This window comes from Silene latifolia, chromosome X, assembly GCF_048544455.1.
Source record: "Silene latifolia isolate original U9 population chromosome X, ASM4854445v1, whole genome shotgun sequence".
Lineage (NCBI taxonomy): Eukaryota > Viridiplantae > Streptophyta > Magnoliopsida > Caryophyllales > Caryophyllaceae > Silene > Silene latifolia.
Window position 1 is genome coordinate 106057715 of NC_133537.1, and position 72089 is coordinate 106129803.

General features: G+C 40.2%; 1 protein-coding gene across 1 annotated transcript; it reads right to left on the minus strand.

Moving 5' to 3' along the window:
* Positions 1-12589: 12589 nt before the first annotated feature.
* Positions 12590-15281, minus strand: LOC141623510 (transcription factor HHO3-like). Its single transcript, XM_074439614.1, has 5 exons — positions 14846-15281; positions 14415-14737; positions 13930-14296; positions 13750-13826; positions 12590-13092 (listed from the first exon to the last, which is right to left on the minus strand). The coding sequence occupies exons 1-5, from the start codon at positions 14967-14969 to the stop codon at positions 12742-12744; spliced, it is 1242 nt and encodes a 413-aa protein (XP_074295715.1). The 5' UTR covers positions 14970-15281; the 3' UTR covers positions 12590-12741.
* Between the last annotated feature and the right edge of the window lie 56808 nt (positions 15282-72089).

Below are 72089 nucleotides of genomic sequence, written 5' to 3' on the forward strand. Positions count from 1 at the left end.
GTTTTGTTGTTTAATTACAAAATTTTCTAGTACTTTGATCACATTGCTTATATGAAGTGTAAGTGGTTACTTTAGTTCATTGAAGTGAATGTGATAGTATGTCATAAAGAGATAGTTGTGGCGCAATGTGTCGTAATAGAATCGCGTTGTTGAGTAACATGGTGGTATTAGTTATGAGATATGTTTCGGGTCGATAGTTGTTACCATATGATGGGTGATCGTCGTTTGTGCTGGTTCGTATTGCGAGATTGATGTTTTATATATGATAGTTTGTAAGGGTGGACGTATACATATAGGGCGACAATTGATAATGATGATGTTTATGTGATAACTGTAAGAGTCAATATGAATAGAGCGTTAGATAATGATGATATGATGACATGGGGGATGGCGTTTCAGGGAAGTAGGTAATTTGTGTCGAAAGAATAGTGATGTCGTGTCTTCCCGTGCCTTGTGCGTTGAGTTAGGTGAGTTGAACTTCGGGGACGAAGTTCTTTTAAGGGGGGAAGACTGTAATACCCGCCCTTTTAGAGACCCGTTGACCAGCGTTGACTGACCTTGGGAGTGGGAATAGTTCTTAGAAGTGCGTGCCAAAGCCATCTTGGGTTACGAGTTATGAGTGGTACTCGATAGAGTAGAGGCTACTCGATCGAGTAGCGTGGTTACTCGATCGAGTAGGGGGTCACTCGATCGAGTATGTGGGGTACTCGATCGAGTATCGAGTTTTCAGCGAGGGTTTTTAATCGCGTTTTGTTAAATCCGCAAACCATTTCCGCCTCATTCCTCCTATCCTTCAGTCGCCTCTTTCCCTTCCCTTCACCATAAAACCTCCATGGAAGCCTTTTGAAAGTCCTTGTGCCCTGGGAGAGCATAGTTTGAGTCGGGTATCGGTCTTTTGCCGGATTTCTCTTTATAGGTATGTCGGTATCATCATCCTTGTCTTTGTCTTTACGATTAGGGTTTGCTTGGTAGTAATAGATGTTGTATTGTGGTTATAGGCTTTGTTTGGTTGCTGGATATGTCGTATGTTGGCATGGATTGGTTGCGGTTGCTTAAAGGTTGGTTCACCTACTCAGTTTCTGTAGATGGTCTAGTGTGTCGGTTGTTGTGTGTTGTTGATTCATTCAGACGGTTGTTGTTGTTGTATTGTGATTGTGACTGTTTGTCTCTGGTTCTCGAGATGCGTTCTCGGCTGAGTGGAGTCACTTGCGGGAGTGGCTTCACGCCCTAGTTTCGCCCTTCGTGGAACCCGCCACGGAAGGGGATGTGCACATTAATGGGACAGGGTTATCGCTCGGTATGATGAGCGGGGATTTGGTGGGTACGGCTGCGGTCCCCCACTGGCAGGGCTGGTCCAGTGGACAGTCGGTGACGGAGATTGTTCGGTGTGGGTTGCTTGTGCGTGGCTGGTTGTGTTACATTGTATTGCTAGTTGTTGTTGGCTTTGCTGTGTTTTATCTCAGTACTGATCTTGTGTGGTTGTTTTCTTGTTTTATGTGTCTGCCGTGATTCCTTATGGTGAGCAGTCTGTCTTAGCAGGTGTTGATGTTGTTGATAGCTGGAGTCCGGGCAGGGATGAGTCTTCACGAGATTTGATAGTTTTAGCAAGTAGCCTTTGAGTTGTATCTTTTATATCATCAGTCGGTTTAAATCACTTGTAATATAACATAATAGTTCTTTTATCGACATTTGATTATTACTGTCCTCGGGCAACCGAGATGGTAATGCCCTTATATGCTAAGGAAGGCCTAATTAAGGCTTCTCTGGATATGGGGGTGTTACACTTATGGCCATGTGTGTTCAAGAGGAGGGCAGATTGTTGATGGAGGAAGGTGAGAAGGTGAACCTTACTATTGCTTCTTCTTCAAAGAGGCAAAAGGGTCACACTAAAGATAAGGGAAAGGGAAAGATTTCAGCTGAGCCAGCCATTAAGAAGGAGTCTACGTGTTTCTTCTGTAAAAAGAAGGGACACATGAAGATATACTGCATTAAGGCTTGGCTAAAGAAGAAAGGTAATTTTCATGCGTTTGTTTGTTACGAATCTAATATGGTTAATGTTAATCATAATACATGGTGGATTGATTCTGGAACTACAATCCATGTTCCGAATACCTTGCAGGGTATGACAAACCAAAGGAAACCAGTGGCAGTGAACTTTCAATCTATTCAGGAAACTAGATTAGTTCACATGTGGAGGCCATTGGGACATGCAGTTTAATATTAAGTAGTGGTTTTATTTTGCATTTGGAAAACACATTTTATGTTCCGAATTTCTCTAGAAAATTGATTTCAGTATCAAGACTTGTACCTTTGGGTTTTACCTTTAATTTTTCGGACTCTGAATTCAATATTCTCATAAATTCTGAAATTATTGGTTATGGTATTTTGTCTGATAATTTAGATCGTCTTGAACTGCAAAATAATATTATTCATAATTCTATGCATGTCAATGCTGGTTTAAAACGTTGTATTATGAATGAGAATTCCTCTATTTTGTGGCACCGGAGATTGGGACATATCTCCATTGAGAGGGTAAAAAGATTAGTAAAGGATGGAGTACTTGATACTTTAGACTTTACTGATTTTGATACTTGTGTTAGTTGCATTAAGGGTAAGCAAACTAACATGTCTAAGAAAGGTGCAAAGAGAAGTTCTAGCCTATTAGAAATCATACATACAGATATTTGTTGTCCGAACATGAACGCTAATGATCCAAAATATTTTATCACCTTTATTGATGATTACTCACGTTATGTGTATCTTTACTTACTTCGTTTAAGGATGGAGCTTTTGATGCCTTTAAATTGTTTAAGGCCGAAGTAGAGAACCTATGCGGTAAGCGCATTAAGATTGAGAGATCTGATAGAGGTGGTGAATATTATGGTAGATACACTGAGAACGGACAAGCACCTAGTCCATTTGCTAAATTTCTTCAAAAGCATGAGATTGTTGCCCAATACACTATGTCTGGTTCTCCAGATCAGAATGGTGTAGCAGAAAGAAGAAATAGGACATTAATTGAGATGTTGCGTTGTATGAGAAGTAATGTTAAACTTCCTTCATTTTTGTGGGTTGATGCTCTTAAGACGGCTGCGTATATATTAAATTGGGTTCCTTCCAAGGTTGTGTCTAAGACACCTTTTGAGTTATTTAAAGGATGGAAACCGAGTTTGAGACATATACGCGTTTGGGGATGCCCTTCGGAGGTGAGAGTATATAATCCACAAGAAAAGAAACTTGATCCAAGAACTATTAGTGGGTATTTCATTGGATATGCCGAAAAGTCTAAGGGTTATAGGTTTTATTATCCATCTCATAATACAAGGATTGTGGAATCAAGAAATGCTAAATTTCTTGAGACTTGATCAGTGGAAGTGACCTAATTCAGGACATTGTCCTGGAGAGGGATCATCATGAAGTTCCACCCTCTGATTCAAGTGACATATTGCTTGTCATTCACACTCCTCGAGTTCAATCGAGTGTTACACAACCAGTGATAGAAATTCCACAAAATGTCGATCAAAATATGGTAGATCATAATGAGGAAGAGGTTCACCATGAGGATTAACAAGTTCCATTAATAAGATCTATTCGTGAAAGGAGATCGGCTATTCCTGATGACTATGAAGTATATTTACAAGAATTGGATTATAATATTGGAGCTGATAATGATCCTATGTCGTTTTCACAAGCCGTAAATTCTACAGATTCAAACTTATGGATGAATGTTATGAAAGATGAGATGAATTCTATGGCATCTAATGGAGTTTGGGATCTCGTTGTATTGCCTGATGGTGTAAAACCTATTGGGTGCAAGTGGGTCTATAAGACTAAAAGAGATTCACTTGGCAACATCGAGAGACATAAGGCAAGACTCGTTGCTAAAGGATTCACTCAAAGGGAAGGAATTGACTACACGGAGACCTTTTCTCCTGTATCAAAGAAAGATTCCTTTCGAATTGTCATGGCATTAGTAGCTCATTTTGATTAGGAGTTACATCAGATGGATGTGAAACCAGCATTTCTCAATGGTGATTTAGAGGAAGAGGTTTGTATGAAACAACCTGAAGGATTCTTCTCTAAAAATGGTGAGCATTTGGTTTGTAAGCTAAATAAATCCATATACGGTTTAAAACAATCTTCCCACCAATGGTATACGAAATTCCATGAAGTTATTTCTTCATTTGGTTTCGAAGAAAATATAATGGATCAATGTATATATCTTAAGGTCAGTGGGAGTAAAGTTTGTTTTCTAGTATTGTATGTGGATGATATTTTGCTAGCAACCAATGATAAAGGGTTGCTACATGAGGTGAAACAATTCCTTTCAAGTAATTTTGATATGAAGGATATGGGTGAGGCATCTTATGTCATTGGCATTAAGATCCATAGAGATAGATCTCGAGGCATTTTGGGGTTGTCTCAAGAGGCCTATACCAATAAAGTACTTGAAAGATTCAGGATGAAAGATTGTTCACCAAGTGTAGTACCAATTGTGAAAGGTGACCGGTTCTGCTTGGACCAGTGCTCCAGGAATGACATTGAAAGAGAACAAATGAAGAATATTCCATATGCTTCAGCTGTTGGTAGCATTATGTATGCTCAGGTTTGTACTAGACCCGACATTGCATATGCGGTTGGAGTGTTAGGAAGATATCAGAGTAACCCAAGTCTTGATCACTGGAAGGCTGCAAAGAAAGTGTTGAGATACCTTCAAGGTACTAAGGATTACATGCTAATGTTTAGACGAACTGAGAATCTTGAAGTAGTAGGTTACTCCAACTCTGACTACGCAGGCAGCATAAATTCACGTAAATCCATATCAGGATATGTGTTTATGTTAGCTGATGGAGCTGTGTCATGGAGGAGTGTTAAGAAAACCTTGACGGCTACTTCTACTATGGAGGCTCAGTTCGTATCTTGTTTTGAGGCTACCTCACATGGTGTTTGGTTGAAAAGTTTCATATCTGGGCTTAGAGTTATTGACTCTATTTGTAGGCCGCACTACTACAAATCCAGGCAACTACAACGCCCCTTTAACAACGAATATTCACGAAAATCACAATAGACGTTGTAGAATGTATGGCGCGAATTTTACTAAAATCAATTACAACGGGTATGGTTATAAAAACCGTTGTTATTCGTTTTAACAACGGGTCACACATGAACAACCGTTGTTAATAATTTGGCGCAAAGTTAATGAAAAGTAATCACAACGGTTATTTTTGAAACCCGTTGTTAAAACTTATTTAACAACGGGTGTTTTTTATAACCGTTGTTAAAACATATTTCACAACGGTTGTTGTTTAATAACCGTTGTCAATACCTTCCATACTATAAACCACACAAACACAAGTCTCATGACCCACAAAACACAAACCTTAATACACAAACACAAACCCAAAAAGAACCAAACACAAACACAAAACACACACTTTCTCATCGTCTCTTTCTCTCTTTCTCATCGTCGCTTTATCTTCTCGCCGTCACTGTTGATTTCATCGTCTCTTTACGTACGTTCTGTAATTATCAGGTTTGTTTCATCGTCATTATTTTATTGTTCTAATTATTTCATTTCAATGTATGTGTTTTTATCGACCATTAGGTTCCGTTCAGCATCTGCTAATTATTTCATTTCCATGTATGTGTTTCTAATTATTTCATTTCCATCTTCTTTGGCGTCCTTCAGTACGGATCGAGCATGTTTTAGCAGTTAGGGTTTGGAGAATATATTGAGATAATGGAAATGCATGTTAGTTGAGATAATGCAATGTATTTATACTAATGTGTGGGTTGAGTTGTTTTTTAATTAATATATATGTTAGAAAGTTGTGCCATATATGTTAGGAAGTTGTGCCATAATCAGATCTTGATGATGACTGATAGATCTATGGAGTTGAAAAAATGGAAGCAAATCAAACAAGCATAACTCAACACTTTCAAAATGATCATTTCATTTAATTTTAAACCAAATACATTACAAAAGAATTATCGTAAATCAAAAGATGTATAATAAGCCGGAACAATCCCGGTTAAGCGTAAAAAGCGCTTCTCATCCTGCCACCAATCACGCCACTCTGGTATACCGCTAACTTCCGGGTCATTGGCTTCATATTTTGCAATAACAGATTGAATATATGCAAGGACACGACTTGCATGTGGAGATAAGGTTGGAAGAGTACAACTCAACATATCTCTGGTCGCACCAAGTTAAGTAGTATGTGCCGACGAGGGTATGAAGATGATGATGATGATGATGATGAGGCTTTGTTGACAAGCCGGACCGCTTCACGCCTCTTAATCCAATAATTCCGTTGATGTTCAAGGGATGCTTTGATTAATGGGTGTTGATCGGGAAGCCCTGGCGAGAACCTTCCCATCATCTTCAATCGTTTGTGTAAGCCATTCTTCGTTGTTGATAAAATTAGGGTTCATTGCCATGTTGTTTCAATTAATGAATGTTAGTAAAGGATGCTTTAATATGTTAGTAAAGGATGCTTTAATATTTATAGCTAGTAATATTTAATTTTTTTTTTTTTTTTAAGAACAAACAACAACGGTTATTTACAAACAACCCGTTGTTATAACTTTCCCCCCCAAAATTGAGTCACACTTTCCACAACGGGTTTTTATACTTAAAACCGTTGTTAATATTTTTCACAACGGTTTCCTTAAGAAAACCAACCGTTGTTAAAACCTTTTACAACGGACGCTTTAACAACGTCCGCTTTTTTATATAACAACGGTTTTTGACCGTTGTTATAGGTTGTATCTGTAGTAGTGCCGCTAAGAATGTATTGTGATAATTCAGTTGTTGTGTTTATGGCTAAGAATAATAAAAGTAGAAGTGGAAGTAAACACATCGACATAAAGTATGTAGCCATAAAAGAGCGTGTTCAGGAAAAGAAAGTGATCATTGAACACATTAGCACAGAGTTGATGATTGCAGATCCCTTGACTAAAGGCATGCCAATTAAGACTTTCAAGGATCATGTAGTGAGAATGGGACTTGGTTCCATCATGTAGTACATCCATTAAGTTTTTGTAAGAAACTTTTATTAAGTTGGATATTTTCTGTTTTGGATTTATATACACATATTTATTAAAGTTATGTTGAGAAATATCATTTTGTTTGAACCTCGAGTAAACATGGGGTTTACTCATTAAGTTAAATGTGTGTGGTGTAAGTGACTTGATATATTGTGATACATGGAAGATTAATTCTTGCTCTAAGAGAATTCGTCGCCATGATCCATATGTTGTGTCTCTTGTTAAATGGACCAAGTGGGAGAATGTAAGATATTCCATAAAATAAATAAGTATTTTATTAATATTTAATTAAGTTATTTTATGGAAATTAAGTTGGTCCATTGTATGGTGGAATTTACCTAGGATTATGTTTCCACTATTATCTCCTATAACTTACCATTCACAATTTAGGAAACTGTTCAGTTGACTCTTTGATGGCAAGAGTCTATATAAGGGGAACATATTTATTCTGATTAAGGTTCACCAATCATACCTCATTAACAAAATACACCATCTAAATTGTGAGGCTGAGGGTTAGGAAGCCAAGTCAGATTTGGGGGTTAAGAAATTGGGTTATTCATTAAGACGGATCAATTATTTCAAGCAATGGCTGGAGGTAAGTAATCGATCTCTTTTATCGCTTCCGCATTCAATTTATACATGTTCATTATGAGACTAGAACAAGTTGATTTTAGACTATAAAACTTACATGGTTAAGATAAGAAAGGCTTTTGACAAACATCAAAAGAGGCAACCTATCTATTTTTACGTTGAACAAACTTAAATAAGACCGACTTTCATATGGATCATGTTTGGCAATCCGCACAAGCAAATTATAATAGCATAATATTAGCATTTCTTTCAATAACAAGTTTGTTATTTTAGCTTGATTAAAAAAAGCGTTTGGTAAATGCCGGTAATAGAAACGATGACATTTAAGTTAAAATAATCATGTATCATTGAATATGTCATTTGAATACACCACTATCGAAATCCCCCCTACTACTAGAGAATAAAATTCTCAAGTAGTTTTCCCGCCTAACTTACACTACTCTTTGATGGGCCAATCTAAGTTGGGCCGTCGACTTTTAATAAATCAAATTTGCTTTGTGTCAAGTCTAACGTATGATTTAAATCAAGTGAAAACCTATACATGGAAACAAATGTATGCTTTGACTTTTCGAATAAATGCAATCCTATACATGGAAACAACCTCTCAAATTATGCAATCTTTACAATATTATCCCGAAAATATGCAATCACAATCAATTACCCCCTAATATATTATGCAATTTTACAACATATCAATTGCACTCTCGAATTATGAAATCTTTATTTTAGTAATATGGAGTATTTTTTAAATAATGTATAACAATTTTTATGCATTTTCTTATAAGAAATAGAAAGTGAAAATGTTAGTTTTAATAATTTGTAAATTGTCTTTTTAGACGCGTAGTATATTATTTTTACCAGTTTTCTTAATAAGGCTAATAGGTTTTTTTAACTAGATTTTACATCTAACTTAATTTCATAAATTAGTTCCCCTTATCGATTTAACATTATAGTGTTATTATTAATAGTAAACTTTCTTTTCTATCTACTTACTATTATTATATTTAGTATATTATAACATTAAATTAAAAGTAGCTTTAATTTATGCAAATAATTTTATTAAAAGTTCCTCTTTATAAATTTCATCTTAAAAATACCGTGCTATAGCACGAGAACTACACTAGTTTATTAAACGCGTCTTATTTAGAATGTTGTAGATTATTATTTGCAGAATACAAATAACAAATGATAAATTTCGTTGAGGGGTAGATTAAGCTTAAAGCCTTAAAGCCCGTGTCAGGACCTTTAAACCTCTAATTAGCATGCATTGCATGGGAGAAGAACATACGGAGTATTTAACAAAAATGGAGGAGAAGTCATTAAAATCACATAACAAATCTCCAAGTTTTTAAACCAAATTATAGACAAATTTGTGTTTTGCCACCTATTATGTTGCATTTTTTACAATTTACCACCTATTTAGTTCAACTTTACAAATAACCACCTAACTTTTTTATTTTTATCCACCACTTTCAGCTATTTTACATCGTAATGACGATTTTATGTTATTTCCGACTCGATTTCATTTCGACGACTTTCAGACATCATCAATGACCAAACTACCCCTACTATCACACTCACTCCTTAATCCACTTAACATAGACTCCTCACTTCATTTACCTAAATTTCCCCCCTTTCTTCGTTTAGCTCAATTAGAACCCTAGAAATCTGGGTATTGCAATCGTTCATCCAATTTCCAGCTTGCAATCGTTAAATATCATCAGTGGGTTTGTCAATTAATCAAGTAATCAAAATTTAAGGTAAGTTCGCTCTCCCTCTGCTTCACGCTCTTCCATCGCACACTATCGTCGTCGCTCACTGATGCGACATCTCGCACAACCACCTGCGGCGCGAAACCCACACCTCACCGTCTATCTCAGTCGTCCCATGCTCTGGCAACCGCCTTCGACCCAATGCAACCAGGACAAATTAGAGGCAACATTTTCTGGGTTTCTCAAATCGATTTTGGGCGAAAATATCTAGGCTAATATGAGATCAGTTTGGTGCTAATTTAAGCTCGAGTTTCAGGCGAATCTACAGTGCTAATTGGGACGCTAAGCGAGATACTTAAGCAATTGAATTTGAGTTTGACTCGGTCCAAGACGCGCTTGCTTGTCTTACCCATCTATGAGCAACTCCAAGGTTTGATTCCTTTTTTTTTTTCGAATTAGTTGTTCAATTAGGGGGTTGTAGTCCTCATGTATGTTGTTCATTGTTTTCAATTTGTACACAAGTAAACGAGCAGTGACGAGAGCTCCCGCGGATTCATCTTCGCACAGGAAATGCAGCTCAAAACCATACTTATGTGTACAACAGCACTACCCCCATAAACTATCATCATTGAGCTCATAGATGGGTAAGACAAGCAGGCGCGTCTTGGACAGAGTCAAACCCAATTCAGTTGCTTAAGTATCTCGCTTAGCGTCCCAATTAGCACTGTAGATTCGCCTGAAACTCGAGCTTAAATTAGCACCAAACTGATCTCATATTAGCCTAGATATTTTCGCCCAAAATCGATTTGAGAAACCCAGAAAATGTTGCCTCTAATTTGTCCTGGTTGCATTGGGTCGAAGGCGGTTGCCAGAGCAGGGGACGACTGAGATAGACGGTGAGGTGTGGGTTTCGCGCTGCAGGTGGTTAGCGAGACGTCGCATCAGTGAGCGACGACGATAGTGTGCGATGGAAGAGCGTGAAGCAGAGGGAGAGCAAACTTACCTTAAATTTTGATTACTTGATTAATTGACAAACCCACTGATGATATTTAACGATTGCAAGCTGGAAATTGGATGAACGATTGCAATACCCAGATTTCTAGGGTTCTAATTGAGCTAAACGAAGAAAGGGGGGGAATTTAGGTAAATGAAGTGAGGAGTCTATGTTAAGTGGATTAAGGAGTGAGTGTGATAGTAGGGGTAGTTTGGTCATTGATGATGTTTGAAAGTCGTCGAAATGAAATCGAGTCGGAAATAACATAAAATCGTCATTACGATGTAAAATAGCTGAAAGTGGTGGGTAAAAATAAAAAAGTTAGGTGGTTATTTGTAAAGTTGAACTAAATAGGTGGTAAATTATAAAAAATGCAACATAATAGGTGGCAAAACACAAATTTGTCTTAAATATATGATAGATGAATGTGAAATAAATAAGGGTAGTTTGGTCATTGATGATGTTCGAAATTCATTAAAATGAAATTGAGTCGGAAATAACACAAAATCGTCATGACCTAAAATAGGTAAAAGTGGTGGGTAAAAACAAGAAACATAGGTGGTTATTTGTAAAGTTGAACTAAATATGTGGTAAATTGTAAAAATGTAACTTAATAGATGGTAAAACACAAATTACTCCAAATTATATTAGAGAAGCTTGAAGTTTTAAAGCAATTGACAATAATCTTAGATTTTCTCCATACTTTCAACATATTTGCTTCTTCGGTAACAAGCGAGCTCAAAATTCCTATCAACTAAAGTCATTTAGTTCATTCTAGTTATTTCAAACAGATTAATATCGCTTCCATAAGACTCGAACAATTCTATTCCATATAGCGTATTTAACGATAACGATATGTATGGCATAAATGTATGTATAATAGAATGATTTCGCAAGACCAACGTATATAAGTTGTAAAGGTTAAGGCCTTAAGGGCAAGTGAAATACAGCAAGGAATGATTCCATGATAAGAGTCTGGTATGCGTAATTGTATATTTGTATATGTAAAACGAGAATCGATCTGTTTGTATGCGATGTGTCCTTTGAATGTTTGACAAATGTTGAAAGGAAAAATTAATTACCCTTTAAGAACTGGGGAGGTCAGTTTAGAAAGTCGTATAAATTATTATGCCTAGCTACATTATCCTATATTATCCATTATCGTTTCATATGTTAACATACCCATTTACTTTTCACTTACTGCCTAAAACGAAGTACTCCATATCTGAGATCCTTTATATTATAGGAGTATTACGGAGTACTCCCTAACCTTTCATCCCCTCCCATCTATTTGTGATCTACCAATTGCCAACGTAGAACCACGTGGTCTTTTAAAGTCATATAATTAATTACAATTGTTAACTGTTGACTAAACTACAAAGACCATAACATGAGTACATGACTACCTAGTATTTTTTGTTTTCTTAAACTCTAGAACAAGGCCAATTTTGGGAACAATTAGTCTCACTATAGACGGATATATCCGTCTAAAGTAAAAGACGGGTCAAATATACTTAAAGTGGTGATATTTTATTTTTAGGCTCTACCATACAACTTGTTGCTTGTCTTATACTTAAAATGAGTGGATATTTGACCCGTCTATAACTATAAACGGATATCTCCCGTATATAATGAGAATTTGTGTTTTGGAAATGCCTTGAGATCTAAAATGAGTGTTGTGTTATCAAAATCATCGCGCTGGGATCCAATGTACTTGAAACTTAACTTTGCGTTCTAGATTTTACACGGGATAGTAAATTACACCGTATGGGCGCAAAATTAGGGCCGACTAAGCGAGCAGGACTCCGTATACTTTGCCCCGTTGGGTAAGATTATTGTTCTTGGCCCGACCTGACCCATGTCTGGCCTAAAGCCGAAAATAATCACTTTAGTACATATCTATCTTATACCCAAATAATCCTACTGTATACAATTCATCTCAAGTAAAATCGTCTCATATTTACATCTTGTGTTTGATTAACGAGTCTGAACATGTACCTTTATCAATGCTCCTATGACCATAGGTGGTTTAGCTTTGAGGCATTTTATCAAGTGTAACTTTGAAGAAAATTCAATGTTCGAGCAAATAGAATATTAATTTATCGATTTTCATTCAACTTCAAGGATTGAATGTCACTTTGATCAGAACAAAGATTTACCTAATATGAACACTTTATGAAGGTAGATTATACCAAAAAAAAAAAAAAAAAAAAAAAAAAAAAAAAAAAAAAAAAAAAAAAAAAAAAAGTAATGTAACAATTTATTACTACTAATATGTGAAGTTCTTATCTAGTGTTCTTTCAGCCTCATCATACAAAGAGAGTGACTATCCACTGGGAAATTGTTACAAAATCTCTACACCTTTCTATGAATGCATACAAAAATCCAAGACCACTAATATGCATGGGAGGCTGTAGTTGTGTGAGTAGAAGATGACGTCGCTGGTGAGCTGGACCGGCGACAAACCCTGTCACTCGAATGGCTAGATAGCTTTGGTTGTTGCTTCAGTGTCACAACTGTCGATGTTTGAGGAAGCGAAGGTGGGGACGCCACTGTTGCTACCGGTGTGTAGATGCCATTTGGGGAAGGTGTGGTAGTGGTTGTGTCCCCTGAGGTGGTCATAGGAGTGTATTCTGGTGGAGGCACCCAAATACCCCCAACAACAACAAAATGTGGTGGTGTAGTTTGCGGAGTTGTGCTGTTTTGGACGGATGAAGTTGGTCTTCTTGTGTGCAGTCGATATTTCTGCAGAGGGAACAAGGTGGAACATAATTAGACCTCACAAGATGCCAATCGATCTTGGGCAATGTATAATAGTTGAATATCAAAAACAGTTGAACAGATAATACACACAACTAGTAAACACACACGACGTGTTCTTATGTAGTGCAGCCGTCTCACAAGACTCGCGGAGACAGATATTCTAAAGTTATGGAAAGGATGATTGTAGGATCATGACAAGGAAAAACATTGACTAGTAGTTTTTCTTTTTGGTGTAACACAACAAACAATAATAACCCTGCAATTTGCGGGAGCCATTGAGGCACTGGTGGGTAAAGATTCGTGTCTGTGACGGGGAAAGGTATGGACCAAGGGCAGTAGTTCTATGAAACCAAGATTTATCATAGGCTAATGGCACACTAATGTCGACAAGGTCAAGGTAGCATCTTCTCAATAATACAGTAGTGTTTATGTTAAAGAAATGGAAGCTGAAAGACTCTAAAAGGGATAGGAATGAACAATTTCAAGGTAGCATCTTCTCTTAAGACTATAGCCGTCTATAGGATTAACCGGGTTTATAGCCACAATTACGAAAATTAACAGGGCGAAAGTTGGGAAAGAGGATTGAAATGTTGGTACAAATATGAATTAAACAATAGAAACAAAACAAAAATTACAAACCTGCAAATGGCTTTTAACTTCGTCATTGGTAAGTCCATCCACCTTCATCAATTCCCTAATTTGCTTTGGTGTAGCAACTGCAAAAACCAAAATTAAACATAAACAGTCTATACGGAGTATAATTATTATTATTATTATAATAAAAAATAGCATGGACGCAAGAATATATTAAAAAATTACCATGTGAACCACCAAGTTGCTGAAGTGCATGCAGAAACCTCCTATGTAACTCAGGAGACCAACACCTCCTAGACTTCCTTTGTGACTGTCCATTCTTCTCTTCCTTCTTACTACCACCACCAGAACCCGATCCCGATCCCGATCCTGACCCGGATCCAGCACCGTCTTCGGCCGCCTCGGCACTAGAGCAGGCCGAAACAGCAGACAATGATGTAGGTTTACTAATACTATTTTCATTTATACTCATATTCATATTCACATTCCCAAGTCCATTACTACAATTGTTTTTTTCTTTCTGAAATGGATGAAATGCACCACCAGCACTACTCTTCACCTCTACTACCTGCACTTTTCTTGGCTGATTATCCTACATAAAAAAAGTAACCAAAAGTTTCAATCTTTTTGCAAAATTAAGCAAAGCCCATTTTTCTTAAAAATTTAAAAAAAAAAAAAAAATTGAAACCCATGAAATTTGCGTGACTAACCTCTTGGTGGGTGGGTGGATCTGAGGTTTGGTTCCACAACTGAACAGATCTAAGCCAGTCTGATTTCTTCCCGGATTTATTATTATCATTATTATTATTACTATTAGAATTAATAATATTTGTTTTAATGGTATTAATTTGAGGTTTATTACATTCATGTTCTTCATCATCATCATAATTTTCACCAAAATGAGTGTTTTTTATAGGAATAAACTCCTCAATAACAGGACCAATACTTGTTGTTTGTTCAGAACACTCAGAATGTCCATTCACACACTCAGTTGTAGTTGTTCCTGATAATTGTTGCTTACATGCCTCAATAGCTACACATAATAAAAAAAAAAAACATTTTCAAATTTTACCCATTTTATTACGTCAAAAACCCACAAAATTAAAACCAAAAAATCAAATTACTGATAAAAAAAAATCACCTTGAGTAACAAGTTGTAAGCAAAGAGGAAGCTCACGCTGGAAAACTTGAATCTTTCTCTTTTCTTCTTCTAACCCATGAACATATTCCTGACATTTCTGCATGTTATCTCTGAAATCCATCATTTTTTATTTAATTTGTATGGAGTAAGAAGAGAATGGAGGGGGTGAAGGAGAAAGAGAGGAATAAAGGGATCTATTCTAAAGAAGAATCAAAAAGAGAGAATATTATTAAGAGGAAAAAAAGTTGAGACACAAGTTGATAATTCTGAATTTAAGGAGAAAGAGGAGGAGAAATATAGAATAGAAGTATGTTATTGTCAAAGTCGGGGCGTCGCATACATATATATAGAAATATAGGAGTATATATCACACAAGAATCTCTTTGTTATAATTTCATCTCTTTGTAAACTTGATGTGTTGTTTTTAACTTCAAGCAAAGGGAGAGAGAAAAGTGTGGAGCTTTTATAGAGATGTTTGAATATGAATATTCCTTTTTATGATTCCTCGCTAACCTTTCATTCTCACTTGCCTCTTTCATTAAACAAATTCATATTCATATTTTTTGGGTTTAATTATCTAATGTTAATTAAAGGGGTAGCTCTATGGTCTACCCTAATGTAAGACAACTGCAATTTTACAGATTAACTCCTACTGAGTAGTAATTAAAAATAAATTGACAGACATATTCATCTCAACCCTAAAACGGGTTAAGTATGACTAGGGACGAGCATCCGTCTAAATCGGACTGGACCGGACCACCAATATTAAATTTATAATATTGTCAACTCTATAAATTACTTGATTACAAAGTTGCGAAAATTAGTCATGAAACACCTAAATTTTGGTCAAACCAAGATTAATTGGTCTTGGCTGGATCGAAAAATGAAACTTCAAAAATTACTTGGATTGGACCTAAACCAATCCATTCCGGGTTTGGTTCGGACCAAATAGTCCGATCCGTACCTAAACATACTCAGCCTCAAGTATCACACACAAGACAAAAACGGAATGCATTGAGATTAGCAAAATGTTTGCCTCATCTATGCAATAGGATATTATTTGACCTATTTCATTCTTTAAACGAAAATATCCGTTTTAAGAAAGACCTATTAATAGTTAAATTAAGGAAAAGTCTTCATGCATCCACTTAAGTTGTAGAGGTAGGATTTATAAATAGGAGCTTGAGCATACAAAAAATCTAGAAGGTTAAATTGTGATTGTAACACCCCCTTCTTACCCGGCCAAGGTAATGGGAGGATGTTACCATCTCGGTTTCCCGAGGCGGTGAAATCGGAGTTGCAATTAAGAAACAATTAAATATAAAAGTATTTAGTGATTTACATAACCATAAATGAATAAATGTGAACTATACAACTTGACTACTATCTATGTCATCTAACAACTATCCATGTACTCGACTCCAAGTCCAAGGTCCGTCCCATCTCCCGCGTTATACCAAAATAACCTGTAAAAGACTGCTCCCCATATGATCGAAAATATCATATGAATTAACACAGGCCACCCCAGAAATAGGTGACAATTTACACATACACACAACACGTCAGTTTCAATAATTAGACATACGACACAACATGATAGGTAAATATGCAATATGCCAATTATATGAATGAGACACGATTATACCATCACCACGCCGGTACCGGGACACGCCTAGACTAGAGGTGATCATGGGCCGGGCCAATGCGGGCTTGGACCGGGCCTTTCTAATAAAAACGGCCCATTTTTGTGGGCCGGGTCGGGCCAAGTGCGTGGGCTTATTTAGCAAGCCCAAATCCGGCTCTTATGGGCTAATGCGGGCTTTTGGGCCTAAATGGGCTTCTTCGGGCCCTAAAATTTACGACTTACCCTAGGAAATAATTAGCGTAATACCTTCAGTTACAACTTTTAAAATATACATAGTGTATAAAATTGTACAAAATATGATGAAATGCATATGAATTGCTCACTAAAATAAAATAAAAACAAACATCGCCACTTTAGAATGCTTAATCATGCATTCGTAGATATGATTTATATTATGTATACCTTATTTTATAAATCTAAAAAAATATACTTGAGTTTGTAAGGAGTTAGGTATAACTTTAACGCTACTTTAATAGGTTTTATTAGAAAAAATATTCATTATTAATAAATATGGGCCGGGCCGGGCCAAAATTTGGGCCAAATGCTTGGCCTAAACCCGGCCCCAAAATATTTTGGGCCTTTTTAGGCCGACCCATGGGCTGTTTTGGTCCAAAACTAAAGGCCCAAGCTCTTCAAAAAAGCGGGCCGGACCGGGTAGGGCCAATGGGTTTGGGCCATTTGATCAGCTCTAGCCTAGACGTACCCACAACCACCGGTACCAGGGACACGCCCACGACACCACACCTCACAACAAGGTACCAGGACGCGCCCAGACCTACCGGGCCCAGAAGCCAACAGGATCCCCTGCCAGACGTCGTGCATCAACCACACGAGTCCCTCCGTACTCAAGTCATTAATGTGCATATCCCTCTTGGATTAGGAAGCTCCAAGAGGCGACTCAAGCGTAAGACGGTCTCCCAACCATCTTATGTCTCCTCAACAACAACACATCCTCAACATATACGATAATAACCAATACATAAAGTACAACCCAACATATCACAATCATCTCCTTAATGATGCAATTAACCATTAAACATGTTATAATGCAAATGCCCTAATCATGTGAGACTAATTACAACATTAACAACAACAACATAAACACCACCACATTATTGAAACCGAGTAGGATTAACCTACCTTTTAGCATTTTTCACAAGCAATCCAATTAATAAGCAAGATCCATCTCATAAGACCGACTCATCCTACAATATCACAATAATAATTATCACAAATCGTCCTACACTATAACATAATGCAAAACCCCTCATTATTACCCATTAATTACCCATATATACCTACTCATTACTAATTAAACAACCAAATAAGACACCCCAAAAAGTTAGGGTTCATAAGACTAGAAAAGGGTAGATCTCAACTTACAAGGTGAAAGGATGAAGGAGAAGGTGAGCAATCCTCTAATCCATTCTTGAATCCCCTAATATGGTGTTTGTGAGGGTCTTAGAGAGAAAAGAGAGAGTTTGGAGAGATAAGGAAGAAGATATAAATGAAATAGGAGAAGGGGTTTTGCGGGTTTTAAAACTCGTATGACCAGAGTGCACTCGACCGAGTGCCGAGCCCACTCGATCGAGTGATCCTCACTCGGTCAAGTATAACTGTAACACCTCCATACACCAAGGTGCCTTACCAAGACCACCTTAGCATATCAAGGTGCTACCATCTCGGTTACCAGAGGTACGGTATATCAAATAGACCATCAAAGAACATTTATTAAAAGATATCAAACTGTTTAATCAAAGTACAACTTAAGATAAACCAAAACTCTTTACAACCAAAAAGAAACTAATGTTTAAACGTCAGCGGAATTTAACTAAGCGATCGGTGATGACTCGACGCCATCCAAGACCCGTAAGCTACATCCATAGCCATTACCTGCTAAATCAACTGCTCACCATCCCTGAATGGATAACCATAGTTTTGAAAACAATAACAGGGTCAGTTAACTGCATAACCAAGATAAGATATCACAAACACAAACCAAATACAATCAAATCCAGTTGTAGTAACCATCCTCCAAACTACATTAGTAACTAGTAACCGACTACACACCGAAGTATGTAGCCCTGCCAGTTTACCCATCGCAACAGGTAACCTACACCACCAGTGGGGGACCACAGGCTTGCCCACCTAAGCCCCGCTCATCGCAACGAGCGAACCCAGATCATTAATATGCACACCCCCTTATGACGGGAGCCACAAGAGGCGAACATGGGGTTGGAACCATCTCCCGAAAATGGTCCCAAAACAACAGTACTAATCAACAATATAATCGCAACCAATCTCAATCCAATAAAACAAGTTATACAATCAATCACAATCCAATCTCAAATCAATTACACAATCAACTGAGTTGGGAAACCTACTTTATTCGCAAGTTCCGTAAATCAACAACAACAATGAGGCTAGAATTGCTCCTCTATGAAATCTTCCCCTAGCAAAGAATAATCAAACAATGCTATATCATAAACCATTACTAATCAAACTTCACCCCTATCCTAACCCAAATTAGGGCAACTCCAAAAGACAACCACAAATTGATTAAGAAAGCACTAGAGACTTACCAATGAAACTGGTACGGAAAAAGAGATGTAGCCTCACGATCGATCAAACAAGACTTGGGAGTGATTAAGATGATTAGAGAAGTGGTAAAAGTAGTTTAGGTTTTTGTAAAAATTATTTAGTAACTGGTAACACGTAATTTTTAACCTCTAATTACCTTAATCAAACCGCGGAAATTAATTCGTCAGGCTGGGTACTCGGCCGAGTACGACCTACTCGGCCGAGTATCTCCCAACTCGGCCGAGTGCACCCAAAACAATAGCCTGTTTAAACGCACTCGACAACTTACTAGACCGAGTATAGACTACTCGGCCGAGTAAGCTAAGACCAGAAAACCGTAGTTTTACAGTCTTCCCTCCATAAAATGAACTTCGTCCCCGAAGTTCACACCATACCTGATACAACATGCAAAACCAACCCACTAACTATGCAACTATAAAGAACGCTAACTCAAAAGACACCAACATGAACTGAACTATCACCAACTATTGTCCACAAAACCCGAAACACAACCTTATCGACCTCAAAACTACCCTTAAACACACATGCGATCCTCTCCTACCCCTCCCCCCCTAAAAGACAACGGTTACGACCCCGAAACCAAATATACCTGCTCAAAAGGCGTGGGTCGGGTAGCGTTCCGTACTCAAGTCATTAATGTGCACATCCCTCTTAGAGTGGGAAGCTCCACGAGGCGACTCAAGCGTAAGACGGTTGGTGTCTACCAACCGTTTTACGTCTCCTCAACAAGAACACATCCTCAACATATCACAATCATCTCCTTAATGATGCAATTAACCACTAAACATGTTATAATGCAAATGCGCTAATCATGTGAGACTAATTACAACATTAACAACAACATAAACAATACCACATTATTGAAATAAAGTAGGATTAACCTACATTTTAGCATTCTTCACAAGCAATCCAATTAATAAGCAAGATCCGTCTCATTCTACAATATCACAATAATAACTATCACAAATCGTACTACACTATAACATAATGCAAAACCCCTTATTATTACCCATTAATTACCCATATGTACCTACTAATTACTAATTAAACAACCCAATAAGAAACCCCCAAAAGTTAGGGTTCATAAGACTAGAAAATGGTAGATCTCAACTTACAAGGTGAAAGGATGAAGGAGAAGGTGAACAATCCTCTAATCCATGCTTGAATCCCTTAATATGGTGTTTGTGAGGGTCTTAGAGAGAAAGGAGAGAGTTTGGAGAGATAAGGAAGAAGATAGAAATGAAATAGGAGAAAGGGTTTTGCGGGTTTTAAAACCTGTCTAACCAGAGTGCACTCGACCGAGTGCCGACTTCACTCGATCGAGTGACCCTCACTCGGTCGAGTGTTCAATCCACTCGATCGAGTACAACGCAGTTCTCAACAATGACCAGTTTTCGTAAAATAGTCATATCTCACTCGTTGCTTGGTCATTTTGAGCGTGTGACCTAACGTTGGAATCGTAAGAGAATAAGTTATCACCTCCAATTGGAATCACATAAATACCATGTCCATATCTCAAGTTATTCCATTTTTCAGACGACCCTTCTATAGGCTGACATTATAACAACTCCACTAAGTCTAGTTTAGGTTATACTCGTTCCACTTTATTGTCATACTTCACTCCCGAGTATACTCATCAAACCCGAGGGTTCTCTCACACATCCCAATGTTCCTTTATGGATCTCAAAATATGCAGGCATTACAGTGATATACCCCCTCCATACACCAATGATCTTCCACTTCTCTAATATATGCTATAACTAAGTCGTCTACCTGATTATCGTAAGCCCTTCTTAGTATTACTCCGGTTGGTAATAATACTAATTCAAAATATTAATCAATTCATCATGACCCGTAACTAATAAATCAAATTTATAACAAATAATCAAGCAATAATCTCTCTAGCAATGATATGATTATTACCCCTAATTTACATTCATTGATTCCCTTCTGCTTAAAAAGAAAATTAGTTACTCATAACAATAACAATAATAACAAACAAAATAAAAGAAGACATAAATGAATAACAATAATGAAGAACAAAGTAAGATTGAATGCCCATTGATGAAAGATTGAAATCCGATTACAAAGTACGAAAGTAGAGAAAATTAGGGTTCTAAAGTTGTACGTAATGTAAAAATGTATCAAAATGAATAATGCATCATAACTCCTTAACCAAATACGATGTTAATAGTATTTATATATCGCCATTATTAAATCCCAAAAACCGGGTTAATCCTAAATTAGATGTCACTCGATCGAGTCACAAACACTTGATCGAGTCACGCCACTCGACCGAGTCACAAACACTCGGTCGAGTTATCACAGCTTCAGTTCTTCTTAGCTCGATTATTCTCCTAATCAAATAATCAATCCTTGCCTCCTTGCATGATGCAATTCCTTTCAATAAGCTTCAATAATGGCATATATACCGGAAAATGGAAAAAACGAAGCGGCAGAAGCCATATTCCACAATACACAATGCATCTAGCAATAATAAGCATTAAAAACGACATGAAATGCATTGCAACGGGAGTATGAATAACATATAAAATACGCATATCACACTTAGTCTTCATAATGTCCAAAGTTGGCTGGAGGAGCACCGGCCCCAGCCTAGCCTGCCTATCTTCACAGGCTAGTGTGCGAGAACACACGGACTGACATGCCGAGCTGCGACCAACCCACAAGCCGGGCCAAGATGGGTTGACTCATTATTTTGTCTAGATCATGGTATATGTAGACATGGTTATGGGGTCGACCGGGTCAGAATCGGGTCGAGTTAGTCCTATCATGCATGTTCAATTTTGAGTTTACAATTGTTTGGGTCGGGCCGGTGGTTATCTTCGGGACAACTATTATCAAGTTATTCACAGATAATAATCAGTGTGTAACAATAAATATTGGGGTCGGGTTATATTAAGTCTAGATGTGTTATATTACATCGAATTCGGGTCAAGTTTAGGTCTTAAGTTTGGATGTCGGGTCGGGTACAGGTCAACTCATTCAGATTGGATTAATTTTACTAAGTTTAGGTATAGGTAAAACATTAGTTAAGAGAGAGTTCCTGTAATACCCTATAGTTTATAAGATCTATACTCGATCGAGTAAATCGAGTATTCGACCGAGTAGAGCTCACTCGACTGAGTGAGGAACCGAGTGAGGCCTTTAATTTTGTGAAACATTCTGATGTTGAGTCACTCGACCGAGTGACGGTTCACTCGACCGAGTGAACCGGGAACTCGACCGAGTACCTTGTCGCTGTCCAGCTTTTTGCACGGGATGGTGGTAGGTGGCCTATCACTTTCTAATTCTTATTTTTCAGATTTCCTCCCCAAAAAACACTCCCACCTTATCCCTTCTACTCTCCAGAAACATCTTTAAACATCACAAATACTATTCACAAAGATTTAGCTCTCACATTTGAAGATTTGTCTTCCATTTTCTTGTTCTTGCTCATTTGTTAGCATTCGTAAGTTTATCCTTAACCTTTATCCCTTACTCTTATTTAGTACACCTTAATTTCTCTAGTAGATTGTCTTATAATTAATTAGGGTTTTGACTAATTAAGTGGGGATAATTAAGGGTTAATTTGTATTATTAATTGTTGTAGAATATATTTGTGATAGTATTCCTTAATTAATTTTAGGATGTTGCTTCTTAGAGGAGGATTAGGGTGCTTGCTTGTGCTAATTGGAGTTGCTAAAAGGCAGGATTTTTCTACTCGGTTTCAATAAGTTTGAATGGTTGCATGTGTCTTTATTATATCGTTATTGCATTAAAACATGATTTTTGTGGGTAATAGTTGTTAGTATCATGTTAGTGTCGAGATTCAATGGTGGCACGGTAATGGGTGGTTAATGTTGGTCTTATGATAGCATTAGATTTTCATTATAACATGTAATTGGATGTTTGTGTCTTAGTAGATGGTGGTAATGGAGGGGTTTGCATTATAACATGTTAATTGGGGGAGTATGCCTTGAGGTATCTCTTTGATTGTTGGTTCACATGAGTAATTGGCTTAATTGGCATCCATTTCATATGAGAAAGAAGCATGTTGACAACCATTGCACATGTGAAAACATATATTGGCATATTGTATCCTATATTGTGTTATATGTGATTTTGGAGGATGTTGGAGGGGTTGTGGTGGTGATACATTGTCGTTGAGGAGACGTATGGTCGGTTGAGAGACCGTCTTATGCTTGAGTCATCTCTTGGAGCTTCCCACTCCAAGAGGAATGTGACCATTAATAATTTGAGTACGAGGGGACTTGTGTGGTTGAGGCACGACGTCTGGCAGGGGATCCAGTTGACTTCAGAACTCGGTACCACGGGCGTGTCCCGAGTACCTATTTTTGAGGTGTGGTGTCGTGGGCGTGTCCCTGGCATCGATGTGGTTGTGGGTACGACTGGGCGTTTCCCAGTACCAGTGTAGTGTTTTATAGTCATGGGTTATGCATTCCATTGACATGTTGCATACTTACATATTTCATTTTGTTCTATGTTTTTTTATTGAAACTGACGTGTTTGGGTTGTGTGTAAATTGTCACCTATTTTCGGGGTGGCCCATTTTGATCCATATGATATTTCCGATCATATGGGGAGCAGGTTGAGTACATGTTGATTTGGTGTCACATGGGAGATGAGATGAGTTTCGGACTTGGAGTCGAGTGCCACTTCATTAGAAGAGTATAGCAGTCATGAGTTGTATCATTTCTTTTATTTATTCATTCATTCATGGTTATGTAATATATTAAATACTTTATTTATAATAATTTTTTTTTTAATTGCAGCTCTGATTCACCGCCTCGGGAAACCGAGATGGTAGCATCCTCCCATTGCCTTGGCGGGCAAGAAGGGGTGTTACAAAGTGGTATCAGAGCGATGATTTTGGAACCTAAACTAATGAACCAAAATGAATCTAGGAGTGTTTAATAAAATGAACTCGACGGGAGTATAATAGGAGGTCGGTTTTGGATGGGTAGGGGCCCTCATCTCAAAACTAGATCCTATTATCTCGTTTGGTCACTACGCGCGCGGGTGGTTATAAATATGGATGAACGCTATGTGAAACATGACGTATTTGTGTGTGTGTGTGTGTGTGTGTGTGTGTGTGTGTGTGTGTGTGTGTGTGTGTGTGTGTGTGTGTGTGTGTGTGTGTGTGTGTGTGTGTGTGTGTTTGGTGGAATTCTTGCATAACGTGGTCATTTGTATGATACATGTTGGCATGTGAAATTGAATGAAAAGATGGATATATTTAACATGGTTGAGAATAGTCGACATGTGTTGGTATGAGGGGTAATAGTCCCGCTCCTTCGATCTATATTGCATGCTTGTTGGTGCTTGTTAGTGTTATCGATAGTGTATGATTAGTAATGGATGTTGGTAGAGTAGCTACTTGTACTACGCTAATGTATCAAAGGCAATAAGTAAGATGACGTATGAACTAACTTAGGGTGAGTCACCGATAGGCCGTGGACTCTCGAACCTTTTCTTTATGTTGCAAGGACACTTTCATTCTAATTCGATCAAAATTGCAAGCCGTAGTCAGTCACTCTAATGAGTGCGAGTCAACACTAGGGCGAGTACAGTGCACTCGACCGAGTGGACCTTGATACTCGACCGAGTGGACCAATTTCCAGAATCTGGAAAACTTCTGGAAAATTGGGCACTTGACCGAGTGGACAAGCCACTTGACCGAGTGAATGTTCAATCGACCGAGTGCACTCGGCACTCGACCGAGTGCCTACACGAGCTGAAAATTACACGGTTGGATTGCTTTTACTCATTTCTTATCTCCTTCTTATCTTCTTCAACTCTCATATCTCCAACATCACAAAGCCTCTAAATATAATTCCCAACCTCCTTTTTCATCATTTTGTTGTTAGATTCAACATTCTTACTTTGTTTAATTCATGGTAGTAATTAACATTATACATCATTATTATGGTTAAATATCGAGTTTTATGTTGGAATGTCACCCATATTTGATGAACTCGAAAATGCATGTTCTTGAGTCATAATTTGATTTTGTGTTTGTTGTTGAGTTTAATTGAACAATAAAGGCCTAACCTTTGTTGTTAATGTTGGATCTTGTTTTATATGTGAAATTTTCGTCTTAAAATTTCAAAATATAGCCCAAATTTTGATTTTCATGTGTAAAACTTAGCATGTATGTCTTATAAGACTACTATCTTTGTTAATAATATGGTACATTGTCTTAGAATCAAGAATTTTATCTTCAAATTTGACCCCAAAAATTTCGAAACATGTAGTATACATGACTAAGAGTCGATTTGTATCTTAAACATGATTTAATTATGTCATTAAGCTTTAATCTTGTGAGTGTTGTTATGAAATGGTTAACAATTAGTCTCACTATAGACGGATATATCCATCTAAAGTGAAAGACGAGTCAAAATATGCTTAAAGTGGTGACATTTTTGGGCCCAACCATGCAACTTATTGCCTGTCTTATGCTTAAAATGGGTCAATATTTGGCCCATCTATATCTATAGACGGATATCTCTCGTCTATAATGAGAATTTGTGATGGTTTAAAACAAAAACAAAAAAAAAAAGTTCCCATCTAAAAAAGGGTATATATTTCCGAAAATGGCAATACAAATGTTAAAATTTCGGTTTTTATGCTCAACATGGTTTAATCGTTTCATGTAAGTGTTAAATTGTAATACCCGCTCTGTTAGGGACCCGTTGACTAACCTTAGACGCATGTTTGACATCTTGGAATCCTTACACTATCGGCCTTGCGTCCTAGTAACCTTGGGGGTTTGGGAACTTGATCTAGCGTAGGCCACTCGATCGATTTGTCTTATGACTCGATCGAGTAGAGGCCACTCAATCGAGTAGGTTCCTTATTCGATCGAGTATGGTGGGTTCAGCGTTAAGATGTAAATCATGAAGTTGTAAACCCAAATCAGTTTTTCATTTAGTTTCTCCCAAAACCTAATAGACGACACTTCTTCTCCCTCACCATCTTTCAAACTTTTTGGGATCCCTCACACTTGGAGACACCATGGGGACGGAAGCTTGAGTCGGGTCGCGATGGTGTCACCGGAATGCCAAGCATAGGTAAGTCATCATCATAATCCTTAGGTTTCTTGTGGTTATGGTTGTTAGTAATAGGGTTTCCTACTGGTTGTGATAGGTGTTGATGAAGGATGCCTTGCCTTCATATGTATGCATGAGATGTTGGTTGCAGATTGCTAAAGGTAGGTTTTCCTACTCAGTACTGTTGATTGGTTGTCATGTGTGGTGCGTGGTATTTATGACTGTGTAATAGTATTAGGGGGCGTTTGGTTCGAACGAGGGAAAGGGAAAGAGAATCAGAATGGGAATTGAAGGCAAAGGAAACAAAAAGAAAGAGATCCCCTTTAATTTTCATTCTTGTTTGGTTAAAATTACAAAGGAATGACAAAAAAATTGAAACCCAAAGACAAGAATTATCAACAGCCACCCACAACCACCCACAACCAACCCTCAACACCAACCACCACCAAAATAACCTGCACCGACAAGAATGAGTTCGCCGACAGCCGGCGAGTTGCACCTGCCACCGGTGAGTTGTACCCGTCCACTAGCGACTCCACCCACCTCCACGCAGATTTACCTTTTCATTTTCTTTCCTCCTTTGAAATCACTACCACCCTCCATAATCACCACTTAAACACCACCAGATCAGTTTCCCTGCCCCATAAAACACCAAATTTGGTGATTTGAGGGTGTGGTCGTCGGTTTAGAACGTATCTCCGGCAAGGAGGAGGAGTGGGACATATCGCCGGCGAGGGGCAACAGATTTGTGTCGACAGTGGTGGTGATGGTAGTGGGATTGTAAGGTTGATGGTTATGGTGGCGCATGCGGTGGTGGGATTGTGTGGTTGATGGTTATGGTGGTTCGTGCAGTGGTGGCTATGGTAGTATTCATGTGAGATAAGAGGAGGTAGGGAATGAAATCCCATACCTTAGGGGGGTTAGGGGTATGGAGTTAGAGCTGTGATGGGGTATATAGGGGAATTAAGTGGGGAAAGAAAATGGCAAAAATCATGAAACAAACACCATCAAAGGGTATGAGGGGTTTTATTTCCCTTTCCCTTTCCTAAATACCCCTAACCAAACGCCCCCTTATTGTATTTGTGTGCGGGGTGCGTCCCTGGCTGAGTGGAGCGATCTTCGGGAATGGCTTCACGCCATTGTGGTTCTCGTCACAAGGGGGATGTGCACATTAATGGTCATTGGGTTATTCGCTCTATGGTTTTGAGCGGGGCTTAGGTGGTACGACTGCGGTTCCCACTGGCGGTGTGGATTACTGGTTGCGACTGGTAATCTGGCAGGACTATACCTTCGTGTTAGTGTGGACATGGGCCCTCCTGCACGCCAGGCCAATCTATGGACGTACAACAGTTTTAAAGCCACGCTCGGCATGTATGGAGTTAGAGCTGTGATGAGGTATATAGGGGAATTAAGTGGGGAAAGAAAATGGCAAAAATCATGAAACAAACACCATCAAAGGGTATGAGGGGTTTTGTTTCCCTTTCCCTTTCCTAAATAACCCTAACCAAACGACCCCTTATTGTATTTGTGTGCGGGGTGCGTCCCTGGCTGAGTGGAGCGATCTTCGGGAATGGCTTCACGCCATTGTGGTTCTCGTCACAAGGGGGATGTGCACATTAATGGTCATTGGGTTATTCGCTCCGTGGTTTTGAGCGGGGCTTAGGTGGTACGACTGCGGTTCCCACTGGCGGTGTGGATTACTGGTTGCGACTGGTAATCTGGCAGGACTATACCTTCGTGTTAGTGTAGACATGGGACCTCCTACACGCCAGGCCAATCTATGGACGTACAACAGTTTTAAAGCCACGCTCGGCGTCGTAATAGATGCTTTCGATCAGATCGTTTTAGATCTGTCGGTTTCGTCTCGGCAAAGGGTCTCAAAACGATGTAGAGATGTTCGGAGTCGCCACCAAGCAATTATGGTATGCCTGGAATTCGAGTCCACTTTATACCTAGGTCAATCAAGGCAAAAAGCGGTGCTTGACATAGGTACTAAAGATAAGGAATCGTCCCTCTTTAGCATCCTATCGCTAGAATGACTCTCGTTAGCCCTGGATAAGGTCGTCGACTATCTAAAGTTTCTGAGTAAGAGGTGAAGGTATGTATTAGGAAGCCCTTTAATCGGACACCCAATCCCGCCCGTGGTAGCGGCCTCTACTGATCGATCTTGGTTGGTTGAATGCAAAAGTTGATAAAACGGGTAAATGCATGAATGCACATCCACAAGTTTAAACCTAACATTTGAAATTTTCTATGTCGGTTGTTTATCCAAATATCAAGTAATTGATGTCAAGTTGGATTTAGTATTGATTTGCATGCAAGACGGAAATTAAACATCCATTTACCAAATTAGGTTTATGGTGCATAACGTGATCCATTTGTCTCAGAAAAGTGTTTTGTAAATACAAAGTGTAAAATACGGACTCATCAATCTGATCCGTCCTATATTCGGATTAACCAAAGTCGGAATTGTTCTAGACGAGTACTGGAAAGGAAACAGGAACTACATTAGGCAGCCTATTGACGCGCGAACCATAGGGCGATGCAAGGGAGCCTGGCCAGATTTGAAATCTGGAAATAAGAGGGCCTGTATAGGCGTGAGGCAGGCGACGACCCAATGAGGTGTGTCCCCTGGTTGCTGAAAATGTTTGTGAAATCGGTTGTAAAAGGGTGTTAGAACGCATTTGGTTGAAAAAGGTCGTTGAGACCGCTTTTGTGCTAATATGAAGAACGGGACTTGAATAATCATCATTATGTTGATAATATCGATGTCGGGTTCGGTTTTGCAAGCTTGATATGAATAGTTTTGCAAGAAAAGATGTGTGGACAGCGGGCCGCCCACGGGGGCGCTTGGTGAGAGACGAAACAAGCGTTTGCATTTTGTATGGAGTCGCCACCAATTTTTATGGGAAATTGGAACCGTTCGAATACCTCGTGTCATGTCAAGACACAAAGTAGAGACATGAACACTAAGCAATCGTTACCCTTAGCATTCTATGTCTAGAATGACTCTCGTGGATGCCAATGAACACGGGTGCTCACGGAGATCTGGAGTAAGGGGTGAGGGTACGTATTAGGAAGCTCTTTTGATCGAACACCTAATCCCGCCCGCCTCGATAGCGGCCTCTACTAATGATTAGGGAAGTTATTCGTACTTGATATATCGTCGGCTATATGCATGCAATGCAACATCCAAGTTTTAATCCTAACATGTGAGAATTAGACTAAGTCGGTTGACAGTTAATTAGCATACAATTGGGTCGAAGTAGGATTTAATGCTCATTTACATGTGAAAACATACAAACAATAAAAGAAATACAATAATTATGAATTACAATAAAGAAAATTACATTAATTACATGGGATTAGGCGATTTATGTCGAAAATACCTTTAAAACGGATAATTTGAGAAAAAGGAATAAAAGAAAGGAAGAAAGAATTAAATAAACTAACGAACAGGAATTAGCGTGATATTACGGTTAATAGTTAGTTATACTTACGCTAAATAAACTATGTCAGGCAGAAACGGAGTTCAGGGACAGAACTCAGCCAGGAACAGGCGCAGCAGAGCTGCGTCTTTTGGAATAGGCGCAGCAGACGCTGCGTCTGTTCCTTGGCTCAGTTCTGGCTGTGAAGCCGTATTTGCAAGCCGTTAATGTCGATTGGTGAATTTAATGATGGATTCAATTATGTACTCGGATGGAAGTGATTAACATGTTATTTAGCATATGAATAGGTCATAAAAACAGTAAACATGAACGAGACGGATGCAAACGGATTAATTACATGATTGAACGATTAATTAGTGACAAATATTAATGAGTCCTCTATTGAAATCAATTAACTAACATTAGATGCAACGGATTAATGACGAACATGCGATGAATACGACAAAAGACGGATTAAACTATATCAAGGACGAATTCCAGAAACCCAATATGAACAAATTGAATCTCTACAACCCGGAATTGAATTCAATGACGAAAACCCGCAAATATTGGATTATTAGGGATTTAAGTCGGATTTATGACAAATTAAACATGAACATGATGATGATTATAATACACGTGGAATTATTATGATACTGCGATGAAGAATTAACAGACGAAGCAAGCAAAAGAAAGATTTGAATACGAATTACAGAAGATAAACGAAGAAGAAAGGAAGCAGGAACTGCGGCAGCCTCACGAAGAGGCTAGCAGAAGCTGCGCTCCTTCAAGAGGCGCAGCGATTCTTTGCGTCCTTTTCTCGATTCTCGATGTGACCATAATTGGCGCATATTTAGCCCCCGAATTACCATTGTTTTCATGCTTTTTAGTGCCTATTTGGGTCATTTTTTATCTTTAGTTCTTTGTTTTGCGTATTCTTTGAGATTTTGATCCCTTGGTAGGAAAGGAGTAAGAATCTTGCATTTTCATGGCAAAACAAGGCTAAATTGATCATATTCAATGACCAAGCATCAAGGAGAGACAAGACTAGAAGGCCTTTGTACATAGCATAGTAGAAGAGCAATGTTGAGAAAAGGATCCTTGAGTCCCCAAGGAAATCCCCAAGGAATTCATGAAGAAAAGGGAAGAAAAGAAGAAGAAAAGATCTTTGACAAACAATCCGAACGGATTGTACACAATCCGTCCGTCCGTCCAAGCCCAATCCGAGCGTCCCGCAAAGGAATCCGCTCGGATTCCCCATCGCCAATCCGAGCGTCTTGCCCAAGAATCGGCTCGGATTCCTCAGCCCAGATCCGGCCGTCCCGACTCCCATCCGCACGGATTAAAGACAAAGACGTTTTCATTCTTCTAGCAACGATAAGAGAAGCCCTTCTCTCGGAGAATCCCGGAGTCTCCTTGCTCAACTTAAAAAGTGTAATTACTAGTTTAGCCCTTAGTTAACCCTAATGCATCCTTCCTAATTTTCACTATAAATACCCCATTAGTCTAATTAGAGGAGCATGTTCTTCTTATCAATAATTAGTGTAGTTAATATCAATCAAATCTCTCTTCAATATTGTAATCAAATATTAATCAAGTTTTAATCCAAGTTTTAGTTCTTTAATCTCTCTCTTGTTCTTACTTTATTTTGGGTAATTGAAGATTATTTGGGTTATTATTGGGAGATTGACAACCTCTCAATCTAGGATTCAAGTACTTCTATTATTCTTGCTTTATTATTGGAATCATTAGTAGGTATAATCTCTTAATCCCTTTTTAATTATTGCTAATTACTTTCATTTATTCATCATGTTTCATTATGTTAGTATGATTGACAACCTTTCTAGCATGATCAATATGATAATGAGTGAGTAGTCTCTTAGCTAGGGTTTAATGGGTGATTAGGGAAACCAACATGGGGAATGATTCATGCTTAAATTAATATGCTTTCATATCTTATTTGCTTGCTTGTTTTGATCTTAATACATGCACATGTTATATTTGATGAAATGCTAAGCCTATGAATCCTTGCATTTACTATCATCTTCTATCCTTTCAACTTGACTTGTAAGACATAACCCAACTCGAGTCTTGTTAGACCATGCATGTGTTAAGTAGGGAAGATTAAGTCGACTTGTAGGTGTTGTACAATCCAAGAGATTCGGCTCCGGGACCCAAACTTTCCTAGGATTGTAAGATATAACCCAACTCAATCCATCACAACAATAATTGCTTGCTTATAGTTTGAGAACATGTTTGTATGATCATATCCCATGATTCCCCTATGAACCCATGACACCCTAGTGCTTTTAATCAATTGTTTACACCCCTTATTTTATTTACCTTGTTAGTTTATTTTCATTGCTATCTTAGTTTAGTAACCTTCTACATCAACCCAATTTGTGACACCCCTAGACACCACTAGTTACAATAGAATCTTCATTTCAATACCGTCCCTTGGGATCCGACCTTTACTTGCCTCTTTACTAATTGTAGAGTTGTTTGTGAAGTATAAATTGTGTTTTGTATCGACCATTGACCAACGACCACATATGCTTAATTGTGAACACGAAATGGACTCGATCAAAAATGGCGCCTGTCCGGGGACGGTGTTTAATTGATTTAAGATTTCTTTTATTGTTTTTAGTTGTGTCTTTTTCACCTTGGGGAAGTAAAACTCCTCAAGGTTTGCTCTAATTGTTTTCTAGTTGTTTGATATTTTGCGAGAATGGACTTCATAGATTGTTTTGTAGAGGACCACTTGAGTATTCCTTACTTCAAGGATCCCATGCAAGCATTAGAGGCCTTAGAAGCAAGTAAGGCTAAGAGCATGTATTGGGAATTGGAGGTGGATCTCTTTGAGGCCGCTCTAGCTAACAAAGAACTCACTCATGCACAATCCGAGTTGGTGCATAATATTCTAGTAGAAGCATGTCAACCCATAGAGGATGAGCAATCCATCCTAGAGGATATTCTACAAACTCAAGAGCAAGAGGAACCCATCATGGAATTCGAATATGATGAGGTTCATGAAAGTGAAGAAGAATATGTCATGAGAATGCACTTTACATGAATAGTTTTGAAAATAATTATGAACTAATTGTTTTAAGTTCATTTGAATGTAATTAGTCGATACTCATCATCGTACCCGGGTTAAAATCCGGCATGGTATGTAGAACCAAGGATGACTTTGTGTTGGGGACTAATATGTTTATTTCGAAAATGTAAAGAAATGATGAAAGGCTTTAAAATACCTCCCAAAAAACGAAATAAAAGGCTTTAAAATGCCTTTTAAATGTTATTAACCAAATATTATCACCGCAACACGGATTTAACCGTCATGGTATATGGAACCAAGGGTGAAAAATGTTTTATGGTTAAAACAAATAATATAAAAATAAAAAAGGGTTTGAAAATATTTGAAATGATAAAAACCGATTACAAATATGAAAATGAATTAAAGGGGAAAGACGAGAACAAACACAATTGATCTCTGACCTGGACACCCCATTTAGGCGCGGGCAAGCCGGCGAAGCAAGGGGCTTCTGTCTCAGGCCAAAAATCAGTTTTGGCTCGTTTATCCAATGTTTTGGTTCATGTTATGCAAGTTTTAGCATGTTATAGTCATGAAACAAATGAAAACATGATAAAAAGAGGATTTTTACACCCTCATACTTACATGTTTGGTTATGGCAAGTGACCGACGTAAGTGTAACAACTCGTTTGGTAGGAAAAAACTTGGTTTAAAACCATTTTGGTAAGTAAAAAGAGTGTTTTAATATTAGTGACGGTGTAGTGGTCGAAATGGTCGATCAAGTGATTTAATGCACGATGACGGTACCAAACAATGTGTAAGGCTTGTATTTACGATCGGTAGGTCGTAAATACGCGTCGAATTGTGACTTAAGAAGTCGAGTCGAGAATTTTAAGGGAGAAAAGAGGGGGCGGACACTCGCGTAAGTTCTCAAATGGGGACATTTGAGGGGTATTTATAGGAAAATGAGTGGTTGTGTGAGTTTTGAGCGACGTGGCCACCTGGGCTGCTTAAAGAGGCGCGAGCCACGTCGCGGGTCTTCGAGTTGTCTTGTCGCTTTCACACAAGAGCAATCATGATTTGTTCTATCCTAGGATTTGTAGTCATTTGTTTGGTACTTGACCATACATAAATCCAGGAAATCTTAGCATAGAAGGTTTGAAATGGTTTGTTTTTTGTGGTTGACTCAGTTTGACTCGTTGGAGTTGGGATTTGAATTTTTGAGTCGGTTTTTGGTCCGGTGTCGGTTTTGACTCTAGTTAGTGTCATTGCGACCCCGTCGTCGTGCATTAAACACTCTAGGTATTTTTGAAATGTTTTATTTTCGAAATCGTTTTCAGTTTTCCGACGTAAAGTTGTACACAAACTGTCGATCAAACGCCGCGATTCCAAAGCATGTTATAGTCCGATAATCATCGAGTGTTTGTTGGAGTCTCAGCAGATACTAGGTATCTACACTACCATACATATATTCCAACCAAACAAGGTCTGTCACAGCCGAGGGCTTACAAAAATATGGTTTAGTGAGGCAATGGGTAAGAAACGGCAAAACATTTTTTTGGAAATGTGAGGGTATAGGCGGCCAAGCTAGTACCTAAACAGAACCAAATAGGACATATCCATTTCTTAAGCATCTCAAAATTAAGCACAAGTGCCCTTGAATTGGCACAAATACTCACTAACCAAATTAACAACTCCTCAATAGATATGAATAAAGCATAGGAGTGAAACCGTCAACAATCAACATTTTCTTTTTTCTCATTTTCCACGGTTTTTTCTTTCTTCCTTTTTTTTTCGTTTCTTTTCTTCATGTTTTTTTTTTTCATTTTTTTTTTCTTTTTCAACTTCTTTTTTTTCCCTCAACACATCCTCCTTATCCATAAATTACCAACTCCAAGACAGTACAAAACAAACCAAACTCGCATCAACAGACGAAATATCGCAAAGACATACACTAAACTAGCTTGACAAGGCAGGCTAAATTTAGATGTAGTTAAGGGTCAAAAGGCAAATTTGGCTAATAGTGGAGTTTATGGGTAAAAATGAAAGAAAGGGGAATGTAGGCACCTCCCTGCATGAGACACCAACCACTAACCCGAATGTATGTAGGCAAAAAGCAATTGAATTTCATATACGTGCAAATTAATGAACATGTTATGCAAGGAGTAACTACTCAAAATCCTACATAAAACTGGTCATAAATGACACCTGTTTATTAAGCTCTAAAACTTAGAAATTATAAGTAGGTTGCCAAAATCTCAGGTCAAGTCTATTCGTTCAGCTAAATTTTAACATAAACTCGTAGATATACAGAAGACAAAGCTAAAGATATCAATTTATGCAAGGCTTAAGTAAAATGACTAAATGTAGTGCAATTTCATCATTGAAATCCACCGTTCCGACTCAACCTATATGCAAAAGTAAACGTGAAATTTTTTGGATTTTTTGAAATTTTTTTATTTTTGTGAGATTTTTGAATTGTTATAGAAATAAACAACAATGCATACAGAAATTAAACGTGATAACAAAAATGCAATAAGAACAACATGCAGACACAGATATGGATGCATACCCTCCCCAAACCAAACCGTACAATGCCCTCATTGTACTTAAAAATAGGGAAAGGAAATGCAAACTAAAAAAAGGGAGAGTGAGATGCGGAAAACTTACAAAAGTACGCGAAGTAGGGACCTCCCCAAACTAGCCAGCAAAATGGGAGGTCGCAAACAGCTGCAGAACAGCGTCACTGGCTGCGAATCAAAACGGAAGTACCCAATCGAAAGGACCCAATTATCGATCGAGTGACCTTGGCACCTAAGCACTTCGATCGAGAAAGTAGCGCTCTTGATCGAAAGATCGTCTTTTGCAGGCACTCGATCGAAGGGAGCAGATGTTCGATCGAGTGAAATCAGCAGCAAAAGGGTTCGATCGAGTATAAAAAGTACTCGATCGAGCCATCCACGTTAGATTCCTGCCAAGATACAATAAACAGCCCGTGGAGCCAACAAAACAAGCTAACTGTTCCAGTCTATGGTTTAGAAACCAATTATTACATACGCAACAGAAACTTAAAATTAAACCAACTAGAAATTTAAACTTCGGGTTGCCTCCCGGACAACACTAGTTTCAGACGGGTCCCGGCTCGACCATCTTTTCTTCATCCAGCCTTTCCAATTGAGCCCAGTCAAAACAGCTCAAAGCACGCAGATGCCGATCAAATAACTGCGCATGTGCTATGATGCGTTTATTTTATATAGGTAATTTATACTTCATTTGCACGCATCCCAATACATATTTAGTAGTGTTTACTAAAAATGTCCCCCGAATTGTCTGCTTTGGTTTCTCTTGTATTATTTGTAGGTATGAACCGGAAAGGAGCATAATCAAGCCTAAAACATGTCCCTATGCATGCATTTAGAAGATGAGTTTAGTCGGAGCTTGGAAACCACTAATTGTGATGCGCAAAGAAGTAAGATAGCTAGGCGAGCAAAGGAAGAACTTCAAATTACTAGTGCCTACTTTGAAGAGCCACCGGAAATGCTCTATTTGTCCAAGTAACGAAGAAATGGCAGCCGTTTTAAATTCAGTGCGCGAAGCAGGAATTGCGAGCTGGAAAGTACTCGATCGAGTACTATAGTGTTCGATCGACTCCTTTTTCTACTCGATCGAAAGTGCCTTTTTGATAAGTGTTCGATCGAGTACTTGGTACTCGATCGAGAGGTTTTAGCATGGATTTGTTCGATAGAGTGATATGAAGTTGCTCGATCGAGTGACTAGCTTATTTACTCGGGATTTTTATTCCGTTTTAGGTTTATCTTTTGTTTATTCTCACTTCCCTATATAAGGAAGTTGTCATTAGGTCTTAATGACACTTTTTCATACTCTACTTTTCTCTAATTACTGCGGAACCTTGCTCTGCCTTTTTTCTCTCCGGATTCAATCTTGTAACTTTTCTCTTCCTTTAATCTAAATCTCTTTGCTCTTAATTAACGCTCTTTCATTTTATTGTCTTTGTTTGATTTGTTTATGTTGCATCTTTATTGTCTTTCTACTATGTCTTCTCTTAGTTATTTCATGATTATTGTTATTGTTATTGATATCAAAAACATGAGTAGCTAATTTTCCCTTATGTTAGGATTAGGGAATCCATGGTAGGATTGTGACGATATAGCGAATAGACTAGACGACTTACATGTGAGAATCTGTCCCCATAGCAACATAACTGTAACACCATATTAGTTGAATGCATGCTTCTAAATTATATTAATTTGGTTAACTTTGTTCCTGGATCGGAATATTGGAATAAACAGATGATAAGTGCATTTTCTATACATTTTAACTCCTTATATTAGCTTTATTTCACATGTCATTTAGCACTTATCTTAGTGTTTTATAAGCTAATATGTGTATTCTAGTATCTTTGCTTGTCTTGTTATATTTTGTAGGTACTTAAGTTTTTTGGAGCTAAAATATTACAAATAAGCTACTAGAAGAAATAAGCTAAGTAAGAGCACAAGTTTGGGCTAAGTGTTGGAAGTGCATGGATTTTGCATGAAGAAAGTGTTGGATCAAAATGAAAATACAAGCAAAGTCATTGTGCAAAGTCAAGCCCAAATTCAAAGTTCAAATTATGGTGGAAACTATTGGATGCTAAGAAGAGCTTAGGATGCTAATATCACATTTAACCAAGTGAATTATGATGGAATTAGTGGCTCACTTAGGATTCCTTTGGTAATTAATCAAGCAATTAAGAGAAAATATTTGGGGTTGACTCCTTGTATTTACTCTATGTTTCACCCCTTATTTCTTATATAAAGGGTGTAGACTTCAACACACCACACACCATTCACATTCATACACAATTTCTCATAATTCTCTCTAAATTTAGTAGTTAGTTTAGATTAGCTCTTAGTTGAGTTTAGTTTAGATTTTATCTATGTTATTTACATTTCCCATTTACATTTCAAGTTATAAAACAATTCATATTTACAAGTTATTTATATTACAATTATTTTTCTTCCATTTCCATTTCCATTTCCAATTGCAAGGTAATTTCTTATTCATATTTTCATTATGTTTGCCATTTCATTTATCATTAGTTTAATTTACATTTCCACCATGTTAGAGTAGTTGCATTTATCTAGGGAATAAAGGAAGCCATGCATGATTAAGTAATATGTAAATGTCAAAATAACGATAAGTTAATATTGTATAATTGTTTCTATCACATGTTTGCACCATAATGTTTAATCTATGTTTAAAGGCCTTATTCATCGATTAAGTTTGTTCATTCGTTCTAATGTCGAGAGGCACGAAATTGAATTAGACTAAGCATGTGTAGTAGGACGACCTAGTCATGGACGAGAGTTTCTCTAGGACCCGGTCTATGGTTGACACTAATGCCGTAAGGTGGGTGTCTTTAAGCGTAAATATTTATCGTAAAATCAACTTCCTAACTTGGCATGAGCATTTACATAATTAGCATGCGTGACCCGACCTCCCTTGACATTTTCTTTATTATTGTTTTGTCATTACATCACTTCAACCCAATCAATCAATTGATAATCTACCAAGGTAAAATTCAATCCATAACAATTAATTAATAACTCCCGTCTCCTTTGGGTTCGACTCCTAAGTACTACTTTCATTTGTTGTCTAGGGTATAAATATTATCTTTGCATAGGTGTGCGATAGCCTATCAAATTTTGGCGCCGTTGCCGGGGAGACGGTTTTGTTTGGTAATTAGTTGTTGAATTTTATGTTATTTTATTTGTCTCGAGGAACACTTGTTTCTTGGGATCTTTCTCACGGTTTTCTTGTAGTTTTAGTCCCTTTTTCAGGTGGTAAAACTATCTCAAGGGGATCCTCATATTCGTGCAATGGGTGTATTTCCTTTCTTGCAACAACAAAACCAACCTTTCCATGATTATTTGTCCCAATTTGACGAATACGTTAATCATATTGCTTCTCTTGGATTCATTACAATGAATATGAATTGGGTCAGGTTGTACTTGAAGAAATGAATTCCGAATCCCGTGATTTGGCTCTTTACATGAGTTGTGAGAGTCTTTACTACAAGAGTGCGGAGGAGCTTTGGGTATTCCTAAGGTTCATGGCCGAACAATGTCGGGAAGTAGCTCGCCAAGAAAATTTAAGGCGTGTCGTAGAAGAGTTCACAATGCTTACTCAAGTTTATTGGGAGCAAGAAGCTTCTAAAGTCCGTTCCTTAAAAAAGCTCGGCGACATGCTCACAGAAATGCGAGAAGAAAATGAGCGATGTATCGAAACTTCTACTCTTCCACCTTCCCAATGTGAGTCTTTTGCCCCTAATAACTTAGATTTATTGGAAGACGATGATGATGGTCCGAATGTTTCTTTTGAAATTCCCCTTAACATCACTCCAATTGACTATTTAGAGACTCATGTTAATGACATTGACCTTGTAGTAGATGACACCCATGACATGGATGTTGTTGGGCCCGATTTTAATGACACAGATAAGGTTACACCCGAACCTTTGGAAACCCTTGAAATTCCTTTCACGGAGGATATAGTCGACCCAATTGTGGTTGATGCGGGACTTCGTGATGAGCCTATCAAGAATAAGTGGGAAGAACCAATCATTTCCAAAGAGACTCGCCCCCTTGATTTTTCATGTCACCAATTTAAGACCATTTATGATGATATGTTATGCACTAACAATTTGTTTCATGGTCTTAAGCATGATGCTCCATATCTTGCTGACGAGTGGAGTGATACGGTGGTTCTCTTTGAAATCTCGGATGCGCATTTTGATAAGATTTATCCTACTTTATATTTGATCTTTCAAGCTAATATCTTATCAATTGCGTATATATGCTTTTGTATTGCCCATGCACGGGTATATGATTTACTTCTTAGGGCATTGACGTGCTTTTTAGAGGACGATGGAGGATCCATTAGAAAAAAAATAGTTTGTTTTTATTTCACTTTTTACGCAATTTCATGTTTTATTAGAATTAGGAATAAAATTTAGACTAATTAGCTATTTTGAGTTGTGATTTGTAGGTGTTGGAAGAGGAGAAGAGACCTTTTGAAGAATAGCATACTACCCCATGTTGTAACCCCGTTCGAGGTCGTAACATTTCTGTTTTCAAGCAAAAAAAAAAAAAAAAAAAAAAGTCAACGGTCAACCCCGATCGGGGTCGTGACTTTCTTCCTTTTTGCGCGTTTTAATAAAATACGGGATATGCTAATATTTTCCATATGCTTCAAAAGCAAAGGACGATACTCCTTCTCTATATTTTTTTCTTCATTTTTCAATCAAATCACCTCCGAAAACCTCTTTTAGCATCAAGGACCTCGTACCCACCGGATTTTTGACCCATTTTTTTGATGAGATGCTAAGTGGAGGAATCCCCCAATGTTTATGCTAGCTTGGGGGAGGCTCGTTAGTCTAGTAAGTTTTCTTTCCTTTGCATTTTAGTTTATTTTTCGCAACCCATTAAATATGACCTCTTGTCCTTCTTATTTATGTGATTTGCGCCATTTTTATGGTTTCGTTGGGTAATTTGATTGTTGGCACATTGAGGACAATGTTATGTTTAGCTTGGGGGGAGATTGCATTCGCATATTAGTTAGTTTGGATTTAGTTTGTTTAGATTTAGTGAGAATTTTTGAAAATTTTGTGTGAATTTTTGCTTCTAATTCTTTGCTTGTCCTACTTATGCCCTCTTGTTTGTCCCATTTTTGGCTTGATAGCTCTTGATTCGCTACTTTTGACGGGATATAGCATGCATGGGGATGTTTTGACATAGTAGGTGGAAGATGGAAATTAAACCAAGTAGGCTTGATCTTGACTTTTGGCAAGCTACAAAATTGGTAAGGTAGAACCTCCTTAAAGGCCATTTCATCTTTATTTGGTCTCACTTAAGTGAGTGGTAGGTCTCCTTATGGTATGTGTTACATCAAAACGCACAAGTATGGTTTTCTTTTCATCTCTTTTAAGCATTACTTTTATTTTGCTATGCATTTTTGAAGCCAAATTCACATTGATAAATTTGCCCATTTTCTAGCCCCCTTCACATATTCTTATTCCCTAGCTACATTAAAAATAGCCTACCCTTGTTAAAGCTAGTAGCTATGTCTTTTGGTGATGGGATGCTCAAAATTGGGATGTTCTTTAAAATTTATATCATTATGAATTTGTTTGCCGGATGTCATTTTTTTCCGGCTGTGCTATGAAAAAGGAATTAGAGTTGAAGAAAAAGAAGAAGAAAGAAAAAATGAAAAAAAAAGGGATGAGAAAAAAATGAAAAGAGAAAAAAAAAGAGAAAAGATTTGTTTGATGAAGTTGATGTTAATAATAAATGGTAGAAGAAGAAGAAGTTAAGATTTCTCATATGGTTAATTATATATTTTGGAGAAATTCTTAAGGTTTGTAATGTAAAAAGTCATTTGTCTTCTAATTTGCTATTTTGGGTTGGAATGAGCATTTTCACATGGTTTTGTTGCTAGCTTAACATTAGCTCCACATATCCATAATCATTTGTCCCCCTTATGTCCCATATCACAATAAAGCCTTCTTCTAACTCTTTGGCTTCATTATTTGCTTGCATTTGATTGTTTTGGCTTATGATTTGATTGTTTACCATATTAGATTGCGGGCACATTCTCACGAGTCGAGGATAGCTTGAGTGATTATTCACAAAAATGTCCTTTACACAAAATTGAGTTATGAGTGGATCGTGAGAGTCCGAAAGTCAAAAGATCATGCAAGAGCCGAAAAGTTTACTTGAAGTCATCCATGCTACGCCGCCATGTAAATCTCATCCATGATTTTGCTTATCCTTATGCCCATGTTGTTTCGGGATTTGAATCAATTGCTTGTTAGCTACTTGGGATTCGCAATGTTGGGATGATCTTGCTTGAGGACAAGCAAGGACTTAGCTTGGGGGAGTTTGATAAGTGCATTTTCTATACATTTTAACTCCTTATATTAGCTTTATTTCACATGTCATTTAGCACTTATCTTAGTGTTTTATAAGTTAATATGTGTATTCTAGTATCTTTGCTTGTCTTGTCATATTTTGTAGGTACTTAAGCTTTTTGGAGCTAAAATATTACAAATAAGCTACTAGAAGAAATAAGCTAAGTAAGAGCACAAGTTTGGGCTAAGTGTTGGAAGTGCATGGATTTTGCATGAAGAAAGTGTTGGATCAAAATGAAAATACAAGCAAAGTCATTGTGCAAAGTCAAGCCCAAATTCAAAGTTCAAATTATGGTGGAAACTATTGGATGCTAAGAAGAGCTTAGGATGCTAATATCACATTTAACCAAGTGAATTATGATGGAATTAGTGGCTCACTTAGGATTCCTTTGGTAATTAATCAAGCAATTAAGAGAAAATATTTGGGGCTGACTCCTTGTATTTACTCTATGTTTCACCCCTTATTTCTTATATAAAGGGTGTAGACTTCAACACACCACACACCATTCACATTCATACACAATTTCTCATAATTCTCTCTAAATTTAGTAGGTAGTTTAGATTAGCTCTTAGTTGAGTTTAGTTTAGATTTTATCTATGTTATTTACATTTCCCATTTACATTTCAAGTTATAAAACAATTCATATTTACAAGTTATTTATATTACAATTATTGTTTTTCCATTTCCATTTCCATTTCCAATTGCAAGGTAATTTCTTATTCATATTTTCATTATGTTTGCCATTTCATTTATCATTAGTTTAATTTACATTTCCACCATGTTAGAGTAGTTGCATTTGTCTAGGGAATAAAGGAAGCCATGCATGATTAAGTAATATGTAAATGTCAAAATAACGATAAGTTAATATTGTATAATTGTTTCTATCACATGTTTGCACCATAATGTTTAATCTATGTTTAAAGGCCTTATTCATCGATTAAGTTTGTTCATTCGTTCTAAAGTCGAGAGGAACGGAATTGAATAAGACTAAGCATGTGTAGTAGGATGACCTAGTCATGGACGAGAGTTTCTCTAGGACCCGGTCTATGGTTGACACTAATGTCGTAAGGTGGGTGTCTTTAAGCGTAAATATTTATCGTAAAATCAACTTCCTAACTTGGCAGGAGCATTTACATAATTAGCATGCGTGACCCGACCTCCCTTGACATTTTCTTTATTATTGTTTTGTCATTACATCACTTCAACCCAATCAATCAATTGATAATCTACCAAGGTAAAATTCAATCCATAACAATTAATTAATAACTCCCGTCTCCTTTGGGTTCGACCCCTAAGTACTACATTCATTTGTTGTCTAGGGTATAAATATTATCTTTGCATAGGTGTGCGATAGCCTATCAACAGACCTGGTATGAACAGTAGACTACCCTAAAAAGGACGAAAGTTAAGTTAATCGAAATCTAGGATAGAAAGTGGACCGGAAGGACCTTTCCCTTATCCTTCTTACAGTAGATTGTGTAGGCTTTGCAACTGAGTCGATAAACAGCCATGGTGAACCAAAATCCTGACATACTCTCTTTTATCTGATCACTTTTATCACATTTCTCACTATATTGCTCTTACTTTATTTCTCTTGCCCTTAAAGCTTTAGTAGTTAGAAAACAAAACTTAAAACCCCCCATTGTGACTTAGATAGACAGACTTACAGATAGATACCTTGCCTCCCTGTGGAGATCGACCCTACTTATCACTAGCTTCTGTTAGTTATATTTAGGTATTTATTTTTGGTACAGAAACGACAGTATCAAATTTTGGCGCCGTTGCCGGGGAGGCAATTAGCCTGTTTATCTGTTCATTTTCGTCTGTCTTGCGCCTCTAGGGATTTATTCCTTGAGGCAGTTCTTATCTTTTTCCTTTAGTGTTGTTTTGATAGGTCCTACAGGTCCTACCTAGACAGGATTCTAGGAGAAAGATCGTCAAAGGGAAGGCTTGAGTACCTTTGATTCTTCTGCCAAGATGTCTAGCGTCTCCAGAATTATAGCACAGTTTGAAGCTCAGAATGCAAGATCTGACCAGCTGAAGAGTAGACGATCTTGGGGTAGTTCACCTCAGTCCCATATTACAGCGCACCAGGTGGTCCCCTGTAAGAGATATGGTGCTGCGGGGCACGATGCTATCATTTGTCTGGCGGATGACGATGTAGTCTATACGTTTAGGCGGCGTAGACAAACTAATCATTCCGTTGCACATGTGCCGCCACATCTGCTTCAGCAAGAAGTGTATCCAAAGTCTCCATTTATTTGGTCGCCGCCACAACAAACTCCTCCTCCTAATAAGCAAAAAGAAGAAATTGCTGAGTTTACGTCTGTAGTGAAGACACTTGCGCTTCAAGTACAAGAGATTATGCAAACTAAAGACGCCATTATCAAGAGACTTGAGACTCAGTAGGCTCAAGTAATTGCCGAGCAAACTTCTAAGCAACCTGAGATGGTCTATGCTATACGCACCTGGAATGATACTCCCTATGAAGGACCGATTCTGCCTATTAATGCTGAAAATGATGGCTCAGACGCTGAGGATACCGTTCAAGAGGGAGAATACGATGCAGTCTCGCCTACCCATGCTCAATCATTCGATCGAGAGCCCTACTTTGCTCGATCGAATGAAATTACAGAGGAAGTACTCGATCGAGAGGGTGAAAGCTTTCGATCGAGCAATGAGGAAAATCAGGTCCTCGATGGAGAAAGACAAGTTACTCGATCGAGTAGAAATGCTGAAAAAATACTTCGACCGGGTTACATAAGTGCTCGATCGAGTAATTTTTTTGCTAATAATAATAAATGGTCTACTAAATTTATTTCAGACGATAATTCTGCAATTAAGGTTAACTCCTATGTTACTTCTTCTGCAGGTACTGATAGGTTGACGGACCCAGGAGGTGGGCATCATACGTTGACCTTGGAGACTAGAACAGTGTGGATTGATGACCCAGGCAGAGGATTGGACGGGACTAAGCCGTACAAGAAGAAAGCGCACGAGAGAGCTAAAGGTGGAGGCAATTAAGCTGCGATAACTTGCTGTTCTCCTGTTGATACGATGGTATGGAGGCCTAAGGTCAAGCTGATGAATGCTGAGGGGACCTCATTCAATCAATAGCCTTGTTGTGGGCCATTAATTTCTATCGGTGGATGATAAGAAGAAGGTTGAGCTGGGACCTATCTGAAACTAGTGCTGTCTGGGAGGCAACCCGGACTTTAAGTTTTTAGTTTATTTTCGAACATTTCAGTTATTTGTGGGTGTAATAAATGGTTTTCGAACCATAGACTGTGAACGATTTAGGGCTGGTTTTTGGTCGTCTTTTGTCTGCAGGTACCACTCGATCGAGCACGATTCCATTCGATCGAGTGTCTGACGCCCTCGATCGAACACTTTGGCAGCCTAATGTACTCGATCGAGTACTAACTCCTCTCGATCGAGTACCATCGGGTAGATTTGGTTGATTCGCATCCCGTGGCGCTGTTCTGGAGCTGTTTAGCGACCTCCCATGTTGCTGGCTGGTTTTGGGAGGTCCCTACTTCGCGTTATCTTGTAAGTTTTCCGCATGTCCACTCTCTCCTTTTTAGTTTGCATTTCCTTTCCCTATTTTTGGGTACAATGAGGGCATTGTATGGTTTGGTTTGGGGAGGTTGTGCATCCATATTTGTGTCCGCATGTTGTTTTTATTGCATTTCGGTTATCACATTTAATTTATGTATGCATTGTTGTTTATTTCTATAAAAACCAAAAATCTCATAAAAATTAGAAAAAAATTTATAAAAATAAAAAAATATTCACGTTTCATTTTGCATATAGGTTGAGTCGGAACGGTAGATTTCCGTGATGAAATTGCACTTTAACTTGTCATTTTTACTTGAGCCATGCATCTTATTGACAGTTACTAGTTTAGTCATGCGCATATCTATGAGTTAATGTTGAAAATATAGCTGACTGTGTAGACTTGACCTGATAAATTGGCAACCTACTTTACAATTTCGGAGTTTTAGAGCCATATAACTGGTGACATTCATGTCCGGTTCATGTAGGAATTGAGAGTAGTACTCCTTGCATAACATGTTTGTCACTTTTGCACGTTTATGAAATTCGATTTCTTGTCAAATGCATACATTCGGGTTAGTGGTCGGTGTCACATGCAAGGAGGTGCTTACAAATTTCCCTTTCTTTCATTTTCACCCATTTAGCTCCACTTTAGCCAAATATAGCCTTTTTGACCCATTAGCTACACCCAAAATTTAGCCTGCCAGTCAAGCTAGTTTAGTGTGACTTTTGTGGTATATTTATCATTGTTGCGAGTTTGGCGTGATTGTTATTTGTGCGGAGTTGGTAGAAAAATAAAGAATGAGGAAAAGAAGAAATGAAAAAGCGTGAAAAGAAGAAAAAAAAAAGAAAAAATGAGAAAAAATTGAAAAAATGTGAATACAGTGAAGGAAAAGGAAAAAAATTTAGTCGAGCTGGTTTGAGAAATAGGAGATCGTCTACGCTTATTTTTATCTTGTGACGGTCTTACTCCTCCACTTTATTCATATCTTTTTGAGGAGATTGTGTATTGGTTAGTGAGTTTTGTGCCAAAGAAGGGCACTTGTGGTTGATTCTTAGACAGTTGAGATTTGGATGGTCTTATATGGTCCTGTTTAGGTGCTAGCTTGACGCTTTACCTCCACATTCCCATAATCTGTTTTGCCCTTTCTCACCTGTAACCTCACTTTCCCATATCTTTTGTAAGCCCTCGGCTGTGACGGACATTGTTGGTAGGAATGTGTGTATGGTACTTGAATCGTCTATCATTTTTGTTGCATGCATATTATGTAGGTCGCAGTTTAGTGAGTGACTGTTTTCTCTTCTTTTCTTATACATATTTTATCGCCCTTTGCTTCATGAGAGAAGAGTGACCCGTGAGAGTCCGATTTTAATGGTCTTGCAAGGTCGACAGGTCAGCTTATTTATAAACATCATACAACTCGTTTGCGTATTGACTGCTGTAGGTATAACTGTTAATTTTTGATTTCATTAAATTGGTTTAAGTGGACAAGTTATAGCTAGCTCTGAGTTTTCATATCCGTTCCATTAGTTTGCATATAGTTTGTTTGGGGACAAGCAAAGGTTTGGTTTGGGGATATTTGATGCGTGCATCTTATATAGGTATTTTGTACTTCATTTGCACGCATTCCAATGCATATTTAGTAGTGTTTAGCTACAAATGTCCCCCGAATTGTCTATTTTGGTTTCTCTTATATTATTTTCAGGTATGAACAGTAAAAGAGCATAATTAAGCCTAAAACATGTCCCTATGCAAGCATTTAGGAGATGAGTTGAGTCGGAGCTTGGAAACTACTAATTGTGATGCGCAAAGAAGTAAGATAGCTAGGCGAGCAAAGGAAGAACTTCAAATTACTAGTGCCTATTTTGAAGAGCTATATCTCGAGTTCTACAACATATTTTCTGGTTTTTAAAATTGAATATGAAATCTTGTTCTCTTAGCTTTCCAACGCCACAGGAAACGCTCTGTTTGCCCAAGTAACGAAGAAATGGCAGCCATTTTAAGATCAGTGCGCGAAGCAGGAATTGTGCGCTGGAAAGTACTCGATCGAGTACTATAGTGTTCGATCGACTCCTTTTTCTACTCTGTCGAAAGTGACTTTTTGATAAGTGTTCGATCGAGTACCTAAAGTACTCGATCGAGAGGTTTTAGCTTGGATTTGTTCGATCGAGTGATATAAAGTTGCTCGATCGAGTGACTAGCTTATTTACTCGGGATTTTTATTCCGTGTTAGGTTTATCTTTTGTTTATTCTCACTTCCCTATATAAGGAAGTCGTCATTAGGTCTTAATGACACCTTTTCATACTCTACTTTTCTCTAATGACTGCTAAACCTTTCCCTGCCTCTTTTCTCTCTGGATTCAATCTTGTAACCTTTCTCTTCCTTTAATCTCAATCCCTTTGCTCTTATTAATTACTGCTCTTTCATTTTATTGTCTTTGTTTGATTTGTTTATGTTGCATCTTTATTGTCTACTATGTCTTCTCTTAGTTATTTCATGATTATTGTTATTGTTATTGATATCATAAGCATGAGTAGCTAATTTTCCCTTATGTTAGGATTAGGGAATCCATGGTAGGATTGTGACGATATAGCGAATAGACTGGACGACTTACATGTGAGAATCTGTCCCCATAGCAATATAACTGTAACACCAATCTAGTTGAATGCATGCTTCTAAATTATATTAATTTGGTTAACTTTGTACCTGGATCGGAAGATTGGAATAAATAGACCTGCTATGAACAGTAGACTACCCTAACGAGGACGGAAGTTAAGTTAGTGGAAATCTAAGATAGAAAGTGAACAGGAAGGACCTTTCCCTTATCCTTCTTACAGTAGATTGTCTAGGCTATTTGCAACTGAGTCGATAAACTGCCATGGTGAACCGAAATCCTGACATACTCTCTTTTATCTGATCACTTTTATCATATTTTCTCACTTTATTGCTCTTACTTTATTTCTCTTGCCCTTAAATCTTTAGTAGTTAGAAAACAAACTTAAAACCCCCCAATTGTGACTTAGATAGACGGACTTATAGATAGATACCTTGCCTCCCTATGGAGATCGACCCTACTTATCACTAGCTTATGTTAGTTATATTTAGGTATTTATTTTTGGTACAGAAATGACAGTATCATGCTACACAAAACTGTAAGTAGCACCATAATATAATAATAATATAGTAAATTGAAATGTGCATTCGTTTAAACCTAACGAATTTTCTATGACATCTCCCAAATTTATCCACAAAATAATTCTGCCCTCCAGCTACGGGCGGAATACAAAAGTTCAAATTAACCATAGGTGAAGAATAAGTGAGCTCGGGAGCAATTAAAAATAATCTAAGGTACCGTTTTAACTTGACGAATTTCTGATGACAAAAATGGTGAAAAATTATTAACTTATTTGTCCATCGGGGAGGGGGTCGAGCATCAAAAGAAAAAGTAGGAGTCATATGAGATAGCGTACTATTAATACCAACAATAATGAAATTATCGAAAACTACCTCAGGTCGGTTGATCCCAACGTCGGAATCATTGGCAAAAGGGTATAATACCTCTTCCGTGCTAGGAACAATCACTGACTCAGCTGTCTTCTCGTTACCCTCCTTTGTGGGTTCTATCCCGTAAATCGCAGCCTCCAAGGCATCCAGCTCGGCTTTGAAAATGGGGGATTCACCATAACCATTGTCTTCGTCCAAATCGTCATCCAAAACGTACCAAAGTGACATATCATTGCTCTATGTGGCCATATCACTCGATCGAGAATTTATAGTGCTCGATCGAGGGGTTTCTTCATCAAAAGTAGTCGATCGAGGAGTACTGACCATTCGATCGAGTTGTTCTTCCTCAGCAGTACTCGATCGAATAGTGTGGGGTGTTCGATCGAGGTCTTCCTCATACAAACCGTTCGATCGAGTTGTTAGTTCTTCTCGATTGAATTCCTCCTCATAGAATTCACTCGATCGAACAAGGTGGGCTGTTTGATCGAGTGTTTGATGCTGAACCATAGTGAGATGCTTGAGGAATGCTTCATTTTCAACAGCTTCTTCTATTTCTGAGTCGTACAAATCTTCATCATCAATAGGCAGCTCAGGTCCTTCATAGGGAGGACCGTTCTCGGTACAAATAGCAAATACCGCTTCTGAATGCCTATAATCTATCTCGGTAGCTAATTGAGCTATTTGAGATTCAAATAGCTTGACACGAGCTTCCCTAGCTTTATCAGATTCTTGCACTAGAAGTGCAAGTGCCTTCACCAAGGACTTCAATTCAGCAATCGCTTCGTTCTCTTCAACGGGAGGAAGGGTTTGTTGTTGCGAGGGCTAGATAAACGGAGGCTTTTGATAGCCTCATTGCTGAAGCGGATGTGGTGGCACATATGCAAAAGAATGAGTGGCTTGCCTACGCTGCCTAAACGCATAGACTTCGTCATTCCCCGCTAGACAGATAACAGCATTGTGCCCCGCAGCACCACATCTCTCACAGTAAACCACCTGTTGCGCCATAGGTTGGAACATAGGTGGAAGATCAAAGGTACTCAAGCCTTCCCTTTGATAATCTTTTACCTAGAACTGTCCAGGTAGGACCTGTAGGGCCTATCAAAACAACACTAGAGAAAAAGATGAGAAATGTCTCAAGGAATAAATCCCTTGAGGCTAAAAACAGACAAAATTAAACAAGTAAATAAAATTGTTGCCTCCCCGGCAACGCCGCCAAAATTTGATATCGTCGTTACGGTACCAAAAATAAACCTAAGTACAACTAACAAAAGTCAGCGGTAAGTAGGGTCGATCTCCATAGGGAGGCGGTCTCTATCTACTTGTCTATTCGGTCTGTCTAAGGTCACAGTTGGGGGTTTGATTTGTTTAGGCTAAAAGCAAGAGAAGATAGCAAGAGAGATTATCAAGAGAGAGAGAGAAAACTAGGATTGTCGGATCATCAATGAATGTCAGATAGTTGCAGCTAAGGTCATAGGTCGGTCGCGTGTATCAGTCTAAGGGGCAACGAATATCTCCTTCCGGTCTCAATTCGCCCTAAAACACTATTAGCTTTGCTTCCGCCCTCACTAAAGCATCCTAATGTTCACTGCAGGTCTCACCACTTCCAATCTTCCGATCTAGTTTAAGGCTTACCAAATAAATTAGCTAAATGCATATATTCAAACAGCTAGTTACAGTTAATTGCAGTGATTAACAACAAAGACATGATAACAACGAAAGATCTGTAAACCTAATTAGCAACTAACAATAATTCATTGAATCCCCTAAATCCTAGTGGGAGAATTAGCTAAACATAACGAAGAGTAAAACGATGGAGAAAGATAGAGTAATATTAAGCATAATAAAAAGATGAAGGGAAGAGAAATTAATAATGGAATAAAGGACAAGGAGAAATTACAAGTTCAGATCCAGAAAAAAAAAGGAGCAAAGTAACGTCTGTCAGCAAGTAAGGGAAAAGTAATGTATGAAGTGATACTAAAAGCTCATGTCGCCTTTCCTATTTATAGGAAAGACAATTATTAAGCCTAGAATACGGAATTTAACTAAAAAGCCCGAGCCCATTAGCGAGTTACTCGATCGAACAGTTTAGAACTGCTCGATCGAACACATTCATGGCAAAACCTCTCGATCGAGTAAACAGACCACTCGATCGAGGAACTCTAAATATGCACATTTCGATCGAACAGAAAATTCCAATCGATCAAGGACTTCTTCTCTTAAAACCACTCGATCGATCAGAAAATCATTCGATCGAGGACTTGCCACTGCACCAGCTCGTTTTCTTCACTTGGTTTGCTTCCGAGACACGTTCACGCATCCTAAGACAGTAGTATTTATGCTCCAAATCCACTCATCCTCTAAATGAAAGTAAAACGGACGATAAAAGGCTTGATTCCGCTACTTTCAGGTCCATTCCTGCAAATAAAGCAAAACAAACCAAAGTAGAATATTCGGGGCATTTCGTAGCATAGAACCACGAGAATCGCATAGAAATACGTACATAAGAGACTTAGAAAGATTATATAAAAGGCACGTATCATACGGCATAGTCCATATCCGTCAAGGTTCAAACAGCATCAAATAAGAGCTTAGGTCGATCTTTACACTGAACATTGACAACCGAGTACCCCCTCTCATTCCAATTCTGAACTGAGACCTCAGGATTATCTTTTAAAGAGCTAATTGATGGCGTTCTCTCATAATCGCGATCATCAAACATCATTTTATGAAGTCTTCGTTCAGTATGAGTTACAGCCATCAAAACACTCATCTTGGCGCTCCTAATGTCATTGTCCCCTTTAAGAACCGGCCTCAATTTCGACTCAATTTTCCTAATCCGATGTGAATCCTCAATTTGGGACCCAGAATCACAATCCTTAATGTATATAAGAGATGCAATTCTACCATTGTGTGTCCACAATTTGGCATCCACCACACTGCAATTCAAGTCAGCTAAGACCGCAAACACCTCTGATAATAGGCCTACGCTATCCGTAGAAATATCCACAACATTACGATCCAAAACTTCGTTAAATTCAAGATCAAACAATATTTAGCCTTCACATCTCTCTCATTTTTCTGATCTAACACTTCTCCGACATTACCCCGGACTGCCTTTGGAATATTATCCACGTACTGAGGCTTGATGATTGCCTCTTAATTAAAATAAATCAGTATGATGCAAAGACAACGATAAACTATCAAAATGATCGGGTTCTGTGGACATGGCCCACCTGCGTATGCCCAGCCGATCTGTGGACAATGGCAGCGGTCTTTTTTGAAAGCCACGCTCGGTGGCGTAAAACTGCTTTCGACCGGATCGTTTTAGATCAGTCAGTTTCGTCTCGGTAAGGGTCTCGAAACGATTAGAGATGTTCGGAGTCGCCACCAAGAATTTGTGGGATGCCTGGAACCCGTTCGAATTCCACTTTATACCTCGGTCAAATCGAAGCACAAAGCAGCGTTTGACATAGGTACTAAAGATAAGGAAATCGTCCCTCTTTAGCATCCTATCTCTAGAATGACTCTCGTAAGCCCTGGATAAGGTCGTCCACTATCCAAAGTTTCTGAGTAAGAGGTGAAGGTACGTATTGGGAAGCAATTTAATCAGACACCCAAACTCGCCCGCGTTTAGCGGCCTCTACTGATCGGTCTTGGTTGGTTAAATGCAAAAGTTGATAAAACGGTTAAAATGCATGAATGCGCATCCAATGATTTAAACCTAACATGTGAGAGCTTTCTAAGTCAGTTAATTTAATCCAAGTATCAAGTATAAGATGTCGAGTTGGATTAATGGTTGATTTGCATGCAAGACGGAAATTAAACATCCATTTACCGTATTAGGTTTAGGGTGCATAACATGATCCATTTGTCTTAGTATGATAGTTTGCAAATGTGGTTTGAATAATCGAATAGTCATCTGATCCGTCCTATATCCGGGTTAACCGGAGTCGGGATCGTCCTGGACTAATGCTGGAAGGGAACAGGCCCTGTACCAGACGGCTATAAGAGGCGCGGGCTAGTCGGCGGTGTAAGGGGCCTCCCTCTGGTTTTGTAAATGAGAAGGAAAAGGCCTGCTTGAGGTGCGGGTTAGCCAACGGTTGTATGCTGTGTTCTGACTGTTTAGAAAACGTTAAAAAAAACGTGTTAAAAATGGGTTTTTGAACTCGGTTTGATTTTGAAAGGGTCGTTTAGACCGCATTTGTTGATTTGAAGAACTAGACTCGAATAATCATCATTATTTGATAATATTCGGTGTCGGGTTTGATTTGGCAAACTTGACATGAATAGTTTTGAAAAATGATTATGGACTAATTGTTTTAAGTCCATATTGAATGTAATTAGTCGATACTCATCATCGCACCCGGGTTAAAATCCGGCACGGTATGTAGAGCCAAGGATGATTTCGTGTTGGAGACTAAGATGTTTGTTTGAAAATGTAAAAAATGAAATAAAAGGCTTTAAAATACCTTTCAAATGTCATTAACCAAATATTATCACCGAAACACGGATTTAACCGTCATGGTATGAAGAACCAAGGGTGAAAAATGTTTTATGGTTAAAACATGTGAAATGAAACAAAAAGGTTTCGAAAATACTTGAAATGGTAAAAAACGATTACAAATATGAAAAATGGATTGAGGGAAATGACGAGTAGGCGCGAGCCATTTGGCGACCTAAGGGGCTTCTACCTCAGACCAAAAATCAGTTTTGGCTCGTTTATTCCATGTTTTGGTTCATGCTATGCATATTTTAGCATGTTAGAGTCATGAAACAAATGAAAACATAATAAAAGAGGATTTTTACACCCTCATACTTACATGTTTGGTTATGACGAGTGACCGACGTAAGTGTAACAACTTGTTTGATCGGAAAAAACTCGGTTTAAAACCGTTTTGGTAAGTAAAAAGAGTGTTTTAAAAGTTTAGTGATGGTGTAGTGGTCGAAGTGGTAGGTGAAGTGGTTTAATGCACGATGACGGTACCAAACAATGTGTAAGGCTCGTATTTACGATCGGTAGGTCGTAAACACGCGTCGGATTGTGACTTTAGAAGTCGAGTCAAGAATTTTAATGGAGAAAAGAGGGGGCGGACACTCGCGTAACTCTCAAATGGGTGGCATTTGAGGGGTACTTATAGGAGAATGAGTGGTTGTGTGAGTTTTGAGCGACGTGGCCACCTGGGCTGCTCAAAGAGGCGCGAGCCACATCGCGGGTCTTCGAGCTGTGTTGTCGCTTTCACAACAAACGCAATCATGATTTGGTCTATCCTAGGTTTTGTTGTCACATGTTTGGTACTTGACCAACATGAATCCGGGAAAACTTAGCATAGAAGGCTTTGAGATATTTTGGTTTTTGTGTTTGACTCGGTTTGACTCGTTGTTGGAGTCGGGATTTGAATTTTTGAGTCGGTTTTTGGTCCGGTGTCGGTTTTGACTCTAGTTAGTGTCATCGTGACCCCGTCGCCGTGCATTAAATACTCCAGGTATTTTTGAAATCTTTTGAAATGTTTTGTTTTCGAAATCGTTTTAAGTTTTCCGACGTAAAGTTGTACACAAACTGTCGATCAAATGCTGCGATCACAAAACATGTTGTAGTTCGGTAATCATACGGTGTTTGTTGGAGTCTCAGCAGATACTGGGTATCTACAGAGCCCCCACTTTGACTGAGGCTGGGACAGAGCAAAAGTCAAAGTAGAGTCCCCAGGTCAATCGAAGATTACAACCTGAAGACCCAAGCGACGTCGAGGCGGCTCGAAAGGATTCGGGCCAAGGACCTGCCGTCGGGAAGGGCGACGCCAAGGCGACTCGAGGGTACGAGTCAAAGGACCTGTCATCGGGAACATTTTAAAGTCTGTCGACTGTCCGTGCGGGTCGTTTAAAGTCCATTAGACTACATGCAAAGGCTCGCCAGCCATAAGAAGGAGTCATACCTGAGGCATCTTCGGATATGTCCTTGCATGGTTGCGGATAAATGCTCGCCAGCTGCGGTGCGTATGTGAGAAGGGCTCGCCAGCCGCGATGCGTTTTAAGGCTCGCCATTCGAGACAAGAAAATGTACCCGAGGCATCTTCGGGATGTGTCCTTGAAAGGTTGCGGACAAAAGCTCGCCAGCCCTGGTGCGTATGTGAGGAGGGCTCGCCAGCCGCGGTGCGTTGTAAGGCTCGCCAGCCGAGACAAGGGAATGTACCTGAGGCATCTTCAGGATGTGTCCTTGAAAGGTTGCGGACAAAAGCTCGCCAGCCCTGGTGCGTATGTGAGAAGGGCTCGCCAGCCGCGGTGCGTTGTAAGGCTCGCCAGCCGAGACACGGAAATGTACCCGAGGCATCTTCAGGATGTGTCCTTGAATGCTTGCGGACAAAGGCTCGCCAGTCAATGATAAGGAAATGCACCCGAGGCATCTTCGGGATGTATCCTTGAATGCTTGTGGACAAAGGCTCGCCAGGCAATGGTAAGGAAATGTACCCGAGGCATTTTCGGGATGTATCCTTGAATGCTTGCGGACAAAGGCTTGCCAGCCAATGGTACGGTCGGTTAATGGACCATGGGGGTAGCCGCATCGAATGGGCTTGTTTTGAAAGTAGCGAACTCGTGATGCCGCTGGGGAAATAGGGGGTATGGATTCTCACTACCACTATTTTTGGAATGAGTGGGTTCCGCGAGGAAGCCTTCTGCTGGTATTTGAAGGAATAGTGAATTTGGAACTTTCACCATTCGTCGGCTTGAATTTGCAGTGGCGGTTTCGATCGCCGTTTGTTTTGATTTTGAAGGAAAATAGCAAATTTGAGTTTGCTATAGCGTTTGAAGTGACGGTTTATGTGCCGCCGTTGACGTTTGAAAGAAATAGTGAATTTGGAATCTTCACTATTGATTGAAGTGACGGTTTATGTGCCGCCGTTGACATTTTGAAAGAAATAGTGAACTTGGTATCTTCACTATTGATTGAAGTGACGGTTTATGTGCCGCCGTTGACATTTTGAAAGAAATAGTGAATTTAAAATCTTCACTATTGATTGAAGTGACGGTTTATGTGCCGCCGTTGACGTTTGAAAGAAATAGTGAACTTGAAATCTTCACTATTGATTGAAGTGACGGTTTATGTGCCGCCGTTGCTTGAAAAATAGCGGTTTTTAAATTTTCGCTGTTATTTTTGAAGTTGGAGGAAAATAACGATTTGAATTTTCGCTATTATTTTTGAAGTTGGCGGTTTCGATCGCCGTTTTGCTTGAAGTTTTTGAAAATAGCGAATTTGAATTTTCACTATTTGGTTTTGTTTGTTTTTCGAGGAAATGACGACATTCAATATCGTCAACGAAAATTCGAATTTGTTGTGGTGAATTGGGCCAAAACCCAATTTTCGCTGAAAAAGCAAAGGGGAGGCCTGGTTTAGGCGCGAGCCATCTGGCGATAGAAGCCGGCTTCCCTATTTTCTGTTAAAAAGACGCGAGGTTGAGCTGCGGATGATTATTCATCTTCAACCTCAAAAATATCGCAAAATCGCCATTAAAGGACCTTCTAGCTTGCTTTCGTCTGTGCCATTGTCAACAAATGTCATCTCAAAGTAAGTATTCCCTCTTGAATCCTTTCAAATTTGTCGATTTTAGCTTGATTAAATTAGGGCGAAATTTTGCCCTAAAAATCGAATTGGGCGTTTTTGATTGAGCCAATTTCGAGTGAAATTGATGTTTGCATTAGGTTAGCAACCTGTTTAGGAGTATAGAGGTGCTTTTAGTTTGCATTTTGGTCCCCGTTCCCGCTCCCTATGCTCGAAAAATGTGAGTGAGGCGAGAAACCGTCTCATTTCACAATGCCAAGTTTATTTGCTCGGGTAGTGGGTCCCATTAGGTTGCATTGTAGTTGGGAAAACCCGTGTTTGCCATCTAAGGACCTTCGTTGGATGTTTGTGGGCAAAATTGGATTTTGCCTTTTGCGACGGTCTTACGTCTGACAAAATAAGCGCCTGTTTGGGCTTGAATTGAGTCAGTTTGCCTTGAAATGGACCTTATTGGTATATTAGGTCACCTTGGGGCGTGATAAAATCACGTTTGCGTTTTTATGGTCGTTTTTGAATTTTGACCCGTTTGGGCTCAAATTAGCGTATGAATTTGCCTTTTTGAGACGTAGAAAAATCCCCATTGTGTCGGGAATGTGAAATCCCCATTGTGTCGGGAATGCATTTTGGGTTGTAGGCGGACCTTGTATGGGTCTTGCAATGCCGTTTTTGTGGTTTTGACTCGTCTTTTGCTTGAAAAGAAGGGCGAGTCGTTTTTGTGTTTCTTGTTGTGAATGGTTTGGGGCGGGATTGCCCTTTGTTTTTGTATTGCAGGTTGTGTTTTTTGTTTTTGGGTTTATCCATTTCATGCCGTCGTAATGCCGAAATTTCGGCTGACGCTTTTTCGTTTGTAGGAGAGTGTTCGGGGCATGCCGAGTCCATGGCTGCGACTTTTGAGGAGTTGTTCGGGTCGGGCCCGGTTAGTACTCCGGTTAGCACGCCCGCCGTGGTTGTGGAGGACGTTACTGAGGAGGAGAGACCTCCTGAGCAGACTGCTGGGGCCTCAAGGGCCGTCGAGGAGCGTGCGGAGCCCGTTGTTGGGGCTGTTAGCGCCGGTAGAGCTCAGACTGGGGCTGAGGCGAGTACCTCCGGGAGGAGGGTTTCTTTGAGGGAGCGACGTCCTCGGGCGACTAGGCGGACGTTGCGGGACGTCAACAGGGTTGTGGAGTTGGGCCCTGTCCACCACATTGAGTCTCGCGGTCACAAGAGGCGGAGAGCGAGAGGCCGAGGACGATCGACGTCGCGACACGGAGAGCCAGGCGAGTTACGGCCCCGCGGGGGTTGCTTTTACGGGCGGCGCCTGAGTGGGCCGAGGGTTTTGACGGTAGCCAGTTGTTGTTTCGACTGGACCGGCACCTTTCCTACCGTGCTCATGAGGGCATGGTGAGTCGCATTCCCCGGTTGAATTTTGTCATTTTTGAAATGTCGAGCCTAAATAGGCATTCTGACGTTGTCTGTTTTTGACTTCAGGAGATCGGCACCATGAGGACTTTCTCGGGCTTTTCTACCTGCTTGGGCCTCTACGACGTTCTCCGAGCTGGGTCGAGGGCGTTGATAGAGAGGTCGGCTTTTGGGCCATTGGTGGTCGCTTGGCGAGACATTCACAGGTCCTCGATTAGGTCGAACCTGTGTTTGATCCGTGCTATGTTGGATCGGTACTGGGACACGACGTCGTTCCACATGGAGTTTGGGGAGGTCGGCGTGACTCTAGAGGACTTTGCCATGGTATCCGGCCTTCTCTGTGGTGAGCTGCCCATTGAGTTTACCGCGACTCCGGAGAGAGTGTCCTCTCCTACGGTCACTGCTTTGATCGGTACTTCTTTGCCGGAGCCTTCCGACGTCACTCCGTACCTGATTGTGAGTTCACTGAAAGGGTGGCAGGTGTTGTTCCGGCGCCGTTGGCGAGCCCAGAGGCAGAGGTTGAGGCCGACGCGAGGGAGGCGCGGCTGTGGTTGTGGTACTTCTTGGGTGCCACGTACTTTGGTGACAAGGGCGAGCGCTTGTCGACCAAGGTGCTTCCTCTTCGTGCCGACCTTGACACTTTGGGTCGGTTTGACTGGGTTACGCCGGCATTGGCGAGTTTCACCCGGTACTTGCACGCGGCGGTGCATCCGGAGACAGTGGGAGCGGGTAGTGCTCCTGCTCTAGTTGGTCCCGGCGTCATCTTTGAGGTACGAGCGTTTTTTTTGTGGTAGTTTTTTTTTAGTTTGATTTTGGCAATTTTTGAGAAATTGGCTAATTTGTGTTTGCTGTGTTTGATTACAGGCTTGGTTGTATGCTTACTTCACTCCTCTGCGTCTGGGGACTACAGACGGTGTTCCCTCAGCTTACCCTGCTGTGAGGGGTTGGACGGTGTCTCGGAAGAAGTCGACCAAGTCGACTTACGAGGACTGCAGGCGTCGCGTGAACAAGCTTCGGGTTGCTGATGTAAGTTCTTGTTCTCTTCCCCCTTCTCCCTTAGATAGAGATAGACAGAGATAGGGTGATTAGGTAGCTTGTGAAGCCCCCAGTTAGCTGAGCAGCTTTGTCTCGAATGCAGTTTGTTGGGCGGCCCTGGGAGCACTACACGGGTGTGCCGGCTGCCATCACGGAGCGTTTGCAACCTCGCAGCTCCCTGCGCTTGTACTTAGAGACGGCGATTGAGCCGGTTTGGTACTTAGGCGAGCGTCTAGTTCGCCAGTGCTTTACCGAGACCTTCGTCGTACCGGTTGACACGCCTGGGGTGTTGTTCCAGGAGTCGTCTCCTGATGAGGTTGAGGAGCACCTTCACGGTCGGGGAGGTGAGGAGCTGTTGCTGTGGGACGCCGACTACGACACCTTCCGGTTGTCGAGGCTTGCTTGGTACCCGATCGAGGTATGTTTTCCTCTTTTCTTTTGTTTTTATTGCCTCTCTTGATAGGAGGGTTTGTCATTTTTTATGTGGATCCAAATGGCAGGGAGTCGACCCGCTGATGAGGACTCAGCCCCCAGCTTTCCCGACGGAGACTACTTTTCAGGGGGCGGGTGGCGAGGAGCTTCAGTTGCGCCTACCGGAGCCCACGGTGGCCGAGGTGGCCGATGCCGGCATGAAGTGGAGGTTGACTGTCCTGAGGGTGAGTTCTCAACTTGAACATTCTCTCCATTTATACTTTGCCTTACATTGTTTTGAAGGACATTTTTGTTTTGCAGGTGACGACTGTCAGTCACCAGGACTTGTGGCGGATGGCCAACCGCTGGAGGGCGCTGGCTAGTGACCTGGCTACGAGGGAGGCTCGACTTTCTCAGGTACGTTTTGTGTGTTGTATTTCGTGTATTTGGTGTTGTGTTTCACGTTTTTAGATCTTGAGGATCTGTTATTGTGTTTTGCAAGGCACTGCAGATCCGGCGGAGTTTGCTCGGGTCCGTGCTGAGTTGGAGGCAGCCAGGTCGATGATCGAGGCCCAGGGGTTGGGGATTACCCGTCGGGACCAAAACTTGAGACGTCACGAGGACGAGCTGCGGAGCCGAGACGCGGAGATTGCCTCTCTGAAGGCTCAGTTGGCTGCAGCGGAGGAGCTTCACGTCGAGATGGAGCGTGAGACGCTGGAGAGTTCCCCGGAGAGGGAGTCTGAGCTGGTGGTGGTGTCTGCATTGTCGGCGACTCCTAGTGAGACCAGGACTGGTCCGACAGGAGACGTCGAGTAGTCGTTGTAGTTTGTCCGTGTCTTGGACTCTTGTCTGTACATATTTACATTTTGCGTGAGGCGGTTTGTATATATGTGTTTTTGGACTGTAGTTTATTTTGTGATTTTTGGCTTTTTGTGTTGTGTTTCGGAGGAGCGCTGTCGGCTGTCGATTCTCCTTTTGCTTTCCACCAGTTCCTGCATCGTTAGTGTAGAAAACAGGCAATAGATAGCACATACGCAAAAACGTAAACACGTAAAAGCATTTGATTGAAAACAAAATTAACCAAGATGACTTGGAGTTAAAATTAAATTTTGAAATGAATTTTGAAAATTCCGTGACAAATCGTCACGTTCGGAATTCAAAGGAATTGCTGAAAATTTGAGCAATTAACTCGTGTCGTGAATTAAATTGCATCGAAATTTTGAAAATTGACTCGAAAAAATATAAAACTCAAACCGTGAGGAAATAATTTTAGAAAAGGATTTTTACGAGTATATTTGGCTTTTGATGTCAAGACTTGAATTTGTGAGCGCTTGAATTTTTGAGGAAAATTGATGTCGTGTTATCAATTTTAGATTTTGATTTTTGAATTGCGATCCATCGCGGATCGGGGCGACTAGCCTTTCCCCCCTTTAAAAAAAGAAAGAAAAATCTGTATGTTTAAAGCCGCGTCATGGAAATCGTGTCGGATTTCGTAAAACGCGAAAACAAAGAAATGTGAGTGTGAGGAAACACAAAATTTCCTGAATCATCCCGAAGAGGCGCGAGCAGCCCGGCGGGAGGTTTGAGGTGTCAGGAGAAAACACATGTTGAAAGTGACAAGTCAACAGCGGGAATCCTGGAGGAGCCTTAAAGAGGCGCGAGCGTCTTGTCGATGGAAGTCGGCTCTCCCCTTTTTCTAAAAAATGCGCTGATCAGTTTGTATAAATAGGGACGTTTGCGCTTCATTGTTTCATCATCCGAAACACAAAAACATCTCTACAAAACCTCTTCTTTTTCCACAAAAATATTTCATGGATGCTTTCGAGAACACCTTGCGGCAATGGTGCCGGGATTTGTCGCCTCCCGAAAGGTATCAACTCGATTGTATGAGAGTTGGTCAATTGTTGGTGCTTCGTCAAGTCAAGGTGCAACCTTCGTTTCTTGAAGCATGTTCTTGGTTTTGGGATTCGAAACATCATGTTTTCGTTTTCCCGAAAGGTGAAATTTGTCCTCTCGCCGAAGAAGTTGGAGTCATTGGCGGGTGGCCGGGTTGTGCTCCGGTGCTTCCTCCGACTCGGTTGTGTTACAAGGAGAAATTCCGTTCCATGTTGGGCTTATCAGCAAGCCAAGTCAACTTTCTTCTTGCTCCACATGGTGTGGATATGTTGGCTCTTATCAATATCTTTTCAAATCGATTAGATGATAATGTCTCGGAGGTGGCTAGGAGAAGGGCTCTTGCATTTTGCCTTGTCCATGTGTACCTCTTTGTTGATGTCTTGAAGAAGGAGGGGCCGAGATGCCATGGTAGCATGACCCTTATCCATGTGATTGAGCAAATGGAGCATGGCAGAGATCCATCGTGGTTGGTGCTTGGAGAGATTATCCAAGCTTTGGACAAGGAAGGCTCTTGTGGAGAAGCTCCCTCTTTTGGATCGCCAAGGATCCTCCAAGTGTGGCTATTGGAGAGGCTAAGGTATGGAGAGCCTCCGGTTAATCCTTCTTCTTACTCCTTGCGTCACCTTACCATGAGGAAGAAGTTGTACCCGGATAGTTTTGCTTCCACCGAGGCCTATTGGGCCGCAATATTGGCGGAGGAGGGTGGTCCTCATATCCGTTGGGTGGTGCTGTGGTGGCACTTGAGGTCTTTCACGGGGTTGCCCGCTTCGGATGCTAGTCCTCGTTCTTTGATGGTGGTGGGTTTGAAGGTTGTTTCCTTCATTTATCCCGAAAGGCTCATGAGGCAAATGGGGCGTCAACAAAAGGTGCCCGCTCAAGATACTCTTGTCCAAGAGAATGTGTTTCGGAACTCCGAGCTTGTGGAGTTCTTCGAAAGATGGTGGGCCGCTCGGCCGCTTTGGGAGGTGCCAAACCCCGCTGCTACGACAGGGGTGACTCCCGCTTATGTCAAGTGGTCACGTGCTCCGTCCTTGGAAGAGAGATCCAAATTTCGTAAGGACGGGTTTGTCGATTTGAAGTATCGAGAGGTTGGCAAGGCCAACCGTGCCTTCTTTGAGGAGTGTTGATGGAGCTACCCCCAATGTGATGAGACCATCGAAGAGGAGGAGTTCCGGCCCCAAAAATATGGTGGGCCGTGCATTGGCTCGTCTTGGGTCAAATATGGGGTCTTGTGCTAGACCGGAGGCCGTCGCCGTCTTAGATCCGTTTAGGATCCGTTCCGAGGAAGAAGTCCATGCTAGGCGGGCCAACAAGAAGAACAAGGGGAAGATGTACCCCGAAGGAAAAGGCAAGGGTAGAATGGAAGAGTGAAGACCTCCATTACCCGCTTTATTATTATGTTGTATTATTGTTGTGAGTTTTTATTATGTTGTACTAGCTAGTTGTTATGAGTTTTGTGCTAGTTTTATTATGTGAGGTGTGTTAGTGGACACCTTAGCTTTGACAAGTTGTAGACTCGTCGAGCTTTATTTGTTGTTAAAATGTAATCCCTCCCATTATTAATTAAATAAGAGGATTGCTCGTGTCGAATGTTGTGAACACTTGTTTCTTCCATCCGTTGGTAAAGGCAATTCGACTTGAATCGTCCTAAACGTTTGCACTTGGGAAAGTGGTATTTTTTTTGGAAAGGGAGAAAGGCTCATTTTTGTATTTTGTGGGGAAAGGGAATGGTTTTCCCTTTCTCTTTTTTGATGGGGATTTTTTTTTTTTATTGTGGGAATGGTTGTATCCTTTTTGTGTAAGAAAGGACTCCCTACGTATCCACCTGAAGAGGTGAAATCAAACCATGATCGTAGTTCGAAATGTTTTGTGAATTTGAATTGAGTTTTGTGGTTGTATCCCTCAGGCATAAGAGGAACTGCCTACTTATCCACCTGAAGAGGTGAAATCAAACCATACTCGTAGTTCAGGGGGTTTGTTTTTGTAGTACAAATGGACGTTGCCTTTGACGGATCAGAGGACATTCGAAACGAGCAAGGTGCCGCAGCTTAGACTCGATGAAACATGCAATTTCAAATCAGAACATATTGAGGAACTTGACTTGAAAAGCATTGAGGTCGATGCTAGTTGTAAAACTAGGCTAGGTTGTTGGTTGATAGGGCTCAAGGGTAGTATTTCTTGAGTTGGTCTAGGTTGGTCGGGTTTGTAAAGTCCTCCCCATCTAGGTCACTCAGTCTCACTGCGCCCCCCGAAAGTATTTTCTTGACCAGGTATGGCCCGGCCCAGTTGGGTTTGAATTTTCCCCTCGGATCGACGGGTAATGGTGCTCGAATTGACTTGAGGACCAAGTCGCCCTCTTGGATGTTTCTGAGTTTAACCTTCTTGTTGAATGCCCGTTGTATACGTCGTTGGTATAGCTGGATGTTGTGCAAGGCGTTGAGTCGCCGTTCATCTAGAAGAGTGAGTTGTTCGTACCTTCGACGGGTCCATTCCGCCTCAGGGACTTGACTCTCTAGTAGGATGCGTAGAGATGGGACCTCTAACTCTACCGGTTGAACCGCCTCCATACCGTATGCTAGGTAGAAGGGTGTGGCGCCTGTCGGTGTTCGAATGGAGGTTCGGTATCCCCAGAGTGCGAATGGGAGTTTGCTCGGCCAATCGCGGTAGTTGTCTTGCATTTTCTTGATAATGGTAACAAGAGTTTTGTTCGCTGCCTTCACCGCTCCGTTAGTTTGGGGACGGTAGGGGGATGATCGATGTCGTTTGATCTTGTATTTGTCCAGCAAAGCTTGAGTTTCCGCCCGGAAGTGGGAGCCTTGATCGCTGATGATTTCATGGGGTGCCCCATATCGGCAGATGATGTTGTTTTGAATGAACTTGGCCACTTGTTTGGCGGTCAAGACTGCATATGACTGTGCTTCTACCCATTTGGTAAAGTAGTCGATAGCGAAGAGGACGAAACAATGCCCCTTGGTGCCTATCGGGTTGACTTTCCTGATGATGTCGATGCCCCAGGTCGAGAATGGCCAGGATGATGTCATGGTGTATAAAAGGGATGGTGGTATGTGTTGTATGTTGGCGAAGATTTGGCAATTGTGGCAATGTTTGACGTGGTTACGGCAATCGGCTTCCATGATTGTCCAGTAGTAACCTAGCCGCATGATTTTCCGTGTAAGCATCATTACACTCATGTGAGGGCCACATTATCCGTCGTGAACCTCTCCCATGACTTTTTTGGCTTTGTGATAGTCAATGCAAAGGAGGAGAATTCCTTGGGGTGTTCTTTTGTAGAGTTGATCTTGGTTTATCACGAATTGTGATGCAAGTAAACGGATGGCTCTTTGTCCTCTTTGATCAGAGTTGGGAGGAAATTCGTTTTTGGTTTTGTAATTGAGGATGGCTTGGTACCAAGGTTCATCATGGCTTTCCTCGTCGTCGATAATGGCACAAATGTGAGCTGGCTCGCTCCTTCTCTCGACACATAGGGGCATCGATGTCATGTCGTCAGGTATGTTGACGAGCGCGGCAAGCTTTGCCAAGGCATCAGCAAATTGATTTTCCTCTCGCGGCAAATGGAAGTAGTCGACTTGGTCGAAGAACTCGGCTTCTTGACTGATCTTCGCTTGGTAAGGAGCTAGGCTGTCAGATCGGATTTTCCATGATCCGGATACCTGATTGATGATGAGTGAGGAATCGCCATGGACCCTCAATCTCTTGATGCCAAGTGCGATGGCTTCTTGTAGGCCGATGAGACATGCTTCATATTCAGCGGCATTTTTGGTGACGGCGAAGTCTAGCTTGACCGAGATCGGAACATGTTCTCCCTCTGGTGATATTAGAAGGATTCCTACTCTGAAGCCTCTTAGATTAGATGCACCATCAAAGTATAGGTCCCATGCGTCGGAGTCGGCACAAAGGATGTCTTCGTCAGGAAGTGACCATGTGTTGGTCATTGGATCCTCGTTGACGGGATTTTCTGCTAGGAAGTCGGCGACTGTTCTTCCCTTGATAACCTTGAGGGGTACGAACTTGAGGTCAAATTCGGACAGCATGAGTGTCCATCTAGACAGCCTTCCGTTTAGTACGGGTTTTTCGAAGATGTATTTAACCGGGTCCATCTTGGAGTAGATGTGGACCGTGTAGCTGAGCATGTAATGCCGCAGCTTCTTTGTTGACCATACTAGGGCAAGGCATGTCTTTTCGAGTTGGGTATACCTCGTCTCGTACTCAATGAACTTTTTACTGATGTAGTAGATGGCTCGCTCCTCGTTGCCAACTGTTTGTGCTAGCATTGCGCCCATGGTTGTGTTGGTAACAGTCAGGTATAGGGATAGAGGAATCTTCGGTTGAGGTGGCATGAGGACAGGAGGTTTGGATAGGATTTCCTTTATCCTGTCGAAGGCCTTCTGACAGTCGTCGTCCCAATCGGTGTGATCGGAGGCGCGAAGCTTCTTGAATATCGGTTCACAGATCATAGTGAGCTTGGCAATGAACCGGCTGATGTACTGGATCTGACCGAGAAATCCCCGAATCTCCTTCTCGTTCTTAGGCCGAGGCATTTGTTGAAGGGCTTTGATTTTGGTTGGATCAATCTCAATGCCTCTCTTGCTAACGACATGTCCCAAGAGTTTTCCGGATGTGACCCCGAATGCACACTTCTGAGGATTTAGTCTCATGTTATACTTCCGCAGACGAGCGAAGAATTTCCGGAGGGCATTGATGTGGCCGTCCCTTTCTTTTGATTTGACAATCATGTCATCGACATACACCTCTACCTCCTTGTGCATCATATCATGTAGGAGAGTAGTAGCGGTTCTTTGATAGGTTGCCCCGGCGTTGATGAGGCCGAAAGGCATGACCGTGTAGCAATATGTACCCCACTGTGTAGTGAACGCAGTCTTGTGCATGTCTTCCTCAGCCATCTTAATCTGGTTGTATCCAGCATACCCGTCCATGAATGATAGGAGAGCATGCTCGGCAGTGTTGTCCACCAGAATGTCAACATGTGGCAAAGGGAAGTTGTCTTTTGGACTCGCCTTGTTCAGTTCCTTGAAGTCGACGCAAACCCGCATTCTCCAGTCTTTCTTCGGTACCGGCACAATGTTGGCCACCCAATCCGAGTATTCAGACACTTTGATGAACCCAGCCTTGAACTGTTTGTCCACCTCTTCTTTGATTTTTAGGGCCCATTCAGGACGCATCCGGCGTAGCTTCTGCTTCACAGGTTTAGCTCCGGGTTTAATGGGTATCCGGTGCTCTGCAATTTCTCTGTCAATCCTGCATATCTCTCGTAAGACCCGGCGAACACGTCCTTGTATTCGTGAAGGAGGTCAATGAACTGTTGTCTTTCCGAGGGGTCCACGGTTGTCCCTATCCTAAGTTCTTGAGGTGTATTGTCGGTTCCTACGTTAATAAGCTCGGTTTCCTCAATGATGGGGGTTCTGGTTTCCCGCTTGTCAAGTTCTTTGGCTAAGTGAGGTGGGTAGTCACTCAAGTCAAGTTCCTCATGATCATTCAGAATTGCATTGCAGTTAAATTGAGACGAGTCATAAGCAAACTTAGCGTTCATTAAGTTGACACGAGCAAAAAGCTCAGAAAGGACAGACATCTCGTGGTCAGTCAGAGGCGACACGACAGAGGAAGTAGCCCCTGGAACAGACTCCAGCTTGTCACCTTTCATTGGAGTGGGGGTGACCCTAGTAGACTCAGCCTCTGAATCAGCCACGACTTTGTGATAAAACAGTGGGAAGGGGACCTTGACTGGGACATCTGGAGTTTTAGGAGCTATAACAGACTCTGACTCCGACTCCGACTCAGACTCGGATCCTTCTTCACCTCCCTCCTTGAACATAGGGCTTTCTCCAGTTGTTATCTTGAGAATGCGGCCTTGGCGATCAGTCCACTTGATGGTTTTCCTCCAGCCCTGGGTAGCTTTCTCCGGGTCAGTATCGGAGATCAAGGCGGTTGGATCAAACTGATTGTCTTTCAGGGCGATGTTGATGATGTCCTCATAGTCGAGGTTTTTGATGTTATCTTCCCCGAAGAGGAGTGTGACAGCTTGTCCGTCAAGGCATGGTGATGGTTTGGACTTAGTTGATGCAGCTTCGATGTTGTCGGGAATAAAGTAGCAGTCCTGGAAGACTTCCACTCCCGGGTATCTAGCCCTTGCCAAAGAGTCATAGATCGGCTCTGGAAAGCCGTGGTAGAGTTCAGACTCTCCCTCGGGGACAAAGTATCCGTTGAGAGTCAGATGGTAGGGACGGAGGATAACCCCGCGCTTCTTGCGTTTTCGGACTAGGAGGTTCATCTCCTGGATATCTTCATTGGTAGGTTCGTATCCCAGCCCAAAGGTAATGTTGGGGACCTTAGCCTGTTTCAAGGGAGGCAATGGGTCCTTTAGTGGATTGAGCGGCAAACCCGGGAAATAACCCTGACGCATCATGATACACACTACAACAAATCATCACTTGCGCCACGAATTATGCCACGGGAACTCATAATTCGTGGCTAAATTTTGCTTAGCCACGGGAAAAACTTATTCATTATTTTGGAAAAAAATTTATGCCACGGGATAACTTTTTCCGTGGCAAAAAGTCACTTCCGCCACGAATTAGGCTACACCCGTGGCAAATAATCATATTAGCCACGGTCTATGTCACACCCGTGGCGAAATTTTATTTAGTCACGAATTGTTCCGTGGCAAATATTTTTTTAGCCACGAACAAACAAACACCCGTGGCGAGTATCTTTTCCGACTTAAATCTGAATGAAATTTAATCAAATATAATAATATGAAAATACATTTGAATATAAAAATTTAGAAACACTTTGATTAATTTAATTAATATTTTTTATTATTTTATTTATTTTAATAAGAAATTTTAAAATTTTATAAACTTATATGCAAGCAAAGAAAAGTTTATCGTCTAATTTTTTGATTTTTTACAGATCACATTTATGTTTTGTAGGTTTTTCAAAATATTGATAATTTAAAAAAATTGTTTTAATATATACTCTGTTTATTAAAGTCGTGAATTTCTTTTACTTTTTTAAATTAAACTTTATAATCTTGAATAAAAATCTTAAATGATCGTATCACATTTAAAGATATAGCATGTCAAATTGAATAAAAATGTTATTTACCATCTATCTTTGAAAATCCAAAATTAATATATTGTTAAACTATTTCATTCCAAAATTTATTTCCAACTTTATTTGTAGGATATTTATAGAAAATTTTGAATTTGATATAAAATTTACGGAAATTTCCCATGGTACCCTCGAACTTTGCCAGATTACGCATGGTACCCCTTATTTTAAGTTTCTACATATGTTGCCCTTGTGTTTACCTTTTTCATTCCCAGAATACTCTTTGGGGAAATTTCGTCATAACGTCGTTACTCCTATAAGTAATTTGATGAGTAATTGTGTATGTTATGTTGTTATTGTTATATTATTTAGGTACTAAATGTTAGTTTATTAGACAAAATAAGGATTTAAGTATTATTAGATGATGAATTGATAGTGTATTAGATAACAAAAAAAGGCGTCACAAGGCATATGAGTAGCGGCGTTATGACGGAAGTTTGTCAAAGGGTATTCTGAGACTGAAAAACGTAAATACATGGGTACCATATGTAAAAACTTTAAAAAAAGGGTACCATATGTAATCTGTCAAAATTCGAGGGTACCGTGAAAAATTTACGTAAAATTTAACTTGCTGAGAAAAAAAATTGGGAAATTTTTTTCATTGAAAATAACCGCATCACACGGAAAAATATATAAATTATAATAATTTAAAGTCACATGTGCAAATAATGTGAAAATTTTAAGAAAAGAAACGATAAATCATAACAAAGAGAAATCAGTTTAGGAAAATAAGCGATTCTTTTGTACAATAATCTTTTTCGTGGTTTTTGGGTAAAAAAATGACTATTTTTTGGTTAATAGTGATCACTTTGGGGAAAAAAGACCTTTAATTATAAAAAGCGGTCATTATTTTACCAAAAAATGGTCTCATTTTTCATATCGCAGGTACAACGGTTATACAATAGAATTTGCGAAGAAAAATATACGAAAAAATGAGTACATGAGAAATGAAAATAAGTATGTCGATAAACAAAAGAAATAAAAAAATGTTTGGAAAACACAATTAATTTTACTTTTGGGAGAAAATGGTTTACTGACTTGGGCAAAAAAAAATGATGTCAAAATCATTAATTAGGAGGTTAATGTCGAAAATTTAATTGTTTCGGCCAAAATAATGTTTTTCCCGCAAAAATTGTAAAACATGTAACATTTATGTAATTAAATAGTACTAAAGGTAAGATTTGAAAGAAAAAAAATAAACTTAAAAGGATTCAAAGTGCTAATTATATCAACAAAGGTAACATTCAATTTCGGTGGCACATCAAAATAACTCTACGGTTAAGCATGCTCAGGTGAGAGTAGTGTTGGGATGGGTGACCTCCTAGGAAGCCTCTCCGATGCTCACAAATGCATGACTCGTGAAACGAAATAACGTTCAAATGAATCAAGTTAACTAGCGAAACAATTACCTAGATTGTCACGGTTCCGTATATGATAAAATACCCTTTGTGAAAAATAAATAAATTATTTTACGTTTTATTTATTTAATTTTCATATATATTATTTGCCACGGGAATTATTTTTTCGCCACGGAAAATTTCTTTGGCCACGGGAGTTATTAGCCATGAGAGAATCCGTGGCGAAAAATTTAATAATAGCCACGTTCTTGTTTTTCCCGTGGCTATCCCTTTGCCACGGCCACTTGCGCCACGGAAGGTATTCCCGTGGTAAAATGATTTAGCCACGGAAATTTAGTACTTGCGCCACGAATTTAGCTGTGGCTCAAGTGCTCATTTGTAGTAGTGACGGTTGATCGTGAGGTTGGTGAACGGGTCACACTCAGAGGATGCAGGTTCATCAGTTATGGGGTTTACGGCTTGGAAACCCCACATTTCATTGTCGTCCTCCTCAATGGCTTGGGAGGCTACCCCTCTTCTCATAACTGCTTTGATTGGGGAAGCGGGGATCGTGATCATTTTCCCGTTGAAGGGGACCCTGATCTTTTGGTGGAGCGTTGATGTGACTGCCTTGACGGCGTGAATCCAGGGACGTCCCAGGAGCATGTTGAAGGACGCGTCGATGTCGACCACTTGAAAACTGGTTTGTCTTTCTAAGGGTCCGGTTGCGACGGTCAAAGTGACTAGCCCAGCGACCTTGCAACGAGTGCCGTCGTAGGCGCGTACTCCTTGATTTGTTGGGATTAAATAAGATTCCTTGATACCCAGCCTGTGGGCAGTTTTGAGAGGAATGACATTCACGGCAAAACTGTCATCCACGAGGACCATTGGTATATTCTTTTGGAGGCATTGTACGGTGATGTACAGGGCCAGGTTATGATTGGCTCCGAACAGGGGAATATCCTCGTCGGAGAAGACGACCGGGTTGCTCAGATCAGGGGCGTCTCTCGTCATGTGTGCCACTATTTCTTCTGGAGAAGAGGTGGAGGGCACAGTTAATTTTCCCAAGGCCTGCAGCAAGGCCTGTCGATGCTCAAAAGATGTTGCAATTAGTTGCCAAATTGAGATTTCGGCTTTTGCTTTCTGGAGCTGTTTCAGGATTGAGTTCTCGGGGGCCTTTGGTTGAGTGTCTACCTCTGGGACGATTTGGTCATTCGTTGTTGGAATGACCGCTGGGTTGCTTGGATTCTGATAGTGACGTCCGGACCGGGTGAGATGTCCCATTTCCTTCGTCCGCTTTTCCTTCCCCGGGATGACATAGACATCTTCAACATCGTCCCGCCATATGCCATTAATTTCAGGGTCTCGAGGATACCTTGGAGGGGTATTCCTCGGGGTAGTTCTTATGGGGAATATTTTTGTGAGGGCGATTTTTGTGGGGGTAGTTATTTTGAGGGTATTTATTTTGAAGGTGGTTATTTTGAAGGTGATTTTCGTGAGGCCTATGCCAAAATGGTCGCGGGAGCAATCCATCCTGGGGTGGGTAGTTTTGAATGCTTGGGGAATTCTCCCTCGGACGCGGTGTTGGGGGATTGAAGATGAGTAGACGGTAGGCGTCGTCGAGTCGGGTGATTCTCTCAGAGAGGCTGGCTATGGCCTCTTCAACTTGTTGAAACATAGTGAGCATGGTGGCAAAGATCGAACACGAACACTCCGTCTGAAGGGTCCTTTTCCAGAACATTCACCTCGTCGTCAATTGGCAAGATGAAATGAGAGCAGTCTAGGGTCGGCTCATCGTCAGAGATGGCGTGAATTCCCAGGGGATTCGTCTTGTTGTTCGGTTTAGTTGGTGGGGGTATGGGCAAATCTCCTTTCTCAATCATATCCTGAATGAGGTGCTTGAGTTTGAAGCAATTTTCGGTATCATGCCCTTTCCCTCGATGATACTGGCAGTAGGCGTTGGGGTTCCAAAATCGGGACTTCTTGGCATCGGTCGGATCCGGGGTGGGTGCGATCGGTTGTAGCTTCCCTTGGTCCATGAGCCTTTTCATGGCACTTGCATAAGTCGACCCTATGTTGGTGAACACTCTCTGGGGGCGCTCGGTTTTCTTGGCAGATGGTTCGACGAGGTTGACCTCATCAATCTTGCTTGCCTGACCGTAAGTGCGCGATCCGGTTGAGGTGGACCCCTGGTAACCCCTGCCGGTGGTCTTTGCTAAGACACCCTTTCGGAGGTCGTCCTCAATACGTGTCCCCAAAATCTGCAGATCTTGAAAAGTTTTGATATTCTGATACCTCAGCAGGTTGGCATAAACCGGGCGGAGGTTGTTGACAAATTTTTCCACCAGAGTTGATTCACTCGGCTTATTGACCAGCTGAGTACTCACCCTCCTCCAACGGGTTAGGAACTCAGTGAACCCTTCCTTGTCGTTTTGGGTTAGCACCTCGAGAGTACGGGTGTTGGCCTGGATTTCGACGTTGTCGGCATACTATTTGGCAAACTCAACTGCGATCTCATCCCAAGTGGTAAGGTTTTTCGGATCCAAGGAGTAGTACCATTGGCGAGGAATCGGCTCCAGAGAGGATGGGAAGATCCGGGTAAAGAGCTCATGTTTGACCCCCTTAATGGCCATGTAGTCTTTGAAAGCATGGATG

What these genes read in the sequence shown, in the direction of transcription:
- LOC141623510 (XM_074439614.1), bottom strand. Translation starts at nt 14,969, where the DNA reads ATGATGGATTTCAGAGATAACATGCAGAAATGTCAGGAATATGTTCAT. An exon ending in CTTACAACTTGTTACTCAAG is followed by an intron (nt 14,738 to 14,845) that starts GTGATTTTTTTT and finishes TATTATGTGTAG; the next exon opens with CTATTGAGGCATGTAAGCAA. An exon ending in GCAACTTGGTGGTTCACATG is followed by an intron (nt 13,827 to 13,929) that starts GTAATTTTTTAA and finishes TGGTTTTTGCAG; the next exon opens with TTGCTACACCAAAGCAAATT.